The sequence below is a fragment of the Megalops cyprinoides genome, chromosome 11 (genome assembly GCF_013368585.1).
Source record: "Megalops cyprinoides isolate fMegCyp1 chromosome 11, fMegCyp1.pri, whole genome shotgun sequence".
In the NCBI taxonomy this organism is placed as follows: domain Eukaryota; kingdom Metazoa; phylum Chordata; class Actinopteri; order Elopiformes; family Megalopidae; genus Megalops; species Megalops cyprinoides.
The window spans coordinates 19,870,958-19,942,409 of NC_050593.1; the positions used below are offsets into that span (position 1 = coordinate 19,870,958).

Below are 71,452 nucleotides of genomic sequence, written 5' to 3' on the forward strand. Positions count from 1 at the left end.
TTTTTTTGTTTTGTTTTGTTTTTAACAGATCAGCCTACGACCGTTTGCATGTAAAACGCAAATAAGTCTGCGTTTCACCAGCGGTTTGGCAAGTCATTTCAAATGCAGCGCACAGGCATGCTGTTCTACACTGTTCTAATGTGTTCTAATAGAACTGTGCTGTTCTAATGTGTCACGTTTGAAGATGGCGGAATCATTTACCATCTTTTTGCTGTGGTCCAAGCAACTAAATACAGCACAAGTAGCAAAAGAGCACTGAAAACAATTGCACGAAAAAACTACCATCATCAGAACCTCAGCACAGGCAGTGATCAACAGGAAATTTTGCAAACCTAACCAAATGAGTAAAATTGATTTAGGCAGCAAAATTACAGACATAACGCATGAACACAGTTAGTTTCTGCGTTGATTATAATATTTCAACAAGGCGCAAAAGAGAACCAACAGGTTTGTAAATTGTAAAAAAAAAAAAAAAAAAATCAGTGTTAATCAGTTTTCAGAGCTAACGAAAATCATGGTAACATAAGACTCCATCTACTAGCCGTGGCTACTGACTGCGCTCCTAGCAATTGAACCAGGTTCAAATAATGGAAAGGAAACAAATTGTAGCGCAGGATATATCGTTTTTCCCGACTAGTTCACAGTAATTGATGCCACAAGTGTTTAGGCTCTATGACTACTATTTGCGCCAGGAAGCGCCCTGCGACGAGGCTGACTGACGAACAATCGCTTTTTACGGTCACACTTCTCTCTGGTCTGATGACCTCTTGTAAAGAAACCCGTGATTCCGAATTGACGAACCATCAAGAAAACCGTTGTTTCTGTCATGTGTTAAACAGACTGAATAAGTATTCATGGCTCGGCCCACAAGTGATTTTAACCCGTCTGTACTGGAACTGATGGTTCATGACGAAGAGGGTGGGATTTTCAATCTAGCTTGTATTTTATCGTAAAATGTTGCATACGGATTTGCCCCTTAAAATTAGATTACAGACCATGCTACCGTCAGGACTGATGTGGTGATTGATAAGAAGTAATGCCCAACGGAGTTATTCGATCCCAGCACTGTGTGAGTATGGGCGGGGATAACGGATTTCTTAAACCAATGAAAACTCTAGACACTAGACTCTGAACCAATAAGGAATTACCGGCTCCCTCGCAGTTCTACGTGATTCATCTAGAAACAAAAACCTACGGGGACGCTGGCGGACTAGAAAGCGACACTTTGTACACTAAACTCTGGAATTATTGCGTGCATGTAGCTGTGTTTATATGATATCTCCTTAGAGGGCCGAAATACCGGTAAAGGTAAGTCTCGTGGATCTCAGATTTATTGCAAAGTTCTCTTACTTCGAATATTGCGAAAATAGTGGTTATTACCATTTCTTTCTAAAATTCTAGACGTAGCCAACCAACTAGGTAGTTAATGTTAATAGTTACATAGCTAGCTATACTTCACCGAGTTGCCAAATATCTGTAGTTAGACAACCTTACTTTATTCTGGGCTGTTTATATATTTGTATTCCAGGCTACACATTGGAGCTACATGGGTGAATATACATCGATTGAAGATTACACTTTCAAAGCAATAGTATGCAGCTCTGTCACTAGTAATCGTGTCTAAACTTTAATGTTAGCTTACAGTATTTAAGTATAAACTGTAGCTTTAAACTATAAACTAGCTGTTTATTTCATGGATGTGACGCTGGCTAACTCGGCATGGCTGTAGACGGAGGCACGCGAGACGAGAGCCATGGAGCACACTGTGACATTGCACGGACCCAGCAGCACGACGCTTATTGCTGTGATTGTTTTCAGCTCCGCTGCATCCTTTTCTAGTTTTCAAAACACATTACTTCGTCTTTCCTCGACTTACATCATTTAATAATTGTAATGGCAGACTGCATCAATGAGGATTAAAAAAAAAATACACGAATGCAACGTTGCCATTCGGTTGTTAAACATAAATAAATAACGGGTCATGTGAAGATAGCCTACGTGAGTTGTAGGCTGTAATCAACGTTTACGGTACTTTAACTGTATTATTTAAAGGTACTTAACTGTGTAGGTTAGTCGTATCGCAGCAGAGATGGCAGCTTCAGGACCATAACCAAAATGTGTAGCTGGCTGTATATAGATATATGTACTTATGTTTCGCTCTTCTTTTGTACAATTACAACTATTTCTGTGCATTTTGCTCTTTGCCATTTTTTGTTTGATACACTAGTTTATTTTGTGTGTTCTGACTAAGGTATCAGTTGCTGTCAATTATAACTATGCAATTATTACAATTTATCCTAGGTCCAAATTCTTAAACCTTTTTATTTTGTTGATTTATACCGTTACAGGAAACCTGGGTCATAATACGAAGACAATCGTAAAAAAAATGTGTATAATGAAAACAAACGGGTATCGTGTTTGAAGTCAAGGGCAAAGTGAGCCGGGGGGGAGGGGTGTGTGTGTGTGTGTGTGTATATGTGTAGGGGGGGGGGGGGCGGCTTGGGGTGGGTGCAACGAAACAATGTCGCTAGCGAAATAAAAACGCAGTTAACTCTTCAGATGTAGGGTATGTCACTTCTGTCTTTGTTTTAACAATCCAATTCCCGAAGTGCGCTCACACACATTGTTGCGTTGCTTAATTGTCCAATGTGTTTACAGAGGTGACTTTTCCACTGGGATCAAAGCAATCAATGGATAGTAAGGTAGCTACACTCTGAGGTCACTTACGTACTTGCCCCCCACCAATTGCTATAACCCATGTGAGTGGCGGCCGTGACTATGTCCTCTTGTACCTCCCTGTTCCCCCATGCTTCTCTTCTCCAGATGCAGTTCATGCTGCTGTTCAGCCGTCAGGGGAAGCTCCGGCTGCAGAAGTGGTACGTGCCCCTGTCAGACAAGGAGAAGAAGAAGATCACCCGCGAGCTGGTGCAGACCGTGCTGGCCCGCAAGCCCAAGATGTGCAGCTTCCTGGAGTGGAGAGACCTCAAGATTGTCTACAAAAGGTCAGTGGCAGTCCTTGGGTTACCGTCTGCTCCAGGGGCCCATGGACTGCTGCTGCTGAAAAACCTGAGCTACTTTCGATTTCGAGTGTAATGAACTGTAATGAGCACTCAGACACCCCTTTTATTTACAAAGTCAGTGATTTGCATGAGAAAGATCTGGTGCCATAATTTAGAGCACTTGTTGGATTACACAGATTAGGGTTGTTTACAAAGATAAGTGGGAATGTGATACTGAGATACCAGCAAGTGTCATTTTAAATGCTAAAAGAAGGCTTTTCCTCACCCATCACAAACAGCTTTCAATGCCCATTGGGAGATGGGAGTGTTAGGGAGTGTAATTTAAAATGATATTACAATATGTATGCCAGTGTACATCTGCCATCATAGTCTATAGCGATAGTGGGCATATCACAATTTAAGCACTAATGTAGTTCAGACAACCAATTATAATTTCTATTTACACGACTTGGAATATTCTGAATCTAATTTAGGGATGTGCCAGGTTTTCATGTACATCTGAGGTCATTTAACATGTACAGTATGGCCATAAAACCATATGAGCATGCATATTTTAAGATGCATATGAAAGTGGTGTTATTAGTGGCCATTGTAACGGGAAACCCAGGCAATTATGAGTCCAAGACTAATAGTAACACGATTGTGTTGGTGATGGTTAGGTTTGGAGAAAAGGCTTACAGTAATGTGCAACAACATGGATTTCCCAAACGCCGTGGTTCTAAGGTGCATAGTCATGGAAACAAATGACAAAGCTGCTGTTCCTTTAGAATTTAGTGAGGCAGTCAAGCCTCTCTGCTGTTTGGATTAGATTGGAGCAACGTACAAAATGCATTCAAAATCATAAAAGCAAAGAGGGCATTGCCTCCCAATGAAAAAAAAACAACTACTCCCTTGCAATGTAGTTACATTGCAAGGCACAAATTTAGCCCGTTTTTTGCTGTCACACTGCACTTTCTCCACTGAACAGAAAAGACTCCAGAGCGTACAACTGTGCAGCAGTACCTAACAGTGTTGTCCATGTGAATAAGATAACTATTTTCTTTCAGTAGAGTTGGAAGTATCATCAAAGGCAGTTGATTGATGTATTAACTAACTGCAGAGTGAGAAAAATGATAGCTACTCCAGTCTGTAAGTAAGTAGTAATGGAAATTTTAGTTTGTCGAAGTATGGAACATGGATCTTACATCCTTTTATTGATGCTCTAGTTTAGTGCAGTTTGTCGTCAGGCTCTTGCTGTCTTTTTCGGACGAAAGTCAGCTGATGGTCCAGCAATGGCAGACACATACTGTGGAAGCCTCAGGGGGAAAGAAAGGCCAGAAAAGGAGTTTCATTTCCAAGTGCCAATGGATGACAAGACAAAGACACACTGAAGACAGAAGTATATTGTTGTGTGAGAGTCTTCCTCAGTATTTGTGAAGTGAGGAGCTGGAGGAGAACTGTCATTTGAATTCACTGCACAGGGGGAACTTGATTTGTATACTTCATTTAGTGTTAAGGTCAAAACATTATAGCAGTTAGACTGAGTGCCCCAGTCAGCCTCACTTTCCTGTCTGTGTGTTCATATTGATGATGTGTGTTCATATTGAAAGAGGCATGTTGTCATACTCCAGGTACGCCAGCCTGTATTTCTGCTGTGCCATCGAGGACCAGGACAATGAGCTCATTACACTGGAGATCATCCACCGATATGTGGAGCTGCTGGATAAGTACTTCGGCAGCGTGAGTCGCCTGTCTTTCACTGGTCTCATCTCTATGTTGAATGAATGGCTGCTAACATTGAAAGAAAGGCACTTAAGGATGTTCTCTGAAAAAGTTAGTTATAGTTCATAATTTAAGTCACTTTTTTTGTATGTGTAACTAATTATAGCCTATAATTGATTTGTCTAACCAACTTAATAAGCCTAACAATGACAATTTACAAATGACTGGAATGTCCAACCAAGCTCTTTCCCTGCATTTTACCATCTCTTAGGGGAGTGCTTTTAAGAGAGGCCGTATTTTTTATTACCTTAGAATGAGCACCATTGGATGTGCAATGCTTTGAAACAAGTCAACTACTGAGGCACCCGTATGACTAATGCTAACATTATGAATTTAAATGCCCTTGTGGGTCTACAAAAAGCTTGCCACAATTCATGCTATAATTTGGTGCATGCCTTGGCTTAGCATCTTAGACTGCACAATGTATCAGGTTCTGTGAGCAACAGTAATTGCTTCTTCAGACTCCTTACAAGCTGCACATTGATATAGTATTCTTTCTATTTTTGCTGAAAAAAAGTTGTAAAGAACCAGAGGACATGGAATTTATTGAGCTGTGGCAAGAGCATGAAGGTTTCTTTAATCAGTCTGCAAACAGTTCCTACTACAAACAGTAGAAGCACAATAAATGTGAAGACATAGTCAGGCAATTTGACAAAAATGGTTGGTGACTTTGTGTGCCCTGGAGTACTAGCATATGTTTTTAACCTCATAGCATCAGCAGCATCAGTGACCAGTGGCCGTACCATATGCCTCCAAATTTGCTGCTGAATCCTCACTGAAAATTTGTCAGGTGAACGTGTTAAAAAATGGATAACTGGACCTTTAATTCAGTTAATAGTGACACTCCCTTTGCAGGTGTGTGAACTGGATATCATCTTCAACTTTGAGAAGGCGTACTTCATCCTGGATGAGTTCCTGCTAGGCGGGGAGGCACAGGAGACCTCCAAGAAGAACGTACTGAAGGCCATTGAGCAGGCCGATCTGCTGCAGGAGGTAAGGACCAGGACGTCTAAAGGGCATCCCCCAATCTCAGTGTAACCCAGCCACACTGTATGATTCTGAGTATCTGCTCAGCCTGCCTGTTGTTCTTTCTCTCTCTCTCTCTCTCTCTCTCTTTATTGTCTTCTCTCTTCTATTATTCCCCTCTCTGTCTGTGCTCCTTCCCATCCCTCTCTGTGGCTCCTGTCTCTTGTGAGCCTCCATTCTTAGTAGTCATATTAAGTGCTAAAAGGAAACTCATTGTGATGTTTTCAATTTACACCTTTTTTAGTGGAAAGCCTAGAACCGCCCGCCCACCACCACTACCTTTCTACAACACAATACCATTCAATCCACTGATGTATTCCCAAATAGGCTGTGTGAATACACATCACTCTAAACTAATGTTAATGTTATCTTGCTACAAGTTCAGAATAATTAAAAATATTGGTTACCCTCTTAAGTAACTCAAGAACACTACTGAGAAATGCAAGGATTGGGACAACTGACAAGTGGATTATTATTCTGTCAGACAAGAAGAGACTTGTCCTCTCCGTGGAGTTTAATTACACTGAGAACGTCCTCTGAATGCTTCTCAGCGTTATTTTCAACAGTCCTACCAGAGAGATGGGCGTTAAGGTTACGCAAATAGCTATAATTGTTTCTTCTGAGATGTTACTCCCACAGTATCCCTGAGTCAATCTGCTGCAGTTCATTGTTCCACAGATTCAGTCAGTTTTCACGCACAACCTTTCATTGGTACAGTAGATTGTAATAACTACTTTTGTTTGAATCATTGCTTTTCTGCCACTTGACAGGGGCCATTGTTCCCCAAGTGAAATGCTCCCCCTTTCTCCCCTTCTTTAGACTTCTTCTGACTTGTTATGTATATATGTGCCATTTTACTCTCATTTTAAAATTCCATGATATTCAATATTCAAGATTTGATTCTTTTCAGGCACAATATAGTTCAGGTGACAGTAGAGTGTGTATAATATTGTGTAGATTTAGCTAATCACCACATAACAACACCAAATCACCACTTAATTGTTTACACATATTAGTAGACAACAGAACTACCATTTTAGGATTGACTAATAGATGTTACTATTTGTTAATGTTTTAACAACAACAGTTATTAAGGGCTATGTGTATTGAGTGTGAAACCAAAAAGTGAACAGTCATTTTAGAACTTGTAAAGTATAGCTCATTTGGAGTTTATGAACATACACAGTGGTGTCTGGCAGTAGTGTCTATACTTAAATGATGTGATTGGTGTATCATTTTGGGTTATTTACATAAAAAATAATATACAAATATTGCACTGACTTAGATTTAATGACTTAGAACTGTGAGTACTTTTTGAAATATTAATACATGTATTATTCATGTTTTTAAAAAAGGAACACCAAGACACTCTGCATGGAATTCCCAATGTGTGCATATCTGACACTTACATACGGATAAATTACTCATAGATTCTGAAGACACGTAGATTTTGCTGATGCAAACACAGGTCCAGCCATCTGTGACTGTCTACAACTAGCTGTATATCCCAGGTGGAAATTTTACATTTAAACTTGGTTCCTGGAGGCAAACTTTAGTGAGTTCCCTCACTATTTAGAGCCCCAAAGCCTGTTAAGTTGATCTCTCAAACAAAACTCATAATCCTACCAGTTATGAGAACAACGTTAATGCTGTTAGGAATGTGTGCACAGAGGTGAAGTGGGGAAAGCCATTACCAAAGACAGTGCTGATGCTGTATCTGTACTGCAGATGTAGATGTGTGTTACGCTGATTATATGCAATGTTGTGTTAGCCTACTCAGTATCTGCAAACACTAAAGAGCACAGAAAAATTTAACACACATGCTCTGTTCAGCCACAAGCTCCACTCTTGAAAAATGCCATACGTTTCCCAGAAGTGAGCTACTATATATATATGTGACACTGTATCCTACATGAACCTATGAGTTTATGTGACCAATAAATAATTGGAAGAACCCTTCATCTAAACATTAGGGTGAGCCATCAAACACAACTGATAAACACATCAGCTACGTATTACAATAAGCTGTATGACCAAAACCAGGCAATAGTCATTTTGTTATTTTGAACGGAAGGAGCTATAAGAACTGAGTGCAGTTAAGTTCACTGTTCAAAACTGGGAGAATCACAGCCAAATTGTAAAAAATACAGGATGATTCATGCTGCAGCAGCATTTAAATCTACCCCCTTCCCCCCAGCTGAACGAGTTAGAGTTCCAGTGCCTAAGACTGTAGAGGCAGCATTGCTTTGGGTGTTTAATTTTGACATTTTTGGCCATAAAGTTATCATTGTTATGGTTATTCAGTAGATATGAATTTCCGTACAGTCAAAGCATGAAGGTTGCATGTAATGTGGCTGTAGCGATACTTATATTTGGGTTGGAGTCTGATGATGGGATCACACCTGCCCATGGGCTGAGGTTTTTGATCCCCTCCGTAGACATCATAAACAGAGAAAATAAAAGGGGAGAGATTGGATGGAGGAGGGATGCTGTGCAGCTGACTTGGAAAGGGAAGTGGGATGTGGGATTTATATAGTTGTGGGCAGAACCGGTTTGTCTAGCTTTGGTTAACTGTGTAGGGATTGTTTGAAAATTCTCCCCTGGAATCTTTGTTTGGAAGTTCAATTAGCACTAGCACAATCTTCATTTGCCACAGTGAATGAAGTGCAAAGGTGATACAGTTATGAAAGTGTGTATTTCAAGACTTTAAAGCAAAGTAATGTCCCTACTGCCATCATCAGTAACAGCATGTTTCAATAAAAAACAGTAAGTGCACTAGTCATATTTAGTATCTGCTATATTGCTCAACAAATGTACCTGTTGAAAAATAACCAATGTCACAATATTAATGGATATAAGTCATTAATAACTGGATATTCACACTCATTCAAATTTTCAAGTCACAAAGCCATATAAATGTTCACTCTGCTCAAAAGAGATGTCCTCAAGTTGAGTATTTTCCTGTAGTTATTAGCATTTCAATTACAAGCAAGCTGGTACCTCCTTTGGGACAGGTCTTTGAAAATGAGCCCCTGTTAGAATGAGGAGACGTTAATGTGGTGATTGAACAAGTTCCAGAGGCACAGCTCTGTGAGCCACATCACTGTGCTGCCACAATAAATCACCTTTGTTCTGAGCTTTGTTTAATGAAAGGTGCTACAGATGGTTAACTCCAGAAACATGGAAGAAAACACATTATGAAAATCAATTTCGTATTTTAAAGTTTAAGGTAGTATTTTCAGAATACCTTTCTCCTTTTGGATACTGTCCCACCTATATTTACAGCTGTCATAAGAAGGTCTAACAGAGAGCATAAGCATAAATATAAGTCGGAAAACATAAAAAAGACAACATGCGTCCAAAACACGAAGCACAAATACAGACAAGGGACACAAACTCAAAATGTAGACACACAGACAGCAGGAACACAACCTCAAGAAGGAGAACATGTTTACCAAAATACTTTTCTTTATGTAAGCACATAATCCGGCTCCCACGGTTGAAATCTTGGCATGTCATCAAATGTTTGGCTCCAGGGAATAACAGCTACACAGGGTGAGTCATGCATTGCTGACGCGTTAAGATTATTGTTCCAGGTTAATAGTAAAACAAGTCAAATCAATGACTGATGCTGTTTTTTTCCTCATATTGTATGGATAGCTTTGTAATAATGAATAAAATTATGTTAATGATAAAAATCTAGAAGTAGAACCAGTAGAACTGGTTTGGGTAGGCACCTAACAGTAGCCTACAGCTCACACAAGTGAGATGGTAATGTCTGTGGGACCTCATTATCTACTGATAAACACTCATATCGATTAAATTAATTAGTAATTAAATTTTCATTAAAATAAATCTTACTTGATGTCTGCCCTATGGTTTTTTTTGGAAAAAAAAAGTTTAGAGTATAACAATTCATACAGCTGTTAGGGGTTGCCAGTTGACTTTAGCCATTGATGTGAGGATAAGGAAAGATGTCAGTGTTACTGGAAGCAGGGTAACGTGCCTCCATCATGAAAATTCCTTTTGAAAATGTGTTCTTCCTGCATCGGTTTCTCACTTTTGTACAAACCACACTTTTTTTTCCACTTGGGTTTTACATTTTTGATGTACCTCACCATTTTGCCTTTGCATTTTCTTCTTCAAACCCATTTAGGGTTTATAGTACATTTTTGTGTGTTTTGATTTAGGCTTGTGTTCTCTTCTTGTCTTTGTGTTTCCTGAATTGAATTTGCGTTTTTTCTGCATTTTTGTTCAGTAGATAGCTTTATTTTATCATTAGCCCAATTTCCTAATAACTACCACAACTATATGTTCCTTAGCCTCTTTTTCAATTACAGTTGTGACTGAGTGACCAGTCTCAAACTTAACTAATATTGAAAAAGAAAAGCTAACACTTTCCTAAATACTTTCAGTGACATAAAGATCAAAGCCTTTCTTTCATGCACAAAGGATGTTGGTTGTATAGCAGATTTTTCCCAGTAGATCTGGAAGATATTGTTCCTGAGAATATGATTTTGGTGGCTTTTGCACAAGTGTATGTCTCACGCGGTAAATCAGGTTTTCAAAATTTTACTTGTCCTGACTTTTAACAACTGCAGTATATGACTCTTTAGAGGAGTACTTGGACATTTTATAGAATAAATTCACTGGCTCTTGAATTGTCGAAGAAGATGTATCTTCTCAGGGGAAAATTCAAACTTAATTGGAATTCTAGGCAGCATTTCTGAAAGCCTATTAAAATTTTAATAAAAAAGTTTTAATTTATGAACTGCAGATGAGATATATGCCTCTGTTATGATTGGGCTTTAGGCGCTTTTAATTCAGCTTCATATTCCTCCCCTCAACTTCTAATAATAAGTGTTTGCCTGCCCACATAATATAATTGAATATCAAACAGACTGTTAATAGAAGCCAGGGGCATTCCAGTGAAATTGGAAACCAGGCTTAGGGGTTTGAGGTATTAGTGGTGCAGTCTGATAGAAAAGAATTTAATTGGAACTGTTTGGAAGAAATCATACTTAAGGGCATTTAGACAAAACTATTTTAATTAGCCTTGAATGAAAGATATTTTGGGAATGTAGTGTTTATAGACTGCAGAAGAATGAAGTACTTCTTTGACTTGAGTGGGTATGAAACTTGCCTTTTTGGTCTGTCTTATCGTATGACATGGTCTGGCGGTGGCTGATACACGGGATGTACATAAAGTCAGTGTAGATGAACGATATTTTTGGAGTTGTAATTCTGGTGCGTCCTCAAACTAGTTTGACCAATTCTTAATCACAGGAAAAATCCTCATTCACAGAAGTCATGTCAGCTAATTGCACTTCTGGGGGAAAATGACGCTAAAGTGAGCACATCTTGAAATCAGTTCAGTGTTATGGTTGACATAGTGGCTTGGTCACATTTTAACTGCAACTTGTCACTGCTAATATTTATGTGTGATCTTAAACATTCCACACGTTTAACATCTAATGTTGGGATGGTTAATTGAAACAATCTACAAAAATGTTATTTTAATTGTTTACTTAATGCAGCAAATAACGTCTAATATCAAATAACATCAAAAAGGAGACTGTTAGCTGTGTCAAACCAAATGCTATCCCTAACATGTGAAGAGAGTGAAAACCCTCTGTTAACGAATGTAAATGTTCGTACATATGTTTTTTTGACCACCAACATGTATAATCCACAAACTAGGTAATCTGTGGAGAATGTGCATGTTAAGTGACCTGTGTAAGGTCATGTTTTGATGAAAATTCAGAGAACAATTCTTTGTTCTATTACTATTCCAAAAAATCCATAGCTGTGCCAGGATATGATCTCTGGACTGATTCTTAGTAGCCCTGTATGTTTATCAGTACATTTGCTGTATGCTGGTGTGCTTGTCCTAAAGATAGTTTCTGAGTCTTCCAGTCTATTCCAGTATTGCATTTTCTGAGGGGTTGGGGCTCCTGAGTGGCTCAGTTGACAAGGCACTCACCTTGAGTGCAGGATGAGCGTTATGGTCCAATTTCAGTACCAGAAGTGTCATCTGCCGACAATGCCTGGGAGAACACAGCAGTAGAAAAAATTGGCTTTGTTCTGTTGGAGGAAGGGGTGGGTAAGTTGGCCAGGGTTTCCGTACCTCATCACATTCAGGCAGCCTGTGATTCATCAGGAGCCTGTGAGCTGCGATGACATTAGGAGAGTAATGCCTACTCTCTAATGAGTGTCTACTGCACTGTGGTGCACGGCATGAGCGCAGCATGTGAGTGTATCAGACAGGGTTAACTAGAGGGAGAAAAGTCCAAAAAAGAAGTGCTGAGGTTTATTTATGTCTGTATTACCTGCACTGCTAGTATTAGATAATGCCGTTATTCTCTCAAACCCTTATTAGAAACATAGGATTCCGATACCTCCTCTCCCACTGATAGGGTATGAAGCTGGTCCTTTGTAAAATTTAGCACAACAAAATGCAGCAAGAATCTAAGACTGGGCATGTGTGTTTGTATTCTTCTGTTGGTTTCTTTGTGTATGCATGAATTGCATGCACCATTTTTCTGTTGCTACAGGTTTTAGTCTAACTTTGTCAGACAAGACTTGGCAATAGCATTACACACAGGTAAGTTTGAAATAGCAAATACTAAACACCAGAAAGTCAACAGACACAATAACAGCGCACTGGAAATATAATTATTGCCAGTGGCAATATTGCAGCTTCTTGCAGTGTTTTGTAAAAGACTCTGCCATATCTCTCACAACCTGGGTAATCTCACACTCTGTATATAAAAGGCACACAGCTATTGTTAAACTTGTTCAGCAGTTTATCTTCAATGCGTCAGTATATTGATGAACACAGGTGAATATTCACGTGGAAAGGGATACAAATAATGAGGGGTCTTTTTCCATGTACAAAGTTATTTTGTAGTTCACCTAAGCATAGTGGTGCAAACTACCAAGCACAAGGGAAAAACTGAATACAAAGTGAATTCAGATTTCTGCTTTGTCTTAATGAAGTCCTTGTCCCCTTTTCCTGTAGTCCAGCTGTGTGACAGGTGTAGACATCCTGTGCCGACTGTCGCCGTGTCGTCTGCGCTGCCTTCTCTTCCTGCATGAATCTGACTGTGTGATGGAGGTGAAGCATGTTGGCTTGCACTGTGAGCTAAGCTGTGTTGCGCGTTTCTCTTCCATAGCCCCGTCATGAGTACTTTAATGTGCCTGTGTACTAAACGGCTGCCGCTGCTGCTGCTGCTGTTGCCTGCCGCCGTCCGTCCGTCCGTCCTGCATGCCGAGCCCCTCCCCCCCTCGGTGCCTGGCTCCGCCTCTGCCTCCAACTACTCCTCATCCTCCTATCACCAACAGCCATCTCTCGGTCTGGGGTCCTGCAGCTACGTCACTCCACCCTTACTGCAAAACGCCACTGTCACGCATGCGCCCCCTCCCCGCCGCCAGCCCACTGCATGGTCTACTGTGATACATATCTGTGTGTGGGAGGAGTCCACCCCCATGGAAGCAATGCATGTGAATGTCATAAGAGAATTGAATTACAAGAGAAAATGATATGCGAAATATATAAAATATATATCTTTATATATGTCACTTTCTGTGGCATATATTGAAAAATGGATCTGCTCTTGACACTTTCAAATATGCAATTTTGTGCAGATGTTGTATATTTTACGGTCAGTTCTGTTTTACTCTGTGCTATACAATGTATGCATAACATTACATATAAAATGGCTTTACATTTTTGGATGTTTAGAGTGTATGTTGGCATGTATTGAAAAGTAGTATTTTAATAATCGATTTTATATCTAAAACACCTATATCACTTTTTATAAGTGAAGGGGCACCAGGATTCTTGTGTGAATCAGCCACTCCTCTATGTATTCAATTGTGATTGTTGAACACTGAAAAGCATAGCCTTTTGAAAGATACTGATTCTACATTGCCTCACCATAGACTTTATGCAGATCATACTTGTTTTGTGTTTTTTTCCCATCTGCTTTTTTGTCTTCTTTATGTTGTGTCTTGGGATCATATAGAATATACGTAGAACGTTATACCAAAAAGTAGTCATTCTCAATGGTTGTTCTGTGGTATCTGTCTGTTATTTCCCATATTGTTACCTGTAATCAGATCTGAAGCCTTGTAAAGGTTGAGTAATATAAAAATAACAGGAGAGCAGGCTTACATTACCTTGTGAAAGAAAGATCAAATGTGACCTATGCTGACTTCATGTCTCTGAGTGTGTCCTTGACAGCATTGAAGGATGCATGGAGCATGCTTCACTTGCACACTGTAAGACCCCCACATCCTTGTTCTTTCTGCCCATTATTCTGTATGTGTCCTGCCAAACTGAATTATTAGTAAGAGAGCCTGCTAAATAAATAATAAATAATAAATTAATAAATAGTAAAAAATAATTGAGAAAATCCCTTTAGAAACCATTGGTGTCCACTTTCATACAGCAGAATGGCCTTGTCCAGTAACAGCTGCACTGTTGTGGAATGACTTGTGTACCAACAGTTCAACTCCAGATGGAATTTCCTGAATAACAGAATAAGAGGAACTATAGGACATATCACCGGTGGAACTCGCAGTCTGCCCAGTTGCATGTTCTTTCCACAGTGGGGAACATATTTTTAAAAACTTTCACCTTGAATTTTGTGTTGTGTTTTTAAGACCAAAAGGGGATTATGTATGCATTGTATTGCTGTTTATCTAATTGATCATACATTTCACTGAGGAAGGTTATATAGATATATAGTAGTTGCATTATTTTATTTGTTGGTGATGCTTGGCCAGATAAAATGTTAGGAGAGTTAAAAGGTTTCATTTTTGGATCCATTCCTGTGCAGGTGAAGCAATGTGAACTGCAAAGGCAGTTCTAACGAAGAAATATAGCAATGGGATTTGGGGTTAAACACACAAAATTCAACTTTTGTAGACTAGCTAGCTAATTAGCATACACTTGTTTATGGGTGTCAGGTTAAAGGTTGTGCTCCATAGATCAACCAGTCATTCAAATATACAGATTCTATAGTTTAACGTCATTCTCTGTTATTAGCCCATCCCAACAATATAAGCACCAATGGATGCATGTAGTGCCTACTCTAATACCTTTTAATAACAGAGAGCTATTAAAGCTTCATAGGTGTTCATTTCTCATTTGATTTCATGTGTTTTTCAAGTATTTGTTGTATAATTTAAGGAAAGATTGTTGGATTGAGTAATTCTATAACAGTTACCGTGTATAATTTGTCTTCTTCCTTCAGAGCACCACACTAGAATGTTATGTGAAAAAAGAGCATTATCTCAATCTCCCCTTGTGGCACTGTTTTATTTACATGTATCATTTATTCAGTCTACTTAATACTATTGTATTAATTAGTGAAAGTAACTATTGTACTTTGTTAAATTGGTTAAATTGTATTTGTTTCACCTTTTTTGTTTCCCACTGATATAAAAAGACAGTCTTTACCACTCTGATAGCAATAATTTAGAAGTGACAGTAGTGGTAATGCAAGCCTGGATGTACCATAATTTAGTCTTTATTAAAACAGTCTGATATGGACTAGCCAAGGTCTGAGCAGTTAAGATGATTCACTTATGAAATAACAAAGGTCTGTACCCCTGCCTTTTTCTGTCATTTTTACTTTTGGGATGCTTCATTCTGGTGCATTTGACAGAGCTTTACAAATGGGACACATGGGAAGTGTTATGGACCCAAACTGCTGTATGTCCTCTTCCACTGGATTCAGCCTTTTTGCATTTAAATTCTTAACACAGCATATGATACATTTCTTTTGAGTAGTCAACAGTATGAAGTTACAGCTACATTGCATATAATTACAGCACAAAGATCCACTTGAGTTCTCTGGACAAAGGTGAGTCCTCCAACAGATTGAAGCCGGGTCAATGCTCGTGTTTTCCTCAGAGATCTGTTTCCTTTTGGGATATTTGAGCACAACTTTAAAATGAAAATTCCTTTTTTTCCTAATCTCATCCATGAGGATAAGGATTATTTGATCGGGAGAAGGAAAGCCCTTTGTCTTTGCCCAACCCTGAAATAGCAGTCTCCTCATCTGTGAACTTCACATTCTTGTGTATACTGAGAAAAAAGGAGGCTTAGAAGTAAAATGTAACCTTTTGTGTTCACACTGCACATCTCAGATGTCAAAGGAAACCTGCCTTCAGTTATAAAATAAAATAACTTTGAGCTGGCATTCATGACCTTTCAGTATCAAGTAAAAATGAGTTCAATTTATTTGACATTTCTGTTTTTTTCCTCTGAATTTAATTTTATTACAGATGCAGTGTCTTGGTTTATATTTATGATTTCCAAGGGATGAGTCAGCTCTATAATCCATGAAACAAGACCACAGTACATTTAGACACATCTGGGATACAAAAATTAGTTTTTTGGGAAGAATTTGACAATTCAAAACATTTTGCAATATCATTGCCGTTCAGACATTCATATTAGTGTTTTGTGAGGAAAGATGTCTGGTATTCTTAAAATATTAAAATCTATCAGTCTTCATTTTATACAAGAATGCTTGGTTTACCCTGACAGGTGCTTCTGTAGTTTTATGCATGTCAATATTTTACAGTTAACCATATTTGCAGTAATTTTACAAAATCGGTCATCTTTATAACCTCAAATGTGTGACTGTGATTATTTTGCACAGCATAAGCAGTGTGAGATGTGTCTGAAAATAAAAAAGGAAAAGCACGCTGAAGCACGCAGATTTAATGAGGCATAACACAGAATTTAATCAAGAGATTAAACTGGCTGAGTTTAAGATTAACCTAGCCTTTTTTGTTAGTAGGAAGGTCAGGGTTAATTCAGTCAACAAAGCTGGAACCAACCGCTTTAAGATTCCAGCCCCGCACGTTGCCGCTGGTAACTGCCAGCACAAGCCCAGGGAAGCAGGCCATGGCCTGGCAGCTTGGAATGGAAATGGGAGTTTCCATTGAGCAGGGAAGGGTCTACATTTCATTAATGATTAACAATTACCACATCAAGATCCGCGTTGCAAATCGCAAAGGTTTACGTTTTCTTTGAAGTGAAAATGAGGCTGCGAGCCTCTCCGGAGCTGAGTTCTGTTCTACTTTCCGCTCTCCCTCCTTAGTGAATGAATGCTGACTCTTTTGTGCTTACGCAATTCTTCTCTTTATTTTGTGCCTATCCTCATGCTAGGACGCCAAAGTAAGTGTCACTAGTTATGTGTCTCATTTGCACTTAAAGAGACAGTAACTGAAACCTAATGAACCTCTAATGAAACCTACCGTTTATCGATGTGTTTAATGATATATCGACCTCTAAGGGAGTTTTCCTCTCTGTGCATTTATTGAATTTGATTGAAAGACAAAGGGTTGATGTTCTGTCTCTTTAATCCCAGTCATTTGCATTCTACACACCCACCTCATCCAGAACCAGAACCCCTGTAGTCACCATACTGAAAGTTCTTTTGTAACAAGTAGAACACATCTCAGTTTCCCCCTGCTTTCAGCCATCTTGCCTCATTCTCTCTGGTTTCCTGGAGCTTTTGATCCCTCTCTCCTCTGTGTGACTAGTTTGTTTCTGCTGCAGTCTCAGATATTGTTATGTCACAGCAGTGAGGGCGCCAAGATCCCAGGTCCATCTCACAGACTGCCATGCTTCTCTCCCTCAAACAGGAAGCAGAGACTCCCCGCAGCGTTCTGGAGGAGATCGGACTGACATAGTCACGGCCATCACTGCATCGGCCCGACCGGCTTTCTCTCCCTCCGCCAGCCGTTTCCTCTGTGTCTGCTTGATAATGTAGCGCAAAACCATGTTCATGTTCAGTATAGGTATGTGTCCTGTTCCATGTCAGATGCCTTTGTCGTGTTATCCTGTGCGTAGGATACAGTGTAGCACTGTACAGAATCTAGAACAAAGGGATCAATAGATCACTGTTGTCATTACCAGAAAATCTCCAACTGCCTTAAGATATTTCTTGTGTTCATCATCTCATTAGCCTTGTATTCACTCTCCATGACTACATCTCTATGTAGTTAAGGGCATAAAAAGAAATACATGCAACTTGGCAGTGAAAAAGGAAAGGAGGTTGCCGAGTCCTGTTATATCCATTCTAAGATGTAGGAATACATCCGCAAGATGCTTCAAAATGTGACTATAAGATTTCAGAAAGATTTAAAGATTTAAAAAAGTCCATATTTTGGGGTACAGCACACAGTAATTTTCAGGGTGTCCTTTAGTTATGACCAAAGAAACACTGTGTTATTATACATATGCTTTACAAAAGCAAATTTGTATTTGGAGGAAAAAACATTATTTGTGCCATGTTAAGTATGAACTGAAAAGGAACGCTTGGAAAACCAAAGAGTCGTTTTTGTCTAAGTTAAGCCCTAAGCATATTGTTCAGTTCTGCATATCATTTAAATTGACTGTTGAAGATGAAAGCACAAAAAATCATTTTTGATTCCATTGTGAATTTTAAAAATTGCTATGTATTTTTTGTTTAATACTGCACTCCTAATATTCAACATACAGCAGCTTTTAAAATGTTCTAACACGGCCCTGAAGATAACTTCCGCCTAACCCAGTGTTGCCAACTTTTTTTTACATTATAGATGTAGCAACGTTTTTGGCCTCGTCAGCACCTTTTTTCTTCCCAGAAAGGACTGGGTGACAAATCGATTGCCTTCAAAGATCAGTTCAGAAATGGTGCGGTGAATGAAATAAATCTGCCTATTTTTCCGTCAGACCACAATCTTACCATTCATTCCAGTCTCGTTTGCTGTCACTGAATGCTGCACACGGTTTATTCACTATGTCACCATTACTGTGAGAGGATGTTTATGTCATGATGGCACTTTCTAGCACTGAACCACGGTCCCTCCAGCAAAATCCAATCGGAAAAAGTTGGCAACAGTGGACTAACTTTGCTTGTATTTCCCTTATACTGCATAGAGTATGGTGTTATAGTTTCGTAACTCACATTAAATGCATTGCTTAAAAATGTTCTATATCACCGCTATCATGCAGCTGTCGCACTGTGGAAAAATGTTGTGTAACGTTGTCTCAGTGGACCAGTGTAGCAGTGTTTGGTGTACAAATGGAAATAAATTTGTTTACAGTTGTTCAGAAAAAAAATATACCTCATTTTATACTTCAGCGTTGCTAGAGCTGATCAATATTTTATCCCTCATTTCTCTCTGAACTGTTGTGATGTGATCTCAGCTCTTAATGAAAGCATGGGGTAGGGACACTGCATTGTTTCCAAACACACAGCAGTGTAGAGACCTGAAAAAATGATGAGGTGTAACAGTCTGAAGCAGAGTACACAAATTACCATTTTAGGTCAGATGTAGCGATTGTAATATCCATAACGAGTTTGCAGCAATTGTGTGTGTACGTGCCGAAATCTTAAACTGGTTGAAATCCTTAGTGTAGCTGGTCAGGGACATACAAGCAATATATTCTTTTGCAAGTGCCTACAGTTAAAGCTGCAGGTCAAGTTCTACCACGCCAAAGATTTTCACTGATTGTGTTGTACTGGGTTTCGTGAACTGTGACGGGCTGCGAACAGCTAATAATAAAAAAAAAAATTGTAACTTTATGTCCAACAAGCAGCAGCTATTTTTGTAAGTTGTTACAACTACAAGAGGCAGGAAATAGTACACACTAGACAGCAGCAGATGAACATCTCAAACCCTGGTGAGAGCACAAATGTTTATTTACTGTCTGCAGACACATACTCCAGCAAACGCCAGCAGCACGGTAAGTGGAAACAAACAGCTGGCCATTTTTCTATCCTGGGTTTATCTTCAGTAGGCCACTAAACCGCACCAATGACCACCTGGATGACCCACATGGCTAATAAATCAGTTTCAAACTGTTCATACAGTGACTACGCTTACTACAGCACCCCGATTTCAAAAGTCATGTGGTGCGTACAGTCAAAATCTGATAGGTTCACTTGTGATACACCCACTTGCACATTAAAAAACCTCCAACCTTGTTCCTGGAGAGGGGCGATTTCTGTACTCTGTTCACTCTTCAAAATTGTCATAACCTACTCTGCATTTTTTCCCAGGGACAATATGACAAGTCACAGTGACCACATGAGCCTGACTCAGCACATCACCTCCTTGGTCACATCCCCTGTTCCCTCGGATGAGTGATTTTAAGAGACGAAACGGTTTGTGGGAATAAATGTCCTTGGGATATGAGGAAAAGGCCTCTATAACTGCTCATCTTACTAAGCTTAAAGACAACAGTTCAGTGTCCAACTCCAAACATAAAGCAAGGAGTTACAAATAATGTCCAAGCTTTTTCAATACACCATTCAGTAGCCTTTCCCAATCCCAGCCAAAAAGCCACTCTCTATGCTGCTGTCCTGACATCGAACCAATCTTATTTTTTAACAAGTTTACTGCGTGCCTCACTCACAGTGCCTTAGAGAAGTACAAGCAACTGCACGGGCAGAGTGGACTAAAGCCTGTAAGAAAGTGATGACTCTGCCAAAGTTAAATTACTTGATAAACTTGCAAGCGGCTCAATGCAGTTAGCGGGCAGACAACGGCCTTAATGAGTCTCCTGTGCAGTGCATTAAAAAAACATAGTATTCACTGCCTTCATAATCAAGGCAATTTTTTGGAACATAGTTCTCATGAATAATAAGAAATTCATCAACACAAAAATGCTCTAAAGCATTCATAACTTTAAAAAAAACAAAAAACAACGTTTATTTACACATATTTAGAAGCATTTAACCCAAGTTGGACTTGGTTTACAACAGGATTGTGATGCAGAGCATTGACAGCAAAGATGAATTAATGTTCAGGGTCAGCAGTGTTGTTCTGCTCCACGCTTGCCTCTGCCCACTGTGTCCCTGCCTCTGCTGATGTATCCGTCGTCTCCTGGGGCTGTGGCTGCACTGTCTCCTGAGGGGGGTCCTGACGGAGGTGCGGTGCCGGTGGTGTGAGGTTCCCCTGGCAGGTCTGTGTGTTGTCTGCACTCTCAGGGCTAGGAGACCGGTTTCCCTCTGCCTCTTCTGCAGATTCTTTACTTGAATCTCCTGACAAACAACTGCTGGGCGATTTACTCCTCTTGCTCTTGCTCTTCTTTTTCTTGGCTTTCTTCTTCTTCTTTTTGGAGTGCTTGTGATGGTGGTGAGCAGGGCTGCTGTCGGAGGCGTTTGCTGTTTTGTCCTGCTTCTTTGGGCTGTTTGTCTCACTCCTCCTGCGCCTTTTGTTAGAAGGTTCTTTGTTTCTTGATCCCCCTTTTCTTCTGGGGGTCTGTGACCTCCTTGAAGATCTCTCTTTCACCTCCCTGGGTGATCTACTCCTTCCTTTGCTCTCTCCATCTCGACCTCCATCCCTGTTCCTGGATGGGGAATGACTCCTGCCTCTTGACCTCTGCCTCTCCCTGTACCCAGATCTCTTTCCTTGGACACTGACCTGCCTCCTGCCCTCTCTGCTCTGGCTCCGACTCCTCCTTTCTCGGCTCCGGCTCCGCCTCTCCCGACTCCGGCTCCTCCTCTCACGGCTCCGGCTCCTCCTCTCCCGGCTCCGGCTCCTCTTCTCACGGCTCCGCCTCTCCTGGCTCCGGCTCCTCCTTTCCCGGCTCCGGCTCCGCCTATCCTGGCTCCGGCTCCTCCTCTCACGGCTCCGCCTCTCCTGGCTCCGGCTCTTCCTTTCCCAGCTCCGGCTCCGCCTCTCCCGGCTCCGGCGCCTCCTTTCCCGGCTCCGGCTCCTCCTTTCCCTGCTCCTCCTTTCCCGGCTCCGGCTCCTCCTCACCCTTCGCCTCCCCTGGACAGCCTGTGGACTGTAGCTGCGGTGCCTCTGGGACCAGTCTCTGCGCTCCGAGTAGCACTCTGAATACTGGCCTCTGAAAGTACCGCCCCGATCAGGGGACAAATGCAGGTCCCGGTCAGCCTCCCAGAACTCCCCGCCGGGGTTTCTGTACACATGCAGGAAGTTACAGTGCTTCCCTTTGGGACACTTCTTCCTGTCATATAGCCCTGATAGAGAGAGAGATGAGGTTTGCCAACAGAAAGTGGAAAATAAGATGGCTAAAAACGTGCATTATTCATTTATAATGTCATAATGTACACATTCAGAATAGCAATGTAAAAGCAGCAGAGAGTATCGACATAAGCAAGCTGCTGAGCTGGCCAAAATCTGAACACTACATCACTCACTTTCAGAAGTGCAAAGTCAGTACTGGAGTAAATGAATCTTCCAACTTTATGTACAGTTTTTTCTACCACTTTTTGACCTACTTACCACATATTGCAGTCTTCCACCTGGTGACAGGGGAGAACTCGCACTGAAGCTGTCTCCCTGCGTACCATCGACCATTAAATGTTATGAAGGCCTCTCTGCACTGCTGCTCCCTGTAGAAATACAGAGTTCACCTTCAGAGAAACTAGCCCTGTCAGTCAGTCACAGCAGTGTGGGATGTATGGAAACGGCACAGAACCAGCCCCATCAGGTTAATAAATCTCAGATGTTTCTAAGGTTATTGGTTGTCATATGTTTTCTTCTTGCCAATGCAGACACTAGTAACATATAGACTGATGAGAAACAGACAGGCTGATATCTAGTTAATGGGCACTGAAAATTAAAACACTGGGGCAAGTTTCACATGCCTGACAAGCAGGTTTGCTCCCCCCTTGATGCATTCTTGTGTTTCTGAGGCATGTAGGCACGTCTGCACATGCGAACACCAGCATGGGGAGTGGTGCTTTCGAGGAACCAGCGAGCTTATTTACTGGAGCTGGAAATTTGCTGGAGTTGCTCAATCCACAATGCAGGGACACTAACACATTACCAAAAGGTCAGACCTCATATCATTATGGTCAAAACAGTGACACCTTAGCTGTATACCAATATATCTATCTGTGTTCCACGGTCACTCTCTCACCAGAAATTCCCATTGTAAATAACATGTATTTGTAGGGAAACATTCCAGGACTTCAGAAACAAGGGATAACTAGCCTAATAAAATTAACTACTAAAAAACAATGTGTGTAAAGCATGAAAAATACATAGCATACCTTAAATTAAGCAGTAATTAAGCATCAGCACTCACATTTCATTGAAAACTAGCACTGTAAAAGCCACCATCATAGCGCAAACTGTTAATGTCACTTCTATACTGCATCAAAGTCTTCGCCTTTTGATCTTGCTTGAATACTTCACACTTTTCAATGTCAAGTGTGAATTTCTCCAGGGCTCCAAGGAAAAGCAAGTTTGGTCAATTAATTCTAACCTGTGGTACAACCACTCAGTTTCAGATGAGTAAAAAACAAAGTATGGCTAAGTGGTCAACAATAACAGGTAACAGGAGAAGTCAACTTACGTTTCATACTGGACGTATACATTTCCCCTCAAGTGAGGCTCAAAGTTGCAGCTAACCTGGGGGACAAAGCACCACTGTAAATGAGAATATTCTCTTTATCTAAGCCTGTGAAGAGAATGCATCTTTATCAGTGAGACAGCTTGTCACACCTTCATTCCAAACACTAATAAAATTACAAGTACGGTTCCCAATTGTTAAGGTAATTATAGACACAAATTGCCTCAATATTTAGAAACAATTTCTAAATTCTTTATGAAATTGCTTCCCTAAGGAAATCAGAGCGTATCAAATATTGTTCACAGCCATGCATTTTATGAGCCTACATAGCTCTCAGTTTCATATTATCTCCTCCAACAACGCCTGGTGAAGTTACCTTGAACTGCACCACCTTCCCTACACTCCTGAACTCTGGTAGCACATCTTGGTAGAAGTCCAGGAACTGCTGGTGCACCTCCTCCTCGCTGTACTCCAGGCTGGCGTCTGTGTCGTAGTCGTCGCGCCGGCTCTGCTCCATGCTGAAGGTCACAAACATCCCGCGGACCATCAGCGTGCTACTGGAGGTGGGGTGGACGTGCTTACGGGAGCACCTGAACAGAGAGAGAAAGCACCAAAAACAGAGGTGGACCAGCTCAGTGTAACATGATCCACAAAAAAAAACTGGAACATGACACTACATTTTATCTATCAAAAATCAAGTCATAACAATGCAATGAATTGTAATGTGATTATAATGAAAAATCAATCAATGACTGTGAAAACTTATGAATCATTATTTGCTGAGATCCCCTTATTCAGCATACATATTTAGTATTATCCACTTACACCATCATCCATTTATTCACTAGAGCGACAGAAATTAAGCATCTTAAAGGCAGAGCAGCAGTGCCCCAGTCTCTGACATTGTATACATATTTAGCCCCTTAACCATACATACATAACACTGTCACCCTGCCAAACTGTGGACTATATTCTTTGATATACAGTGTGCTAACACAGAGTACAAGATCTTTGCTGAATTCCAGCCTCCTACCTGTCCCCAAATCTGCAGGATCCAGTTTTGAGGAAGAAAGGGCAGTTTGCCCTGTCTTTCTCTGTCCCATAATCCTCTGGGGCCTCAGGGTTTTTCCATGGACCACTATTCTCAAGCTAGCAGAAGGAAAATGCAAAGGTCAGGCATTTATTTCCATCATTTAGATTTATCTCACATGACACACTATAGATTATCTACTACTCTGGGTGATTTAATAATCCCAGTGGTTTCAAATCTGCTGGGATCAAGACTGCTCATGGTACTTAAGTCAGTAAGCTTTTATACTGCAATTTAATCTAAGGTCACCTAACCAAGAACACGGTCCCCGACCGGTCACACAAATCAAAGAACTGGCACAAAACGATGGACGGCCTTAGATTCATAAATCCTTAAAAATTCTCTAATATACAATTTTACTGATGATAATGACAGGATTACAAAATGGCAGTGTTTATAAGGCAACATATGTAAAATGGTGCTGTATGAGCTGCCAAAGGTTGGGAATTTGTCTCTCATACCACTGTTTCAACTGAAATTCATTCTGGCATTTGAAATTCTGGCCCAGATATTCATTCTAGTATTTCCTGTGAAGAGAAGGGGGCATTTCAGTTTTTTCCTCCTTTCATGTTTAGTGGAGTTTTACCCAGTGAATATCTGCTCTGGCTTATACATACCTGGCTTTCAGCTTGGTCCAACATTTTCTGTACTGCTTCCTACAAATGGTGCAAACACAGGGCTGGTGAAAAGCCTGCAGTGGGCTAGCAGATATCTGTTACCGTTTGTTAAGAACAGAGAGTTGACAGGCACAAAATATAACACTTTTTCAAATGCTGAGTTTGGGCTGACTGTACAGTGAACTGTCCAGTCATAACTGCTCAAATGAACAGGATATTTTTAGTGGGAGACATGTTTTAAAAGAAACAGGCATTTTAAACACAGAGGGTAGAAACATTTCTATTCAGTGTTATTTCTGTCTGGATTTTGTGTTCAGTTTTGTTCCAACAACCCACACAAAAAAGATACATTCTCCACATGTGGCAGCAGGTACCTGCAGGATTGTCACTCTTTGTGTACATCTTAGTTAAGGAAGAGCATGGATGGATAAAACGCCAGATAAAAGACAAAACACAATCTTTGACAGTATGGTTCAAAAGTTACTTTTGGACAATGAGGTTAAATGACACCATGGTTCAACTGTTACCAACCACATAAAACACACTCAACCTAAACTCTAAGAACTGTTCTTATGACAGTCCAGAAAGTGCTCTTAGGTCTGTTAATACACTCCTAGGTGTCATGTACAGGTATGTATTTTTTGGGGGTTTAAACACACATTGAGAATCCTTTAGTATGGACGTGGGATTCCAGATACACCTTTTGGATTTTTTCAGATTTAGGTTTACAGGGGAAAGTGCAGAGGAAAAGCGCTACTGTGTTGGGTTGGGCATCTCAACTGAAAGAGGATATGTCGCTCATTATCTCTATCCTCCAAATGCACAGATCACCTCTCTGTCAATCTTCTCCTGCTGCTTCTGCTCCCTCTCTTCCTGCTCTTTTCTCTGCTGCTCCTCCCATTCCTCCTTTATTCTTTTCTGTAGAAGAACAAAGAAACATGTCAAAGGTTAAATCATTCGGTCAGATACTGCAAGGTGGCTGAAAAATAAATCCGCAGCCCTACAAAAACAGATGACAAGAACAAATGGTCGTGAAAATGTAGTTCCAACTAATTAAAAAAAAGAAAACAACTATATACAGAGCTAAGCATATTGTTTTGGCTGTGACAAATCGTCCCTCATTATTGTAGTGTCCTCCCCTCACTCATGGACAGACCCCCCTTCAAATACCTACTATGCCTTTATTTACCACTAGATGGCAAAAGGGTACTAAAAATTGAATCCACCATAGTAGTTCCAGTGTTTGAGAAATGGCTGTTTTTGCTTGTTTACACACACAGACAATATACAGTATGTTATATATAAAAAATAGACCAAGACTTGTACAACACAGGTAACTCTTGTCACCAAACCTTGGACTCTTGAGTATTTCTATCTTCTTCTGCAGACTTTAGATAAGACCACTCCATAAAGCAAAGCACTTAACCTCCTCCTCCTCTTTCTTCTTTCGTGCTGCCTCCTCTCTCTCCATTTTCAGCTTGAATTCCTCCTGAGCGATTTGCTCCCGCTCCAGCCACTCCAGGTGAAGGCGCTGTCTGAATGAGATAAAACATTGTTAAAATGCAGACTCTTACGTACTGGCTTTCACAAGATGCATGAACCAGAGTGGATGACCACAGTCTGTGAAAAAGTTTTCAGGTTACATACCTTTCCTCCTCAGTCTTCCTCTCCTCCTCTTCCTCATCACTATCACCACCATCACCATCTTCTGATACATGGTTCTCTCTGTCCTCTTCTGGTAATTGTACAAACATTTATATTTCATAATACACATTTAAAAATCAAGACCACAAAGCATGCAGTGGTCATTTTCCTTATTTTATGGTACCCTAGTGTCAGCGATGATATGGAATATTGTATGGCTGGTCTACTGCTGAGAGAATTTTCCTTGCAAGTTTCACTAACAATTTCTGTTTATGGTCACATTCTACTCTTTGCGACACTTCCCCACGCTTATTTCATTTTAAACATGCTTGGGAAGCGGATTCATCGAGCGTTCTCAGGTTGGACCTCAAATGTGGTTTAAGTGTACGTGTGACACCTCTGTAGCAAGAGAACACAGTTCGCTAATCAGCTAGCTGCTATGGAAGAGCAAAGTTACCCGAATCTCTGAGTTTTGCAAGGGCTTGACGTTTTCTTTTTCTCCGTTCTTTCTTAAATGCAGCGCGCCGCTGTTTGTGGCTGAAAAGAAAACAAGTACTGAGTTTTAAGAACTTGAACAAAATACAACGCAATGGCCAATGTGAGCTAGCTAACAGCAGTTAGTCTAGGTACGACTTTGAAGGGCGCCAAACCCTGCTTGCTGGCTACTGACTTAATTTAGTTCCGTATCATACTAGAGCAGTCAACAGTGGCCGTTTATGTTTCATCTATGTGGAAAAAAATGTGATCTGACAACGTTAATTTTCAACCTAATTTGTGCATACCTCAATGTTGAATTTCCCCCCATTGCAACAGCGTTCGCCATTTTGATTTGCGGTCTTCTTCGGGTGTTGTATGGGTGGTTTAACCCCGTTGAAAGTTGCACATCGCCATCTACTGTACTGGAGTGGTGAAGCCTTGGTCGTTTTGGAAAAACAGTATCGAAACCAATCCCCGCTGAAAATATGAATTTACAGCAATTTCGTGTTGCAAGCTTTCAACTAGACGACTCACGCACAAAAGAGCACAGCAGGCATTGACAGTGCCATTTTTTTCAAATGGCTTTGCTTGTGATCTTTGTCTTGTTCGTCCTTAGAAACTCATTTCAACTCCAGGTTTCGTTTCATTAAACACTATTTTGTTTTCAATTTCTGTGTCATTTAGAAGAAAAATATGTCACCGTACATTAAGTTCTCTTTATTTCAATCGTCAATTCTGTTTCAACGTTTTAATAAGCGAAATCTCATAACCTGTTTTAAATAACATTATTTAATTATTTCCAATTATTTAACTTTATCATTAATGAGTGCCATCATTTTTACATCCTACAGATCAAACACATCAACAACTGGATGTAAAATACGTCAGCATATTAGCTGTATAGATTCATGTTGGAAAATTATTGTATCAGGATATCAAGGTTTTAGTGTAAAATTAGTTAACAGTTCAATGTTTGAGACCCTGTAATTAAAACAAGTAAAATGTAATATGCAAGCAGACCCTTTGGTAACTCTCCTGATGTCACCAATCACTGCACTGCTGTTTGCTGCCTTATCAGTGGGCCTGTATAAAGTCGTATCTCCACACCTTTCAGACAGAAGAGACAGTGAGAGACTGCTGTTTGGTTTGTAAGATTATTAATTTTTAGTGTTCTGTTTGATTCTGTGAAGAGGAATAAAACTGGCCAGTGGTCCATTCATCATTCTTTTAGTGCATATTTTATCCAATTATCTCTCAATATTGTGGCCATGCCTGGTACCAGATCATACTTTATAATAACTAATAAAAACTGGGTATCCTGTTTTCATTACATTGTTTCAGTTTAAACTGAGTCATGTTTCTGTGTGCCTGCCTGTTGGTTTGGGAGGGTGAGTGGTTGGGCGCAACCAGCCAATCTGGGCCTCAGGGCTGCTTCCCTCATACACTAGGATCAAAAAGAGTTGCTGTGGCCTCGTAATCTGTAATGCAAAGCGAGGGTCTTATTCCACAGTGTGCATTCTTTCTCACCCTGATCTCTGAGGAAAGTCATCATCAGCACTGAAACAGTGAAGCTACTTACAGCACAAGCGCAGGGGAATTTTTCCATTTCTAAGATTTCATTGTACCACAGAAAACACAATACTCCCCTCTCTGCCTAGGCTGTGATGGGCTCATGAATCAAGACTGTTGCAGTGAGACACCTGGTATGACCTGGTCCATTTCTGGTTTGGTTTTCTAGCTCAGTCTGTCCTTGATAATTTTTTCAAACAATGAACTTGCTAGTATACTATACAACGTGGTAGACAGGGCTAACAATAATGGCACTGTACACCATGGTTTAGAGGTCAAATGTGGCTTTAAGCGGGAAAATGAAATACAATTGATTTAGTTGTCAGATACAATAATGATAAGTCTGAGATGCCTGTTTTTTTGAAGGGTGCATATTTAATAGCCTGCAGAGAGTGGTACCGTCTTCATATGACTTTGTTTATCCTTCACTGACTCCTTTGGTCAGGACTCAGTCGGCCTGTCCCTCTGTCATAGCTGATAACAGCTGGTTGTCCCACTGAACTGTGGGAGGGAGTTAGGATATGACTCTGTCCTGGCTGGAGGGCTGGTATGTATTGACCCCATTAGACTCAAACTGTGAAATGATCGATGATGTTTTCTGCTATATCTACCACAGTTTTAATATTCTTTGCTTCTGTTGGCTCTGTGCTCAGTTATATTATGTGGTTAATTTGTTTCATCTGAAATTTTTACATCACTGAATCAAAGGTGTACAGTATACATGTATATGTGTATAATTATATGTGCATGTGTATGTATGATGAAATGAAATAATTCACAAGGTTATATGGTCCATACTTTTTCTTTGTACAATAGGCACCATATATATCATACTCGATGCACTGCACTTCTAAGGAAAGAAAACCACCAGGTCTGTGACCTTATTTTCTCAGTTGTAAAAAGGTGTATCTGAATTCTGTATGTTTAAATGAGCTTGTAAGAAACCCTGAGAAATGCTTAATTCCCAGTGTTGCATTTGCATGGTAGTGTGCTACAAATGTGTCACATAGCATCCTGGAACACCTGCCATTCCAGTAATTACCATCCACTGAAGGAAATCTCCATTAACATAGTTTACACTGTGCCCCACACTACTATCTGTTGGGCTGTTTAAAAGTCTGAATAGATAGTCCAGGCGTTCAATCCCACCTCGCCATTCATAACATTGTGGAATCATGGGAAGGCTACCTAGAAGTTAGGAGTTTTACACTGTTGTCTTGCATCTGCACTGGTTATTGTGTTGGAAGGAACACACTGAGATCCCTATACCACCCATTAATCCCAGCTGTCCATATGATTTCTCAATGAGACATAAACAGCCACGCCAAGCCCCTCCTTTTTCCTGAGCGTGATGCTTTACTTTGCCCTCTCGTGACATCAGCTGTATCAACTGTATTAAGCTGGAAACAGCTTTGTGTTGACCAGAGTCTGCAGAGGACCCTTCTGGCCATTGATGGTCTGATTTGTTCTTTCCGATCTGCCTTGGCTCTAGAAACAGACAGCATGTGAGCATTCAGACTGGAACGCAATAGTTTATTCTCTCCTCTCGCTGCTGCTCTATTTGTGTAGCCTCAGACATCCAGCTGGCGGACACAGGTCATAGTCAATAAAACTGTATTTCATTTACATGACTAATGTCATACTGTACTAGGCCATTGTCCTGTTTTGTTATCAACTAGAGCAGGACAGGAGACAAGGCCAGAGGGCCATGTCTGTGCTCTAGAACTGTCCAGTTGAAGATGGCTCATCATCCTGGGCAATTTTAGGGCATATGTCATTGGCAAAGAGGTCAACAAGGAATTGCTAGAATTATATTCAGTCGTGAGAGAAGAGTTAAAGTCCAACAGGTTAAAATGCCTTATTCTTCATTTACAGTTCTTACTACTGAAAGATAACCAGCATGTGTCAAACCCTCCATCATAATGATTGTAGCTCAAGGTGTCAACTATTACACTCAGTATCACTTTTCATCATAAACACTTGTTTATGTTATTGGACTACTATGATGATTTTAACACAGAATTGTGGGTCGGTATTTGACACAGGTCTCAAAGTGCAAAAGTTGCCAAGGTTGCTAAAAATACATTGCAGAGGGCTATCACTGTCAAAAGCTCACCATTGCTAAAATATCTAGACAATTGATTTTATTAGGGTTAGTAGATACATAGTTATAGAATTTTTTGAAAATTTTTAGTGTGATGAAACATTTTAATTCACACTACTAACACTATGAATTCCTTTGTGAGTGTGTGAGCCTTGAATAGCCTCATACACTGTTCTGTTTTATAAAATAGGAAATTCTTGCATATTTCTCTATCCTGCTAATATATCTCAAATACCTGTGCTTGAAGTTGTTACTTTTTTCACTTGCACAGTAAACTTTCAAGGCTTAAGTCCATTCTTAAGAGTTACACTGATCATTTTTATCAGTATGGGCGCTGCTGGTTGAGTTGTGCCACATCAATTGAGGCCTACATCAATGCCCCTCCCCTGCTCCAACTTTGAGCCCAACATACCGTACTCACTCACTCTGACTCTCACTGCACAGACTCCTGCCCTCAAGCAAAAGACAGCAAGAGAGTAAGAGAGCGAGAGCGACAGAGAGAGAGAGAGAGATAGAGAGAGAGAGAGTCACATCACTGCATGATTATTGACAAGTTTGATGTGCTCAGCTAGTGGAAAGTATAGGAAAATTGGAGCTTCAGCATAGTGACTGCCCTCTAGGCCTGGACTGGCTCCACTAGTATCTGTAATGGAAAGATTAAAAGCAAACCCCCCGCCCCCCTACATGCACACAAACTCCTCCCCCTGCCCCAACTCCAGCTCCAATACGTCCCTCTCTCCCTCCCTCCCTAATCATAAATAGCACGCAGGGGGATTCACTTATTTAAAAACTTTGCTGAAAAGCTTCATGGTGTATTTTTGGGTTAGCTCAAGCAGCAAATCCATCGCATATCCCTAACAAGTCAGAGGGGTCTAATTATTCTTCTCTACTGAGACTGACACAGCTTCAGTGCAGAACAGGATTTCCTGTTGGGACCTCAGATTCCAGAGCGCCGCCCATCCCAGCTCAGCTCGGGCCTGTCCTTTCTGTGATTGAAGCCGGAGCTTGAGAGAGCTCCTCTACACCGACTTCACGCTGTCTCTCAGGTTGTATCCTGCCCTCATCGTGGACAATGATGAGGATGACGATGGAAACTTCACCAAGTGGATGAGTAGCTACTGGGGCCACGACGCAGAGCAGGAACGGGCGAAAGAGAGGCGGCGAAGTTTCCGGAGACCGACCCACCCACCTGCAGACCGGCGAGCCTCACTTCCCTGCCCGGTAAGACACCTTTCTAAGCTGCCCACTCTCAGGATAGGGAAAATGCCACTAAGATCTCTATCGCATAGACCATTCTTTCTACATCAAGTCAGTGGTACAGTATAGCTTGTATTTATTCTTTTTTTGTTCCTTAGCAATCACTTGCAACAATTCTATTATTAGCTAAAAAAGAGAACATGTGTCAAGCGTTTCTCAAAATCATATGACAAACATCTCAGGAGCTGCTCTTTCATTGCGTATTAATTTCATTTTAAGGTCTCATTCAATTGGATTTCAATAGGATTTTCTAACCTTTCTTACTAAATAAGAAAGAACACAAAAGTGGAAAACAACCACCACAAAAACATCCAAAATGATTTATTGATTATGTTGACACATTATGATCTCAAACAGTATGATGTGCACTACTTACCATATGCCTGGAACATTTTGCCAATAATCTAACAAAAATCTAAAAAAAAACATGGTGCTTGAAGGAAATTTATAACATATGCGATTACTACTGATCCATGCATTATTCTGCAGTGAACAATCTACCAGTTGTGGTAATTATCACAAAACTTTAAAGAGCACACAGTGGATTGTAGTTGCCATGTTTTCCACCCAGCTAATAGCTGTTAGCACAATAGCATGCAGTGTCCATACTAAATGCCATGCTGGGTAGAAAAACATGTTTTGCCTCCAAAGCCTAAAAATACACATACCACTTGAAATGCTATTTCCTTTTACTGTACCTCAAAAATTTTGTGAAGAACTAATATCAGGACTAAATAAACTAATTATTTTCATGTGTGCTCCACCCCTTGGGCTGGATCAAATGTCTACATTTGGGGCACAGTGTTAGCCTCATTAGAACACCAGAACATAAGTATCCCAAAACTGACAGTCAGATTGTTTATGAATACAGAGTGACCAAAGAGAACTACATCTGAGAAAAATTAATGTAATGGGCCATAAACTGTTGTGCAATTTGTCATCTGGAGTCATCTTTACAGGTAACACTTTCTTGTACCACAAGAAAAGAGAAAGGAACAATTTGGTTTTGGTTCTTGAAGTTTTCTGCAGTTTTTGCAAATTTTATTTTAAATAATAAATAATTTAATAGTATTACTTTCACACATGACAAATGGTAATTATTACAATCACAGTGCTTTCTTTTATAAATGTACATGTGGCACCTGCTATTGCAAATATATTGTATACTTTCACTATAGTATGATAAAAGCCACTGACTAATATATGAAAGCAATCATTTACACATCTGTTTTCAAATAAATGGTTTATCAGCAATAATTGCTATTTTTCTGGTGTGACTACCATACCTCCAGTGCTTATAGACAGACTCCTGCACTTATGTACAGTCATGTGGGCATGTTTATTATGATGTTACCACCACACAGATTCCTCCAATACCTGTGCAAATGTCAAATACTGAAATCAAAATGAACTCTGCAAGCAATAGTAGGCTAATTATTACCATAAAACAGGACTTATTATAAAATAAGCATTTTAAAATGATCACTCATAGTTAAATGAAATAGGCTGTAAGACAAGCTAATCAAATACTAATCAGCAACTAATCACATTTTGTGATTAAATGTATATTCGATGGAAGTCTTTATGTAAAACAACAACAGTTGGACAACAGTTTCTTATAATATTGCAAAACATTAATGTAATCTGACCCTAAAATATCGACATGTTTAATGCATTAAGCAATTCCTGATGCATGTGAAAGAATCAGGAACAAGATGACTAGAGACAAATTTCAATGAATGTGTACATGGAGTTAAACAATATCAGTGCACAGACTTAATATGGATCATCTGATGACTGGGATTACATGGGGCATAAATTATATTATTCCATATAACTGTAATACCATCAACTCCCTCTCCACATTTAAATTCAGTTTGAGAAGAACCTACATTATATAACTAGCCAACAGGGGGAGGAAGATTGAGCAAAATTTGATCTGAAATGGGTACTGTCATCTTATTAACAGAAATACAACATTGCATTGAAATGGATAATAAGGTAAGAGACAGTAAACTTCTTTGTCCATTGGGTGAAATTTGTGATGGACAATCAAGTGAAGTGCTGCTGTACACATAACATTACACATTAGACATGCATAACAAACAATAATAAATGTACAATATTTACAGACAGCAATGTATCGATATAAAAAAATTACAGTTAAAAGTCCACAGTGAAGTGCTGAATCGCTGAGCACAATAAACGATAATAAAAAAATAAATCAATGTAAAAATTATGAGTATATTTCATTATGATTTGGCCCTCACCATTTTGCAATTTGAATGATGTAGGCACAAATCTTTGTTTTTATTTTTGGAATCTTTGCTTTTGGAATACTAAGAGTCAATTTTTCCTGTATTGAATGGTATCCCAGCAGAATTTGGTCAATTTATGGAATAATGGTGGGCGTTGACGACAAAGAGCAGGACATAATTCACACACACACGCACACACACACACACACACACACACACACACACACACACACACACAAACATATATACACATTTATGAAATCATCAATAAACTAGTAAAAAATAAAAGATGAGAAAGGCAATGGCATATGTGCACCCCATGACCAGTACATGTGTTCCCATTGGCTGCAAGGTTAGAACACAGATTAAGACAAATCCAACCTTGCTGTTAATTATAAGAGACACAAAACTGCAGTGTGAGTGGGGCTGAACTGTCTTTTTATAATCACTAATGTTTAGTACAAAAAGTACAAATACCATACAAAGGACAATGAAAATCTGGCACCTGATGTTTATCATTTCAGTATGCTTTAAAAAGAGATCTGGGACAATTTTGATGTCACATTATCAATGATGAAGCATGAATTATTGAATAACTGATATTGTTTTGTATTTATATAACATCATGTGTTGTCCTCCTGTTAAGGAGAGCTACACAGTTATACAGTATGTGAGCATGTGCTGTATGAAGAAATAGAAAAATAACTGCCTAAAAACTGCATAAAATGAGATGGGTATTTTCTGTGTCCCAGTATATGTACAATTTAGATGATTACCATATGCTTTTCATCTGTGAAATGAAGTGAGCTTAGCAAAATGTGACTGAAATATTCAGTGAATATAGGGGAGAAAATATATTCATATAAAATACATATGTATTTTGTAGGTACTGAGGCTGTATTTTTCAATCAAAAAAGAACAGTAACTGAAAAAGGTGCTTTGTCATCTAACCAGCTGCTGTGTGTCATCCTGTTCCCAGCTTTGGCAGACATCTTTCAGATGCTTTTGTTAGTCCATATTGATTCCTTTGCCAGAAGCGTGCTGTTGTTAATTAATATTGGCCAGCTGGTCGAAGCGCTGACATGGGCTCCCGGAATTCTGCCCTTATAAGTTATCTGATTATGCCTCAAGAACAGTGGCAGCAACATCATGGAGTATTTCCAGAACAGTTCACAATTATAATGATTTTTAACCAGCTGAATGTATGTGTGCAGTAAGACAATGAATATGTTCAGTGACATTCTCTTTGACAGTTCTGTTACTCTCACTTGTAGCAGGACTTGAAAGACTTACTCCTTGATTGAGTGATTCATTGTATAGTATATCACTGACTGATATACTATTTATAAAATATAGTTAGTACTATACTTTATACTATGTACTCTTTCACTATATAAGTGTATTTTCGTATGTACATGAACTGATTCTCTAGAAATAAAAGAGATACATGTAAAGTATACAGTCCTCTTAAAAATTTCATTTCAAATCTGCATAGGACCATCAGGTAAAATTAAGAGGAAACAAAATAATAAGATACAGGGGAAAATGCATAAAATATTTTTATTTTAAGTTAAAATAAAAATATTAAGTTAAAAAGAGTGAATCATAAATCCCAGCACAAGCCAAAAACAGTAGGCACGGCATCTCAGTAGTAACAAACAAGCAAGAAAGTATATATACATATCAAAATCAAGTACCAGTGATGTAACAGCTCACAAGGCTGCAGTAACTGTTGGAGTGCAGATGTGATTCTGTGTGCTCCCCTTTCAGCGATCAGGCTGTTATTTGTCCCCAGAGTGTTTACTTCATTTGTCATCGTTATCATGTGGTCTTCAATTTTCTTAAAATTATCATTGTCAATTATCATTATTTCCATGCATACTTCAATTATTTTTAAAATCCGTCATCAGTAACACGCACGTGAAAGACCAGACACGGCCTGGAAATGAATGTCCCTGTTCGTATGCCAAATCCATAAATTCATTGATTTTATGATAACGTGACCTACAGGCTGATTTTTTTTGGCCCTCTGTGAGGGGAGGGGTGGGTGTGAGGTCACAGTGGGGTTGTGGGAAGGTTAGTCCTCATGAAAGGGGAGAGCACGAGACATAATGTCAATAAGGCACTATGCCAAACTGTGCCAGTCGAAAAAAGGCTGGTGGCCAATTGTTCAGAGTATTATGTTATGATTTGTGCTCAGCAGCACAGTTGAGCTGAGTGTGCTAGCCTGGACAATAGTGGGGCAATTTCAAAGCGCAATGCATCAAGGGTAGGAATATTTACGATACAGTATAATGTATTACGTACATAACAGATTTAATATTTCTCTTTAAGTGTAGTAGTTTTGGATGATTTTACATGAGTGATAGAAGTATCATAATCACTTTTTTTCTCAGATAATATTACCAAAACTTCACAGAGCAGCAGAATGTTTTTGATAATAGTTGCATGTTTAATAAAAAAATGATGAATAAAAAAATGATCACACATAATATTGCTTCAAATCAAATCCCTTTTGATGTCACTTTTTTCCCAGAACCACTTGCCACCCGTTTATTGCAGTGTTAAATTAACCCTTTTAGTGTCACATGGCAAGATAACTGGCACACTGCACAATTTGTGTTATAACATAGCTTTGCCCTTGTTCGCAATGGATGAATATTTTATTTTGACAACATAATACAATGAATATGAAAGTGATTTGTGACAATGTTGCATCACCTTACTGGAGCAGTCATAATAAATCATTGTAAGAATATTATCATAATTACTGAGAAAAACAGAGAAACATTTTAATGCATGACTTGGTTTGGTATTTTTGGAAATATAGGGTGCTACGGCAAAAGCCCCTTGCCTATGGAAGCACATTTATATCACCGGAAAAGCAAATAAAGAAATTAATAATGTGTTGATATTTTCTTTGCATTATAACCTCAAAATTACAGCTAAGTTATTATTTCATTCTATGAAAGTATCCTAATATCATAATAATGGCTCAATTATGAGAAAATAGCTCATCATTATAAGATTTTCATTTTTTTGTGGTAGCAATGGGTCTCCATAGGACCATCTGCATTAGTTACATATTTATGCTTAACGAGAAAATGATAACCATTCTCCTTGTAATAAATTGGCTTTGTAAAAAACTTTTATTGTATTAAAATTGTATTGTTCTTTTAAACCTAATCTCAATGTGAAAAATATTTTCATGGTGGAAAATAATTTATTTAATAGATATACTATCATTGTGAACTGTTGGAAGGATCAAGGTGTATTCTAACAAAAATCTACATGGCCAAGTTTCTGGCCGTCACCATACCAACAGCTGCAAATATGTGGTTGCACATTTATGGTTGTGGGCCTCCTGTGGGTGGTCAAGTGACTTTCCCTTCTTCCCCCTAGTCCCAGCTTAATGCCATGAAGATGAAACCTCTCCACCCTGCCACCATGGTGCCCATGCGTGCCCCTATCAAATCCCGGGACAAGACGGAGGTCAGGCCACACCCCCAGGCCCGTCGTGTCTCGTCTGACGACAATAGCCACACGAGGAGCCCCACCCTCAACAGCCGCATCACCACCATCCACGAACTATCCGAAACCTTTGAGAGGAGGCTGCGGTTTCGTTGCCGTAACGTCATGTCACTGGTGGGTACTGCACCCCCTGTGAATCTGTGAAGCAAATGCAAATGCCTTGTTAGGCATTCATTTTAAGGCTTCCAAAGGGGTCCAGAGTTGACATCTCATGCTACAGGTTCCCTTCCCTCGCGGTTTGCACCTCTAACCCGCAATGCCTTACAGCATCAATAAACTGTCAAAGGATTTAGGATTATTTGTTACATTTAAATACTTTATTTACCTGTTCTTTATTTACCTGAATAAACATTAGCATATCATTCTTTTCTCTCCTGTGAGGTGGTGCCATTCCATAATTTTGAATCCCTGTTAATATTGTACTGCGTGCTAAACGAAAACCCTTTTGAAAATCAGTCTTGATGCAGTGGAGGGGAAGATCCTGATGGGTGTGCTGTGTTGTGTGCACAGAGTGATGCAGATGACCTATGTCTGATCTGTCATGATGACATGAGGAACCCGGGAACCCGAGAGAACTGCACACACCGGCTCCATAAAGAGGTAAGGCTGAGAACACCAAGCCATAGAACCCAGCTCACCTGTGTCACAGTGTCACTGTGTTGTGGAACTGCTGTATCTGCATCCCTTTCTCACTCTGCCCTTCCCCTATTTGTTTTACAAAGGAAGAGAGTATCACTTTCTTCTGCTGATGCATGTCATCATCTTCAGAATGCATGGCACTGCATGACATTACAGTATTGGCATTCAGCAGATGCTCTTATCCAGAGCGACTTAAATAGGTTACAGATTTTTTACATTTTACCCATTTATATAGCTGAATATTTACTGAGGTTAAAAGTACATTGCCAAAGGGTATAACAGTAGTGCCCCAGTGGGGAAATCAAACTAGCAACCTTTCAGTTATGAGTCCCGCTCCTTACCACTATGCCACACTGCCACTGACATGAACCTGTTATGACAGATCTACAGCCCAGGTCAGACATGTGTATGTTTGCATGGCTGCTTGTCTCAGACCTAATTTAACTTAATTTAATTTACCTCTCATCTGGTCAATGTGCATAGGGAAGGAGGTCAGAGACAGGGCGTCCCCACAGCGGAATCACAGTGGCTGAATGTGAAGGTCATAAGTCTGGAGACGTCCCATCCTGTATGGACCAAGAGTACCGCCACCCCCGACGGAAGCTCTCCCTACGAAGACAGCGCTGATGTCAGCCCGAAGCAGGACCAAACATGACAGCAACAGGGTGTCACATTTAATACTGCAGTTAATACTACACACTTACGTGTGTGTAACTCTCTTCATCTCATTGGCTGTCCGGAATCTGGATGCTTTCGTATCTGTCATTCAAATCAACAGATGTCCAAATATTCAACATCTTCACGTGTGGACATCACAGGATCTGTTCTCTAAACCAAAGCACAACAGCCATACCAACAGCACTGCCTTCACCTCCTTTGATGTTTTCAACCTTTACAATTTAGGCAACACTTGTCATTGACCGTCAGTAATCTATTTATGAAACAAAATTTGCTTGCTAATATTTGGCTGTGCTTTATATATTTAGCAATCAGTTCCTGTACTCTGCTTGCATGAATTGTACCTTAGCCATTTTGTAGCAACTATGTAGCTACTGCTTTAGCTCTCAAACAGAACACCTGCTTCCGGTCATAGATTGTGGTCATGTTTTTCTATTTATGGTAGGTCGTAGACATTTTCTGTGACACTGTGCTGTGAAGCTTTGCTGTTAGTATTGTTGTTGCAGTACAGGCCAAGGACACATTTAAAAAACTTTTGTACTAAAACCATTACCAAAGGGAAATTCTAAACATTTGTAAATCTGTTTCTGTTACTTTTAAAAGGTTGCTGTCAGTTGGGGTATGCATTCTGTAACCTGTGGACAGGTTTCAGTTGGTTTTAGGGCCTTGATCTTAGCCTAGTGGAATATGAAACTGTTTTTGAAACTGGCATTATTTTAAGTAGTATGTACTGTAAAATGACTTGGAAAATTAAAGAAAATAAATATGTATATGCTGATATATCCTGCCTTCCTCTGGTTAGTACAGGGATCTTATCACTGTAAAATGCATTGTCTTCTGAGACATGGTGCAGTAGTTTAGTGCTGAATTAGTTACAAAGAATTAAATTATTAATTTGAACATGAAACATGCCAAGACTATTAAAATCTGATTGGACCTGATTCTTTATTTCTTTGTATTCATGCAAAGCATGCCAATACTACTGAGATATGACCTCTTTTTCTTTATAACACAAAAACTGTGACTGAATCATAACAGTCTGTCAGTGTGTGTACAGTTGTACCTACTATAGTGTTAGTAGTAGTACTATATTTCTTAGTTCAGTACATTGGGGGGGGGGGGGGGGGACTGGAACTAGAAAGAATATACCAGGAACAAACAGTAGTTATGATCCTAAGTGGTAGTCTGTGCTATATAAAACAGCAACTTCACCCAAATGCTTATAATTAGCAGCTAGGTCAGACAGGACCCAGACGACTAGTTTCTCTCCATACTCTATGTGTAGTATGTTCCTAGTCGTTGAGTCTTTTGCTCTAGCATCAGCATAACAACAGCCCCTTCATTTAGAATAACCAATTCCATACTAACATTTCCAAGGGAGTCCCATTTCTGAAGGGCAAAGGGAAAAAACAAACTGTGTGTCAATGCCACAAAAACAACTTTTTAAGCCTTAGATTTATGACATGATTTGCCATTTTCTTCTTGTGAGGTTACTTTGGTCACATAAGGTGATATCTGTTGTTTTTGGTTGAGTTGCATTTGTACAACTCTATTACTAAATGTAGACGTACTAATATAAATATAAATAATGTAATGTAAATAATATATAATGTAACAATATATATATATATCAAAAATAAAGAATAAAAAGTAAATAATTATTTTAAATTATATATATAATTTTAAATAATTATTTACTTTTTTATTCTTTATTTTGAGGTCATGCAGTTTTGCCAACTACTCCTTCCATCCGTCCAAAACCGCAAAGTAGGGCGTCGTGACTTCTTGCACGTACAATACTTCAGACGCAGTCCCTCCCTCTTTTACGATTACCAAAACTAACACAAGGAGGCCGCTGTTTTTTAAGAAAATCTTTTCACGGTAAACTGTTTTTACCGTCACACCGTTATTTCAAAAACACTATCTTTCTACATTCTGTTAAAGTTTTCTAACAAATATGAACACTTTAAAATAGTTTGTGATAAGTGTATATAGATATAAATATCTATAAGAAACTGCAATTGTGCTCGGTAGAATGTGTCTTTGTAAAAAAAAGCACCTTTTGCTGAATCTGATTTGTTCAGAATGTTAATCCGCATTGTTAACAAAGAAAGATTTAAGCATCCAAGGAATACAACATTCAAAGAACTATTACATTCAAGCAACTACAACATTCAAGAAAAATCAGACGCATAGGTTACAAAACGCCTGGTTACGTTATTGCACATCTCGGTCCTCCATCTAAACACATCTGGAATTCCAGACAGAAGAGCGGCTTCTCTAGCTGGCTCTATTCTAATTTCTTCCATTGACTTGCAGGAGTGAAAGTGCACACGTGGAATCCAGCCCAGAAGCTGACTGAAAAGATTTCTAACCAATCACTATATGAGGGACCGACGTAATTCTGCCAATCTCACCCAATCGTACATCTCTTTAGGGCGGTCTGCCTAAAATGAAAAATATATACCATCCTCTTGGAAAATTTGTTGTGAAACAGTTCAAGCAGTTGCACCGCTTTTCCCCTTTATGCCTCGCTCAGAGGGGAGACTTTCAGTGGTTTTAATTAAATTTTAACAACAGATTGGATAAGTAAGGATTCCCACTGCGGATTCAGTTGTGTCTGGAATGTGGATTTGAATATCTAACATTTGCACCGCCAAGACTGTTGTCAAGGTAAGAAAATTAGTTTAGTAATTAGACCGAGCTACTCGGAACATTAACGAAATAGCAAGTAAATTTATGTCGAAAAATTTTTTTTTTACATTCTTAATAACGTATTACGAGCATAATACATACGTTTTTCACTCACACGTCAGTATATGTATGCACGAAACGACTGCTTTTACATTTAACTTTCTCAAAGACATGTTTATGCGCACAACGTTTCTTGTATAAAAAATGACATAATGTAAGCAATTGGGTATAAACACGATTTAGCTCCCATTTGACTAATTTCATCCCTCTCAACGTCGTTTTCCGTAATTATAAGGAAAGAAATTGTCGGTGGGGCGAGATAAGACCTCTTTAAACATTTTAAAAACGATTCGCGATCTGAAAAATCCTTCCTGCTTCAGAAGAATCGGAGAGTTAAGCTTGGAACTCCGGGCAGCGTGATAAAACTCTGTGATGCTCGCTACTCAGTTTCCAAGGGAGTCCCTGTGCTGATTTCGTTCCTTGTTAATTTCTCCAATTCTAACCGATCTCTAGAATGAATTGGCTGTATACGATTGAATTTGAATGAATATTTTAGTACTGAGGTGGTAAACAACGCATTTGGTCCTCTTTTTGGGAAAGAAATTGCAAGAATGCATACTGGCGATTCGCTGAAGGAGACTTGAGTAATTAGTTCAATGTAAACTTTAAAGTCTTATATATATTGGCACTATTAAGAGCAATATTTTTAATGAACACTGGACGTTTAGTCAAAACCCATACATAACTGGCTTTGTTGGAGATTAATATACTTTGATGATTTTGTCAGATAGGCGTATGAATGGACAGATTTTCCCTATTGTAACTAAGTTTTGATAGTAAGTTATTTAATAATATGTGGAAGAGAGTGTATAGGCATACTATTTAGAGACTTACCCCCCACCCAAAAAAAAACACAAACAAACTCAAATTATCATAGTAATGATAGTCACACAGTTCAAGGTAATACTTGTGGACAGTCTGAGGCAACACTTCGGTATAAGGTACTGTATGTTCAGTTCACAGCATGCGTGGGCCCATCCCTTGTTTGGCTTATGTTAACAGCTGCCTGTCACTGTGAGGTTTGGTCCATTCGATTGCAGACATACATATAAGCATGCATACCGGACCCACCATTCAGATTCACACTGCAACAAAAAGGCCCTGTACAGTGATAACAGTGAAACTTTGAACAATGACCAAATTTGGACAGGGGGTAATAAAAAACAGAAGAAAAAGATCTAGGTGGGCCGCCTGGGTTGGATGTAGGCAGGGAAAAAAAATCTGTGTTACATTTTGGTAGTCTGTGACAGCTGGTGGTAGTGAAATGTGGCAGTTAAAATAAAACAGGTATTTTTTTCATAAGGCTGAGCTAGTTTGAAATCCTCATATTTGTGCCTCACGGTGTTGGCGTTAACCCCTGTACTGAGTGAAGACGTGCCCCCTGATGTGTTGTTTAATTAACAGAGGCACTTAACCGTTATGTCATTACATCCAAGGGACACTCAGCATTACCTCAACAGGCACAGCTCCCTCCTTAAAGTGACACTCAAGAGTCAGTTGTTCGTCGCCATGGAGATGGAAGCGTGTCTCAGAGGATGATGGGAAGTGGACTTTTGAGTGCTTGCTGCTCATTCTGAATGTGTGGTTGGACTGCTTACTGTACCACAGTACTCCTTTTTGGGAATGTGGTTTTCAGTATACAACGAATAAAAAGCCAAAAAACATATGATGTTGGTTTGGTGAACTACATCATAATGCTACTGAGAGTGTATTCACAAGTCTGTGCACAGTCCCATCTGCTGTTGGTGCACTAATCTGTCAATCACTGCAGAGTTGCTCCAGGGAATTTCAGCAGGAATAATTTGTGACAGGGACTTGATCCTCTGTTGATACTTTTGCTGATGCATTGGTGAATTGGTGAAAGAAGTTTTAAATAGAAAAGTGAGTATGTAAATTGTAGTGTATTAATCTCTTATTAATCTGTCATTTTCAAAAAAATGCAGTTTTATTGAAAAAAATTCTGCACATTTGAAGCATCAGTGTTACACTTTGCTGTGTAGACCTGCAGATCTGCTAATGTTGTACTGTAAGAATGGATATGTGTGTGCAGGTGTCCCTGTAATGATTTTAAGCCAGAACAGTTGGGGATGACTAGGAGTAGTGCAACACTTTTATTTTTACTTCTGTAGATTTTTTTATTGTAGTTTTTGAAGTGCTGTTCAGTACGTAACATGATTCTTGACTCAAGGACCGCACACAACTTTGCAGTGTAGATGGTGTTACACTGAAGAGACATGTGTCTGTTCAGATCTCGCCTCTAGAGATTCTTATTGCTTTCATAACCCCAAACATGAAGGTAGCAGTTATTATTTGTGGGGGTAGCTGTTATGTTTTGAGAAGTAGTGTATTTCAGTTTAATGAGGTAACATAACAGTCAGAACATGGTTGATGCTCTGATCTATGAACATATATTTTCCCCATTATCATTATCTTTTGTAGATTGGTTGTGGTATTTAGCATATCACAGAAGAATGACACTTTCCAGAGAGACTAAAGGGACGGTGTGTGCCACTGGAGGACACGTTCATGTCATGCAGGAGTCCTCTCAGCTCTTTCATTATGTAATATACATGGGTGAATGTGTGTGTGTGTGTGTTTATCCACTTTGGCACCATTGGTGGGCCATCAGCTCATCAGTCAGCTCTGTGTTAATTAATGAGATGCATGCAAGACAACCAAGGATCAAAGAGAGCTTTTGGATTTCATAATAGATGCAGAGCTGTTGAGAGGTGAGTGGAAAGAGACAAGGTGGTTGTTTGCTGCAGAAAAGACGCCAGTAGCAACAGAGGTTTGTACCTCAGTCTCCGTGCTATTTAAAGTGTTTTTTGTAATTAGTTTGGAGTCACATTCACATGTAAACATGATGATGCAATAGTTGGGAAGAACATGTGAAATTAGTATGAAAAGAAAAAAACATTCTTATCGTTTTTGTGTGAACAAAAATTGCCAAAATTATTCAATAATATAGCTGTGAGCATGGATTATGAGGCATAAACACCCTGAGGATTGGCTTTCACAGCATTTGATCCTACATAACCAACATAAAATCTATACAGTATAACTGAATTTCATATCTTTAACTCAGCCTATTTAGATTTTAAAGTTAAAACCTTAGAAGATAATCGTTTTTGTGAATTTCCCGTTTGAATTTTATGGCCAATTTTTTGTAGACAGAAAAAAATTCAGGAAATGAGTTTTAATCACATTATCAAGATTGGAATGGAAAAACAGTATAAGTTTGGTTCTTTTCATGAACAGAGACACACACACACACTTTGATCATGGCCTTTTATCTGTTTGGTTCACATCATAAGCTAATGCAGTAAGAAGGTTTCAGGTGCTGGAGATGCCTCGCCTGGAGAGTGGTGTGGGGAGGTGATCAGTGTAGCATTTCCACTCCAGACTCAATCACTGAGGACCGTACCTGCCTGTGCAGGCTGATTGAGACAAGGTCAGCCAGAAGGCTGCTGTTCAAAGGCTCCATTAGCTCTGATTGCCCTGTTAAATTTAATCGCAGGCATACTTCTGCTCTCCTCCCAGTTGCTGGAGCCTCGTTTGTTCTCTGGGGTGTAGCTGCCAAGAGTCTCTGGATCCGTTAGAATGTGCAGGAAGGAAGAAAAACAGCAGAGAAAATAATCCTTGTACTCGGTTACAGCCCTCCAACCCTGGCATGCGAATAAACGCCTCACAGTGTGTCTGCATGGGAGTGTTCTATTTTGGCACCTGTGTAGATGGGAGTCTGGACTGGAAAGTATGACTTTGCTTGTGTGAAAGTGCAGTATTTGCTTGCTGTTTAAATGCACATGAGCACACAAGTGTTCACACAGCGCCATAAAGACCACTGTGCAGGTGGATTATCCGTGATGAGTGTGCTTATTTAAATGGGCTGTAATCTGTGTGGAGGGAGCAGTTTATACATGTTCACATTTACTTTTAGATGTCAAATTGCAGTCAAACATTTTAAGGGAGTTCCATCTGCCAAGCTACGTTCTTTCGTGTACTAGAGCACTGATTCTCAATCCTCCTCCTGGGGCCCCCTGCTCCGCATGTTTTCTATATCTCCCTGCTCTACCTACCTGACTGAACTCATCAGTGGCACTTTTGATTAGCTGAGAACAGCTGATTTAATCAAGAGCATGTTAATCATTTCAATCAGGTGTGCTTGGAGCAAGGATAGATAGAAGACATGCAGGACAGGGGGGCTCCAGGAGTAGGATTGAGAAACATGTAGAGGGAATGTAATGATGCTATTGTGTAGTTTTATAACTGTCATTGTCATATGATACAAAGTGAATTTTGTTCATCTCTGCTGTTTCAGGGGCAGGGAGGATCATGGGTAATTTTAAGGGCCATGCCCTTCCTGGCACCTTGTTCCTGATCGTGGGGCTTTGGTGGGCAGGGAAGTTCTCTCTCTGGTATGCCACCCGTAGAAACAAAGGTGCAGGGCGCTTGACCAGCAGGGCTGCACAGCGCCGCCTGGAGGTTATCGAGGGCTCTGTCATTTTGTCCTTCTCTATGATTGGTAAGCAAGCCCTTACATTAAGATTATGTTCTTAAAGTTGTGCCACATTTTGTTAATCAGAACTGCAGAGCTTTGTATAGCCACAGCACAGCTTATTTGTAGAAGCACTGTTCAAGCTTCCAGTTCTGGTGTACCATAGGTTGACAAGCAGTGTGACATCACCTTGTTCAGTTCATTGGTTAAATTGTGCTGAGATGTAAAATTTTACTTTACTTTACTACCATACTTTTACTTTACTACCATATTACACTTCTAGAATCTAATCTAATCTTGGAAAGAGGTGTTACCATATGTAATTACCCTTTTCTTGCAAATGTATACACACTTCTTTGTCATGTATACATTGGTAGAAATTGAATCTAAATAACTGCTGCTAAAATAAATGAAGTTGTATTTAGAGTATTGACACACCCCTTGTCACCTGATGCCTGGTCATGTGAACCACTCTCTCTGAACCCAGGCATGCTGGCAGAGCAGTTTGCGGTTGGTGGACCCCGGCTGCATCTCTACGACTACGCCAGCCAGCACTGGGATCAGCTGATGAACTGGCAGCATGCCACCATGTACCTGTTCTTCGGGCTGGCGGGGGCCGTGTCGCTGACCGTCCACGCCACGGAGGCTGCCCCCCTTGCCCTGGACCGCATGATGCTGGGCATTGCCTTTTTTACTGAGGGTAAGGGGAGGGATGCAACATGTGACACTCCCCTAATTTTGGCAAACTTCAGCAGTACTCAGAGAGGGCCTCAAATGTCTGCTTTGTTACATTTACATTGTGCACTTTGTTTACACTTTTTTACATTGCCTTTCAGGTTGCCTTGCTCATTTCCACCCTAAGCTCTCTCCTAAATCAGTGTTCCACTGTTGACTGACCTCTGCAGTCACTCTCCAGATATAGGAGAAATAGACAGAGAAAGCAAGGGGCAGAGGATTAACTGTATTTCCTACCCAGACTGCATTTGCTACAGCATGCATTTGGTACACAATGCATTTTGCATGTCCACCTCTTTGAAAGAGGAGAGCAATAGCTTACCTCCAATGTGATGGGGCTTCAGTAGTTTCACTGGATACACATTCAAATGCTGTTGGGATATATGAAGAGTTGCTTGAATATGCAGCATTAGCAGTCTCCATCCCTCTCTCCATTTGTTCTTCTCTCCTGTTCCTCAGGGTTCCTGTTCTTATACCACCTGCACGGTCGGACCATGCTGGATGTGCACGTTCACCAGCTGCTTCTGTATGCCATCTTCGGAGGGGCGCTGACTGCCTTCCTGGAGGTCTTTCACCGGGGGAACGTGCTGCTGGAGTTACTGAGAGCCACACTGTGTTTGCTGCAAGGGAGCTGGTTCTGGCAGGTGTGTGTGTGTGTGTGTGTGTGTGTGTAGGTGTTCAGTCATGTGACACCCCATCTGTATCTTGTGACACTCTCGAGCCTCTCTCCCTCCTGCAGATTGGCTTCGTGCTCTACCCCCCGAGTGGACCGGCAGAGTGGGACCAGAAGGACCACAACAATATGATGTTCATCACCATGTGCTACTGCTGGCACTTTGCCTTTGCTCTGCTCACTGTCACTGTTGTGTACTGCACTGTCAGCTGGTGAGAACCACCCTCCTACTGTACAGCTTATACCCACATACACATGGATAGCGTTTATACATCTGCCTTGTAAATGATTGTTGACTTAATGGGCTTGATAGAGTACCTCACAATTTCCTGTGTGTTTACTGATATTTACCAGAACATTTTCTAGACAATTGAAGCCTCAGATACTGATTCAGGCATCCAGACACAATGAATGCTCTGACCTTACCCAACAGAAATCACCTCCATTTACATGATCTCAGACATAATCAAAACTGAGTCGTTGAACATTCACAAAGCAGTTGCGTTGTGTATATTTATACATTGTTCTTCCTTGCAGGGTTGTACGGTCCAAGCTGAGAAGAACTCCCCCAATGGAAATGGGCCTTTTAAAAACCACAGACAAGGAGCAGGAGTCAGAGGATGAGATCTAGTGCCCATACACCCCCCTCCCCCCTTCCCACAGACAGGCATCATTCTGCACTGAGATCTCAGGCTGAGAGAAGCCAGCCATCCCATCCAGGCTTTCAGTCTGCTGAGGAGAACGCAGCCCCTGCCTTCCTCCCCCACAGCTTGGCACAGTGTGCATAATTAGAGACAGAGTGCAATTGACCAATCTCCTGGCAAGGCGTTACATCCTTTCATTAGAGCACAGAGCTAGAATTCCGTCCCGCTCAGCATTTCACTTCCGACCCAAAACAATTCCACACCCTTTTGCCCGGGTTAGCATTCACACTTCAGTGTGAACAGGCTGGCACCAGGGCCTGTCTCTGCAGTGTTAACCTCACCTCATGGTCATTTCACAGCCTGGGGATACTCATTCTCTTGGTATTGCCCTGATCAAGTGAAAATGCTGAGTAAATGAAACCAGATTGAATCATTGGTTTTAGATGTACTTCAGCAGGTTTCTGCACTATTGCTGTCCTCGCATGAAGGGAATGCTTCACTTCCCCAGAGGGTTAATGTCAGTGAGAGTTTAAAATGTTTGTGAATGAGCTGTAAATTGTTTATTTACCTTTGTTCATACACCCTTGTGGTTCCAACGTTTGAATTAGATAGTGTTATACTGCCATCAGGTGGACAACACTGCAGGTGCAACTAAATGATGTTCCTGGATACCTCTTGAACCTTTACATGTTTTATTCCAGTGTAAATAGGAAGGTTTAAAATAAGTTGTTACTCAAAAATGTTCAAAAAGTCATTAAATGGACACTGTAATTCATTAACTGATAATTACATTAGTGTTATCAGTCATCAGTCACTACATACATCTGTGTCATTCAGCAGAATATTATGGCATTCTTCTGAGACTTCCACTGTTCCACATTAGTGGTTCTGTTCTTAAAGCCTTTTCTTCTGTTTTTATATAACTATTCATTTTTTCAAGCAAAAACCATCTCTCGGTACTAGCTTTATGTTTTCTTGGGACAGCATTTCAACTGTTGGTACTCCAAATGAAAAACCTAAAAAGTATTGAATAAAATAAGTGCCAGTATCTTATTGTGATTTTTTAAAATAAATTGTGAGATCATGGATTGGTTTATGCAAAATGGGCTGTATCCTTAAAATTTAGATTTTGCCATATTATGTATTTAATTATTTACTATATTTAATGTTGCAAGCAAACAATCTCATTGTATTTTGTTAATTGTCATAAGAAATTTATGTAAATGGTGCTCATGATACAGTTTGTTTTTTTTACTTTCACCAAAGTGTGAAATGTATGTAAGAAACAATTTTCATATCCTGTGTATTTATACAAGCACATTTCAAAATTTACTATTCAGGCTGGGAATATTTTAAGCTCAGTGCATCAGCTTTATAATATAGCTTTATAATTCACAACAGCATGGCTTCATTCTCTTTTTTTGCATGTGATTCAGCGCAGGTATTTACTCAACAGGAAACAGGAAAGCAGTTGTAATGGAGTTACTGAGAGCCACACTGTGGTCAGGTATTTTTGACTCCTGACTGAGTCTCATCAGCACAGTCCTCTTGAATTCTTGTGGTCATATTCTCATATGGTTGTATTTTTAGGACATGTCCATTTTCAATAACAATTTTTTCAATGGCTGAGTAATAATTTCTCATTAATTTTACAATTGTATTTAAATCAGTAAACATACTGAATGTTAAGCTTTGGATATAGGCCATGCTAAATTTATAAAATTTCCAAATAAATGGACATGTATGTCTTTCCCGTATCTCACATGAAATTATGGAAGTATTCATGAAGAAGAAGAAGGAGGAGGAAGAATTGCGATTATTATTCTTCATTCATGATTGTTATTTTTGTGTATAATGCAAGACGATTTAAGAGACCTGGTTATTTCTTACGGTCCGGTCAGTGATTGTGTGGCTTTTAGGGATTTAAGTAACAGGCAAAAAAAAAATAATAATAAAATAAACAATACAAATCAAATACAAATCAAAATTACAAACTGATCAGCTATCGCGTAATGGCGCTGGGGTATACTGTATTAGTTGTGGGTGACGTATGTGTTTCCGTAGCTACAGAACGACGGAAGTAGCTGAATTCACCTGTTGCTTCAGAACAGGGAGACGGAGAAAAAAGCAGGAGAACTTCAAAATCTAATAACAAAGACTCCCAGCTGCTGAGCTCTTTGGGACTATAGAGCAAACGCAAAACGTGCGCTTAATTTCATGGACAAACTAAAGAAAGTTTTGAGTGGCCAAGATGGAAACAATGACGACCTCAACATATTGCAGGTAACGTTAAATGCGTACAACATTCTTGATGCCGACGATGCTAGTAGCTTGCTAGCAAGTGTGTGCCTTAGAAGTCGCCAATTCCATGCCTTGCATTGTAACGTTAACCAACTTGCTACGTTGATTGTACTTTTTAGCGAAATAAAAGTGTAGCAAACAATAAAGAGGACCAGTGTTTTGATTCATCTCTCAGTAAGACGTAGTAAGAAGAGAAGAAGAAGAAAGTGAAACTGTCGATTATGGCTAATCGAGGGAGTATCGAATGTAATGTGGAGTAAGTCATTTGCAGCCTTAGCACACAGACAATCACTATGATTGTTTTAATAAAAGACATCCAGACGGATGTCATTTTCCTTTACCGTATTCATTCACCGTTTTCCGGTTTCTTATTTTGCCATAAATGGCTGGCATCCTACGGGTGGTTATGACAAAACATAATTACTGGCGCACAATGTAGGCTAAAAGGTTTTACAGATCAGAGAGATTAGCATAGTTGCCAGTTCTGTACCGTCGCTATTAATGCCGTGGTGTCTGTGTGAGATACCTGGGTTCAGGTCTTCATTCAGGTCTTGGCTGATTAATTGAAGTCATTAATCTGGATGGGGCCTTGAGTCATTGATGCTAGACAGATGTCAAGCCTTCTGGTTGAGAGGCACCTCTGAAACCCACGGGATCATGAGTGGGCACCAAGTATATTAATACTCATCCAAAGATTTACACCTGTTTGCATCACCCAATAGCGTCCTAATATTCCCTTGTCAGGCAGCGAACGAAGCCTCAACCCTAGGCTGGGGTACACGAGTGAAGGGGTTCATCGCTTGTTTCGTAATCGGCGTGATCTGCTCAGTTATGGTGAGTAGACGAGAAAGTGACGTTTACCTTCCTGATTCTTTCAATGTCATGACCATGTACATTACAGAAATGTTTTTACCATACTGTACCATTCCTTAAATTGAAGTTCTTATTCCTGTTTGGAAAGATGCATTGATTAAGTTCCTTATGTTTGCTTCCTGAATGAAACAAATAGTTTGAATGACTGTGGATAGTCTGATAAAGGGAGGTGCGACTGGTTTGGCCCGCTTTGAGGAATGCTCCCAGGAAGGATTGCTTACATTGTTAGAACAGCTGACTTTCCAGCAGGTGCCCTTTCACATGCAGTTAATAGCAGTTGTCATTTTTGCCCATGGGTTTTGAGTGATATTTTTATACTGATTCAGCTGACACTCATTCTGGCCATTATTATTAATATTACCTGCTTAGGTTCAGTGGGCTTTAGTCATTCATTGTTTAAGTAATGTAAATGTGTGGACGATTTATCTAAGAGAGGATGAACAGATGAAAGAGGACTGAGATCCCAGTTAAGGGAAAAAAGAATGACCTGTTAAAGTAAGTCAACAAAACAGGTCTTGCAAGTTTGTAATTTAAGACTGTAATCATATAATATATGTAGGCTACTTCTCTCTCAATACTTGAGTTGTCTGTTTAAAATTTGTTTGCATTCTGTGTGTGAATTAATATTCCTTCCAGTTCTGAACTTCACAGCTAAGAGAACAGGAGCTCTCATTTTTTCTCCTGTCAGAACATAGCTAAAGAAGTGAATGTGTTCATGCTTTGACTCAGCATGAAATATTAAATGATCATGTTCCATTTTACATGCCATCTCACATGTCACATCTCAGGGGGTATGTTTACTCTGGATTCCACATCTCGGGTTGATTCTGTTCATCGTCTTTTACACCTTCGGCAATATTGCCTCTCTGGCCAGGTAAGCCTTTTCATTGTTGCCATCCGTTTACATTACATTACAGTATTGGCATTTAGCAGATGCTGTTCTCCAGGTGACAATTTTTTTTGATATGTCACCCATTGATACAGCTGGGTATTTACTGAGGCGGTTCTGGGTTAAGTACCTTGCCCAAGGATAAAACAGCAGTGCCCCAGCAGGGATTTGAGTCAGCAACCTTTTGGTTACAAGTCCTTCTCCTTACCACTATACTACACTCCCACCCCTCTGAACTTCATTGATTAATACAATCACTCATCTGAGAGCTGTTGTCATCCATCTAACCCCCTCACATTGGTTTAAAACAACTGTTTTATTATGTGTTCCCCCGGTTACTGTGTGGAACCCTTTTATACCGGTGGAAGTTCTCAGGAGTTGTAACCCACCCCTTATAGGGATGCAATGATTTATCTTTGGGTAGACCTTTCTTGGGGCATATGGCTGACTTACTGTATTACTGTGCCTTCAGCACCATGTTTCTGCTGGGACCCCTGAAACAACTGAAGAGGATGTGTGATAAGACCCGGGCCCTGGCCACTATCATCATGCTGGTGAGACATGTGACACAGCTCAGACCCCAACTAGTAATGTCTGGGTTATGGGGCTCATCATGGGCTTGGAGTGAGTGCCTTTGCTAACTAGGTCATTTGAGAGCCCCAGAAGCTCTGAGAGGTTTCCTCTACCTCTGTGATCTGCCAAAGGGAGCACAGGCAACATGCTTATCACAGGGGAAGGCATCTGCCATTTGAGGTGTCTTTACTGTGTGCTAGACCAAACAACAGACAGAAGCAATGGCATATGAATGAAGAGTAGACTAAAGTAGCCACTGTAGATGACAGATCTTATACACATGTGAAATGTGTGTTTTGCAGCCGTTTCAATCTTTTACTGTAAAATATGTGATATTAATTATGTTGGATGCAGGTTGATACTCTCTGATCAAAATCATTTCTTATTGTTGGAGCCCCTCAGTGTTATGTGTGTTGTATGTTACAGCTCCACAGTATGTATGCTTACTTAGCAAGTGACGTTTCTGTGTTTGTGTCATAGTTGTGCCTTGCCCTGACTCTCTGTGCTGCCTTTTGGGTGAGTGAATCTTTGATTTTAATAAGCATGGTGCATTGGTGCAATTCACATTTTGTCATCAGGAGTATTATACTTGTCAATTTGATGATGTACATACATCCTCCCTACACCAAATAGTAATTAACACAGCAGTAGTTGATCTATTGTTCCCTTTGTCTTGTTTTTGTAACAAATGTGTTTGCTTTGTCAGTGGAAGAACTTTGGTCTTGCTTTGCTGTTTTGCATCTTACAATTCTTGGCATTTGCTTGGTGAGTAATGCTTTCTTCTCACATATTTACTGTTAAATTAAGCATTGGGGCTACTATATTGCACAATTTTGATTATTTATGTGTGTGTGTGTATGTATACATTTTATAAATATTTAGTAAGATATTAACACTGTATAACACTGTGTAAATATTAGTGTATTTGTCTAAACTTGCACTGGGCTTGTCCTTACAATTTCAAAGCAGAGGGAAGAACACAGTAGGTGTGTATTTTTGGGGGTAATTCTGCTTTTCTTTGCTTATTAGGTATGGCCTGTCCTACATTCCATTTGCAAGGTTAGTTTTTGTTCTTTTTTTCTGTATGTGCTGTCATCTGGATTGTTGTTTTATTCATTGTTGCAAATTATATGAATATAAAAAACAGTTGGTGTAAATGAAATGCAGGTTGCTTACACATGATGACTGCCTGTGATATGCTGGGATATACTGCATGTAGATAACTACAGACTGCTCTAAAATGAATCACAGAACTAGGTTTGTCTCTTAATTTGACGTAACATGAACAGTTAACCAGAACAGTGAAAATATTGTGTTGGAATTGTACCTCCAGGGTGTGTGGTTTATTCTGCGTGACATGCAAGTGTGTTGAACACAGTACAGTTTAAGCGTCAGTGTTGCTTTTAATGTGGTGGATGATATGAAGATTGAGGCCTTTATCTGATGTGCTGCTTCTTTCAGAGATGCGATTCTGAAGTTGTTTACCCTCTGCATAAAGTGAAGACCTGTGCTTCCATGACAAGCGGAGTCCTCTGCCCCCTTGTCCAGTCTGGGTCTCTCCACATCCCTGTCATTTCTTTTAGGCCCTTGAGGAGAACCAAAATGGATGCCACACCAACTTGTCTCCGCCTCCTAGCAAAACGGCATCAATATCATGTTTTTCTGTCATGAATACTGTATGAAAACATGCACAAATGAAAAAAAAGAGATGCCTTACACAGGATAAATTGTTTAGTAGGTATTTTGTACCATTTCTTGTAGTAGTTTGACCACACTAGCTGAAAGGAGAGATGGGGCTTTGGTTTGAGTTTGGATTTAATTTTCTGTCAGACTTCAGCTGTAACCAGCTGGTGAGTGCATACATAGTGTCCTTAACTCTTACTGGACTGTGCTTTTTATCTACATACTGTACTTTTTAGTACCTGCAGACTGAAGCTATCTGTGTCTTACATGGAGATTACGCAAAGAACTATTGAAGGACCATCGTTTCATGTATATATGATTGTATAATGCATTTTGGGTGAGTTAGTATGTGTGTGTTTTATTTTCTTTGCCTACTCCTAAAGTAATGATCAAACAAATTTAATGCAAGGAAAATGGCAGATTGTTGTAGATAACGGTGTAGGGTTTTAAAAGCTTTGGTCATAGTTTTGGTGATTTTATATACTTCAGCCATCTGATTAGGCATAGCAAAATACTGCTTTCAAGTTTATGCAACTTTCTATTTGAAATAAATAGTATATTGATCGTGAAGTCACAATGGTGATTGTGACACATGTTTTAGTGTTACAGCTGAAAGGAAAACATGTGCAGTTATTGTCTACAGAGGGGAAACATGCCTAAAACATACTTGCTGAAGACCTAACACTATGCTGTACATACCTCAGTCTGAAAGGGGACCTAACATTGTTTTTCTATAGAAATGTCCAGCCTCAAATGCATTGTAACTTAAGATATAGGGCTATATGAGTGTATACAGGGGATCTCTCTTGTAACTATTTCAATTTTATTTTATGTTGTGAAAGGTCATTGTAAAATGCATTGGAAAGTGAACCCTAGAGAAAGTGTCCAGCTTGCTGTATCAAGTATTTACCAAGGGAATACTATTCTGGTGGATGTCTGCTTGTTTTGGCCTGTCAAATGCTTTCTCTGTGTTTCAGCATCTCCTAGATTAAAGCGCAAGTGCTTTCTGAATGAGATGCACAGAGGTGTACTTTCTGCTCTTAAATTTAACATGCTAGACAGCTGTAATTCTGTGAACTTGAAACCATAATGTCTTTGTTACATGCTTGATTCTTGTGACTGTGTGCATTCCAATGTGACTGCATTGTTCTGTTTCCTGAAGCTGACTATGTGTCCTTATTCTGCTGTGGGGAGCAGCACTGATGCTGTTCTGTCTCTGATCATGTCCCCCTTGCTGTGCTGTAGCAGGAATTCTGCTCCAGTCTCTCTAGTTTAGAGTGACCTTGTAAGAATACTGATTTTTGCACAATGTATTTAATGTGTCTGTGACCTCCAGATTTGCAGTTCCCCCCCGACATGAGTGAGATGAGGGAGTAATATTTTTTCATGAAATTTTTTCATTCTGAGTTTGAGCTACGTTTTTAAATTTTTTGAATTATTGATTAGTAATTTATCTCACCGCTATTGTTTATCCACTTGGACACAACAAGCTGCCGTGTAGGTTCTGTTTTTCCCCTCAACAGACAGCAGCATATCAAATCCATTTTTCCTCATTAAAGCCCAGATGGATGCTTACCACTATGCAGGTCTTAATTCTCTGTAACACATTTTAAGCTAGTGTTACTTTTCTCAGTTTTGACACATTTTAATTCATTTCCGTAACCACCATGTCAGAAACAAACAAAAAACTTAGACAAATTGCATCACAGTTAGATTGAATCTATTTTACTGTGCAGTTACAAAGCTTTTTCTGTTCAAGTTTTATTGAATATGTAAGCAATTTAGCTGTATATCCCCTCATACCTGTTTGTTGCTAAAGATACTTACAATTACTGTTTGCTCTTACTAAGTACTAAGTACTATTTACTTTCTCTTGTCAGTGTTGTTGGTTGTACCAGCAGAGAATGTGACACCTGTACTTAAACTGCTTTAAGCGAGCTGAATGTATCAAGTACAAAATCTGCCATTTCTTCAGTGTCAATATATGCTTGCTGTGCAGTAATTGCTACTTTTGTCACTTCCTTTATTTTGCTTCTGGAGCTTGTAGCAGAATGTTTATTTTATAGAATGATTTGATGAATGCAACACTACTGTTACTATGAGAAATGGTGGTTGGTGTTTTCAAAAATGTGCTAGTATTCATTTAATTTGTTTTATTTGTAAAACAACTTTATAACTTTCTAACTGTCAGCTTTTGTACAGGGGAGGGGCTTGTATGTCATTTTATATAAAAATCTTAAATGGAAAATCTTGGAATGGATCTTAAATGAGATGACCAAGAGGCAAATAAGTGCAAATAACATGGGACCGACTTTTATACTGCATTGAGCACAATACTGTTCTGAGTTACATCATAATGTTCCTGACATTCTCTCTGTTCTGATGTATGTTGGAATTTATGTGCTATTTTTCAGGCTGTGTGTAAAGTGTGAAGTCCAGTAGAGAGGCTGATGTTTTGTTTCATTTTTATGTGTACATCAATACAAATCAAATGCTTACTGTAAGGCTGTTAACATTTAATTTTATGGAAGCACACCTTGTTACCTTGCAATTAAACATAATGGCAACAGACATGTAAAGAACGTCCCTAAGGGGGACATCATGTGACATGAAAATGCTATTTTCATCTGTTCCAATGTCTACTACTTGAATAAATGTACTGTGTTTTTTGATCACTGATCATTGAATTTCTGCCTTTTCCTTGTGAGTGTGCTGTTGCCATACACTAGTCCTTTTCTGGAGGTTTCTTTTCTAGTTAGCCCCTTTTTATCCTGTCTTTGCCCTGTGTTGGGGCACACCACATTTCCCTGTCCCTCTATTGTTTCCTGAAAAATGGCATTTCACCCTGACTGTATCATGTTCATAGGGTCATGAAAGTTATGTTCTTTGATGTGCAGTGTTGGACGTGCACTACTAAGTAATATGCTTGTAAATTACCACATTTTTCAGTAAATTTAATGCAGTGCAACATGTGTATTTGATTGTGCTATTTTCTTGGTTATTTAATAAAGACATTACCCTTATGTTGGACATTCCATTGTGTAGTGATTCTGTAAGTGTGGTATTTCTCCTTGGGAAAAAAAAAGAAAATAGCATGCAGTAATTTGTTTCTGTATAGTTCAGCAGCATGACAGTGATTTGCTGTTCTGTTGAATTGTGATCGTCTTGACACTTGAGACAGGTTAAGATGACAGACTGTTTAAGCACTAACTGAACTAATGCTAGATAAATGGCTTAGTGGTATGAATGGACACTTGTGGGTAATTACATTAAGGTGTAGGTTGGAGTCAAAATATTTTACAGAATTACTAATAATTTGTTGATTTGCCTTTCTTCATTGCTGTTTCCAGTGATCGTATAGGAGGGATTAACAGTTCCTTTCAGAAAATCAAACTTGAGAGAAGGGATCAGGAAGGATGCAGCCCTGTCTTTGTGCGCTTACGCACCATGAATTGGGACATCCTAAGCTGCTGGAAGTTTATGTGAGTACGCTCAGATCATATGGTAAATGGCTCAAGTGTGCGGATTGAGACAGGGCCACAATCTGTGCTAAGAGTGAGCTTTCAGCACCGCAGGGAATGCTGTGACACAACATTCCCAGCAAGCTGCCAACATTCTGAAAAGCAGCCATTGTAAGACCAGACTCCCTGCTGCGGATGTATGGGAAAACAGAACCTCTGATCTTAGGCTGCACGCATACTGTGCATCTGCAGATGTTGTGGGCTCAGTGATATGGATAGACGGTCCATATAATTTTTGTTCCCCCATGTTTTTTTTTTTATGTGGCAGTTTTATTACTTGGTGTGTGGTAGGTCTCTTTTTGGAATGTCGTAGCCATTGCATAAAACATGAAATTAGACTAGGGTTATGGTTAAAGTTACAAGCAGGAAAAAACAATGAAATCCCATCCTATGGAGGGCCCATGCACTGGCACACATCATTTGTCCCCCTTACTGTTCTTACATCTAAGGAAGAGAGCAGGAAGTAACATGCAGAGATGAAGAGTTCAACCCAGGCATCAGCCCTCAGTTTTGAGATGATGTGAGCATGAATTCACTTTTTTTATTTTTAAATAAAGGTTATGGTTTGGGTTGATATGGGTTTAGGGTTAGGATAGGTTAAAGGGCTGGGTTTACGTTAGTGTTGGGGTTGGGCAGAGGTTAGTGGGTTTGGTTAGGTTTTTTGTGGATTTAGGGTTACGGTTTTGGTTAAGGCTGAAATTAGGGTTAGACCAAGGCTAGAGTTAGGGATGCCGTAAGAGCTACAGATATGGCAACAACTGTGTTTTGATCACACGCTAGATTTAGGATTAGGCTTAGGGTCAAATTTAGGGTTACATTTAGAGGGGAACTAGGGTCAGGGTTAGGTTTATAAAATGGAGGTCTATGAGAGAAATCTCTATAGTGTAACCCAATGACAAGGCTAAGGTCCTGCATGTTTATAATCAGTTTCTGGGTGAAAAATGGCGCAGGGGCCTTAATCATTCCCAGTATAATTTGCATTTGTTTCCTATGTTATATGTTGCACAATCCTTTTAAACAGAATAAATTTAGGACTGTAATACGCTAATTGCTGACAGTCATCTGCCAAAATGCTTGAGTAGAATATAATGAGAAATTTAATGATGCACTTAAGGGCGTGTGTTTGCGAGAATAAGCAACGCCATAAAGATATGAGTGAGTTCTGTGGCTTGGAGGCTGACGACGGGAATCTCACAAGATTGTTGAATACCCGGAACAAAGCATTGTCAGTGGACCTTGTGCTGCATTTAAACAAGAAAGCAGAAGTAGGATCTGAATTAACAGACCGCCATCAAATTGTCGCAGTAAAGGGAGAGCATGTGACATTCTGACACCCTTTTTATTCTTGTTTCCCTTTGTGTAACCAGATTTTGGTATCAACAATTGCTCATTACGCTCATCTCACTGCAACAACCTCTGTATTTGTGCAGGAGTGCTGAAGTGAGACAAATGCAATCAACTGATACACTCATACGCAGCCAAAGGCTATTCTTCACACTACAAGCCCTGCAGTGTGCCACAGTAGCTATATTGTTCCACTGCTATGGGATTCCAGTCATTGTCGGCTAATGACATGGCGGCGATTGTACCCAGTCCACAGGGCTCAGCTTTCACCTAACAGAAGCTCCTGGCCAGCTGAGCCTCGGGGGTGTGATGGGATAATCTTTCTAAAGTAAATCATCACCATACTCAGACAACAGGTTGGTCTTCCTTACAGGTGCGGTTTATGTACATAGTAATAATAACAATTTTACTGCTTCTGTGAGAAATTCAAACCTTTTGCAGCAGAAACACTCTCTTTGCTTCCTCAGTAAAGAGAGTGGAGAACTGCAGTCAGCAGGACAGATGCTGGCAGGAGGCTCTACCATAGAGCTGACCATCTGAGCACTGATAGTCACCACCTGCTCACTGCTCCTCCATTTCCAGATCCAGGGGCTGTTCTGGCCTCTGTTCCTCAGCTGCCCTCTCCTCTTCATTTTCCTTGACCCGATATGAGTCATTGGATTGTGCTGCTCACCTTTCCAGTTTGGTATGAGATGGATTTTAACACATTACCTTGAAGGCACAAGTATGTGTTACTGGGCCACAGCCCTGTAACGATACAGCCATCGGCCCATATATTTTGAAGGTTGCTTTGAATAGGAGTGTCTACTGACTAAATTACTGAATGTAGTTTTGTTACTTTCCCTGTTAAACTGGCAATTTTTTACATATGGATATGTGGATATTTTAAAATACTTTATCACTGACAAATAACACTAGAACTAACTACAACAAAAGAGTGCACTGTAAAGGAGGGAACTTCATCTGTCTCCCCTGTTTTAATTGTTTAATTGTTGGTTATTTGTTAAATATATAACTAAAGATTCTTGTTTCAATGACCATTTCAAGTCTATCAATAGCTGATCTACTTCAATCAATTACATTTCAAAACAGGTTAATTGTCATTGTGATTGTGATTGGCTGTCTTAACCAGCAATTGGTGAATGAGCCTCACTTGTGTAATCAACAGCCTATTAAATACAGGTGTGTGGCTTGAGAGCTTTTAGGTGTATAAGTGTGAGTAGCTTGGCTGTGGCTACATTCTGACTGGCTAGTTTCTGTTTTGTGTTGTATTAATGAAATGATTTTGTATTTTTGAAAAATTTACACCTGTGTTTTCATGTGAGTCAGCTTTTAAAACAAGTTAAAAGAATTAATAGATTTATAATCAAAAATAATAGCAATGATGATTAATAGGATAAATACATTCTCATGGAATGCCAGTTTTCATGCTAAAAATACACATACATGTACACAACACAGGGAAGGCAATTAGAAATGCATTAAAATGTGTGCGTGAGGAATGTTGCTTATTAGAATACCTTGTAACAGCCTTGTAATCAATTGCATTGATCAAAACCTGAGGAAAGAAACAAACACCCCATGTGAAATGAGATTCTTAGAGGGGAAATGTAGAAAATTCTAATTGCATTTGGGGAGATGTACACTTAATACTAAACCTGTTTATTTGTACTCAACCTTTCAATACTGTCTTCCCTTTAGGTCTTTGTTTATTAGTCATGTTCCCCCATGCGTCCCCTCGGCTCCCTCTTTGCCAGGTGCTTTTGAGTCATGGTCTTCCTTCAGGGCCATGTTTAATTAGAAAGGAGAAACACAGTCTCATCAGGTCTGCCAACAGTGGATGATGAATGAGTTCATCACAAAACCCAACTGCTGTTAGTCACACCCTCCAGAGGTTGGGAGCAGAATGTGTGCACACATACACACAGAGTGGTAATGCCAGGCTCGGCGCCAGGAGAAAATACAGAGGGGTGCACTTGCAATCCATGGTGGGGGGGCACAAAATGTCATATATTAAAAAAAAAAAGTAATATAAATACTATCTAGACATCGGGATGTAAGGAGACAACTGGGGGTGCACTGAGGTCCATCTAAGGGTGCAATGCACCCCTTAGCACCCCCATAGCACCAGCCCTGGCCCCTGGGGAATGCAGTGAGAATGTGAGCTAGTGGTCATATGGAGAATATCTGTGTGTGTGTGTGTGCATGCTTACATGTCTGTGAGTGCATGTCTAATTCCTGTTGTCTAAGATTAATGAGTGCAGTTAGAGCTAAATAGCAGAGACTGCAGATATGGCAATAGAGTTAATATGCACTTGTGGAGGTGAATGAGTTCTACACAACCGACCCAGTGCATTGTTTCATTCACATGAAAGTTGCAACATGTCTGCCTGCAGTGTGAACGCACTTAGCTTGGCATAATGATTGGCAAATTAGTGACATCTGAGCTTTGTAAAATTTGAAGATAGAAATTGTGGTAGACTGTTTTATGAGAGAATAGCATTTAAGGAGTAGGGGAAAAACCCTGATAAATTTTTTTAATAGTTTTATGTTTAAAAGGTGATGAGAAACAGGTGGCTGATGTCTCTCAGACATTCTTAATCCTTAAAGGAAATGAGCAAGCCTTTATTTCATTTGTAACATTATCACAGTATATGTTTAATATAGGATTAAAAATTTGTGGCTTTTACCTGGGAAAGGTTCTCTGTGCTCTGTGTCTGCAATTTATTTTCTACTCATGTTTTATGAGATAAATTTGCAAAATGGGTCTTCATGTGATGGTAATCACTAGTCTTATCAAGATGAATCTTCCATGAGTGTCTCTCATTTCATCAGCTAATGGTTCTAAAATGAATTCAACAGCAACACAAACCACACCAAAGTGCTCCATATGCCCAACACAGGCATCTGAATATTTTTGGATACTAAGCACATAACTAGACTGAAATTTGAATTGCATATCAGATTCTAAATTGACATATCTAATATGGCTGCAACACCATTTTGGAAAAGAGAGTCAATTTGCTCTTATACCCATGAATAAAATACTGTGTTTATAAAGCTGGAATGTTCCAGGGGGAAGAACACTTTTTAATTGTACCCTCAAAAAATTTGCGTGTCTTTGGTTCTCAGCAGAGCAGAATGTAGAGGGAGTTAGTTTTTAGGTCAATGCTGTTCAGTTTCTGTGCCTCTCTCTTGGGATGCCTGTCACTCACTGAGGGCACATGGCTGTCATCAGGTAAAGCTTCTTTCAGGACAGTATATGTTGATTTGCCTCTCAGAGTCCATTGTACAGGCATTTCCCAGGTTCGCCATAAACACTATTTAACACATATTTAACTTTATAAATACTAATGCACTGTTTCAGGTACATTTTGAATACCTGGAGGTGTAATTGTTCATGATCAAATTGTTATACATACTGTGATGAGGTTTACGTGGCACAAATGTGGTCATAAACCAGTCTCAGCATTCATTACTGGTATAATTCAGTTTTACAGATTCAGTTCAGAGTCTCTAAATGAAAGCTTTTCCAAGCAAATGGCTGTAGGTCTTACTTGATTTTCACTGTAATGGAGCAAATATGTTAATTGTGTCACACTGAAAACAAACACAGACTGATGGATAGATGGATGAACTGATTGAAGGAGCAGCAGCCCATAGATATCCCACAAGGCCTGTTTTCTACTTTTATTTTGTAGAAAATGGGGATCCAGCTGTTGTGCTGTGACAACCCATTGAGGCATCTTACAGATTTGTCGGGCTGGTAAATGGCAGTGCAATGTGAATGATAAGCCACCCCCTCCTTACCCCCAGTGGCATGACACACTCTTTAACACATTTTGCCTGTCAACTAAGGCCTCTCTTAGTCTAAGTACAATGTATGTAGTTGTAGTTAGTGGAGTGAAGTAGAACCAATTTGATAGGTAGAATCCTGGCTGTCTTATTTTTTATCATATAGAAGGATCATATTCTCAAAGGCATAGGATTTAACTTTACTTTCAGAAACTTTCATTGCAGCTTCCATGTCAGACAGGCTCTATGTAGAGATTAATGGCAGAAATATTGTTTGGATCCTTAGATCTCATCTGAGTCCTAAATCATTCCCCAAGATTTAAGAGCCTTCCAGTATTATGTAGAGATCTAACGCCTGAAATATCTTGCAGAAAGAGCTTGTAACAACTAAATCCAACCACCAGGTGGCCACCTAAGTTGTAACTGACTGAACAAAGGAAGTCAAATTAGACAGTGCAAACTACATGCAAAACAACATTTAAGGGGGGAAAAAAAACACTGGGACCTCAGTCTCCGAGCTTAAAAAAAAAAAAAAGTCATAAAAATCTGTTGTGCTGCACACTTTTCAAGAGTGTCTCAGGCTGTGCTGTCTCACCATGCTCTACATTAAATTACATTTCATTATGCTTAGCAGGCACTCTCATCCAGAGCAAGTTACATACCTTAGTACTTGTTAGGTATTTATACAGCTGGATATTTAATGTGGCAATTTAGGTTAAGTACCTGGCTCAAGGGTTCAACAGCAGTGTCTCCTTAGCTATCGAGCTGGAAAGTTTTGGGTTACAGGCTCAATACCATGTCACCATACTGCACCGCACTGCTGCCCTGTTCACCCTGGTTTCCCATGAAAATCCCCTGTATCCCCCTACACAAAGAAAAGGGCCAGAAGAGAAGAAACAGATAAGAAGGCAGATATGTTGAAATTATATCACATTTAAGCACAATATACATCAACTAAGCTGACCCTTAGCTCCCTTAGCTCCATAGGGAGAGCAGGATGATGGGCTTCTTCCAGTACAGATACTCGCTGTCCTCACTGCACCCTTGGGGGCCCCGTTAGTACATGTTTCTTGTGGAGTTTCCTATACCCCGAACAGCTAGTGTACAGTTGCCTGACTCCACTTCAAAAGACAAAACCAGTCTGCATATGTCCTGGGGGTTTTAGCACTGCAGATTGAATCCTGCTGGCTAACGGCTTATGAGGGTCAATGCACATTCTACATGTAGTCAGCAGACGACACAAATACCAACAAATTAGAACTACTTGCCCCTCCCATCCACAATTGCTGCAACTGTCCACTTCCTGGCGTATGCTTATATTTTTGCTCTGCTTATGACCTTGATGCTAATTCACTGCATTCCTGGCTATTCTATGCCTATGATCTAGTCCTTGTTGTGCCTATGATATTTAATGGCTCTTAGCATAATGGCTTTGTAAGTCACTCTTGTTAGGAGCATTTTCTATTTAATTAAGTCCTCTCATAATATACTGCTGTGATTTTTTATTCGTGTGTGCATTTCATGACTTCATTTTCTTGTTTCTCTAAATTTCACATCAGGGTTATTATAGTTTGAAGTTATCATTAGATGCACTCAATTTAGCTAATATCACACAAGCCAATTGCTTTATTTTTCTTTTGGGCTATTACCCACAAGACCAATCGATTTACAAATGTAAAACAACAGGAAAAAGACTGATTGCATTTGCATATCTTTCGTTGTGCTTTATTATGTAACATTTCGAACATCAACATGGAATAATTCCCATACAACATATTCCTCAAATATATGCCACAATTTGAAAGCGCCATAAACTTTTTTTTCTTGATGTTAATTATTCAATTATTTATAATGTTTATACTTATAATAATTACTTCTTCCAGAACACTTTAAAATAAACAATAAAGGTGATGGATTTATACCTTTGATGTGTATTTTACAGAAAAAAATAACAGCAACAAAACATTGCTTATATTTGTGGCTTCTGTTCAGCATGTTATGAATATGTTTCATAATCACCATGACTTTGTTACATTCAGAACAATATTTTGACCCTTTCAAGATCATAAAAAAATAACAAACAACAGCAGTTACAAATTATAATTCTCACAATTTTATATCCTTGGTATAACACTTTTACTTTCTTTTAATATATTTGAAACAATCAGATTAAATCAAGTCACTACCTCCCATTGCAAAGAAAACTAAAGGCAGCAGTCAACCACAAGGCATCCAAGCCCATTAACTAGTGACTTTGAACTATTGTTAAGAGCACATTACTACTGACCTAGAAGCATGAACAAGGCATTGAAAAAATATATATATTGGGAATGTTTGGGTGTGGCCATGGATTAATTTTACAACATAAATATGCAGTTCTGGAGACCATGTCTGATGCACCTGCCAACTGTGAGATGAATATGTGAATGCTGTGAAAATTTTTAACATGTTCTAGAGTGACTATAAGGGGCGTGGACTATGACTCAGGGTGACAAAATAATTCACACTAATCTAGACGCTATTATCAATAAACGAGTCAAACTTGAGCATGAACACTCATTTTGCAACAATGCTGGGGCTGATGGGACATTTTCAGGAACCAAGTACCATGAAAAGCAGTTTGCATTCATGTGAATGTACCAGATCTGCGATGAATGAGTGAATGCTAAGAATAATTTGAAAATATACCTACAGTAGAGGAAGAAAGCTTTTGACAAATATCTGTTCACTGTGATCAATAAGTGTGCAAAGTCAATGTGAAATCAAACCATGCTGTCAAAAAAAAAAAAAAAAAAACAGAATAAAGAAGCTTGCTAGTACTGTCATTAACTTTCAATATCCATGTTAATTTTAGGTTAAGTAATAATGCTATAAATGCATGTGTAATATAAAATTGTGTGCCACATCATGACCCTATGGAAAAGATTTTAAGGTAATATGTAATATCAAAAACATACCACATTATAATCTGCATATTTCCACAAAATTGTACTTAGATCAGGGGAAATATCTTTCACCCAGAATAGCATATGGCACATACTTATTGATTTCCTTTAGTCTCCACCACCGTTACATTGACACTGTTTAATTACGCTCACCAGCTGAAACACACACAGCTTTGAGGATTCATCTGCGTCAGAGATGCACCGGGCACCAATTCCCTTATCAATGTGTGTCTCGGTGATGTTACCATGGAAACTGTGTTCACTGCTTGGCAGTGGTCTAAAACGGTTTATAAATGATAAAGAAGGCAGAGTTGTTTCCCTTGGTGTTATGAGGCTGCTTCAGGCCAGGTGACAGATGAATTCAATGCATTGACAAAGCAGCTGTGTACTCTGCTCAAAGCATTATATTGTTCTTTGTTTCATGTAATTTTTTTTTTTGTGTTATTGCTGTGACTGGCAGCAAACCGGCATCAACTATTATCCCACTGCTCACTAAACACTTGGGGTAGCTAAGAGAGATCCCAAAAATATTCAAGCATAAAGTGGGTGGCTAGTCAGACAGTTAGCTTGTCCATCTAAAATCTGAAGTATGAAATATAGCTTGGCCATTGTGCATTATTAGCATACAAGCTAGCCACCATGTAAATTAAATGTAGTGAGCTAACATTAAATAAAGACTGTAATTTAGCTAACCAGAAACATCTGGCTAACTAGATATTATGATTTCTATCACACTGTAAACACAGACAAACGGCTTCACAAGTCAAGATATCACCTGGTATCCAGCAGGTAATATCTAGCTAGGCACACCACATCATTTGCAAGCTAGAATATAACATTGTCAATTCACAAATTGGAGACAATATAAACCTAATGATGGATCACTGTGATCACTAATCAATGAAATAATTAATAATGTGGCATCTAAATACTATTCATTGTCTTCATACAACATTATACCACCTAATACCATTTTGTTTTATAGAACAGCACAGCTCTTGATGGTTTGTTTCCCATATACTCATTGCTGGGAAAATTTGAAATAGGGTCAGATATATTCATGTCTGTCTCTTCCAGGGTACCTCAGGGAAGCTTAATATCCTGATTATTGAACATATTTTGTATTCATCTGAGAAATGTGACTTGATGTAATGATTAAGGTATTAACTATTACATACTATGCTTCTAGTCTCATCATATTTGTAACTCTTAGTCACATAATGGAAGCATATTTGCTCTGTAACAAGACCTGCTTAAAACCCTTCCCATTAACAAAAAGTGCATTTCAGTGGAAGCAAACAAAAGCTGAAATAGATGATGCATTTAAACATTTTTACCTCAGGTTTTTAGTCAACATATGCCTGACTATGCTTCCTAGCATAAACTGCCTTGCTAACTGCTGTAATACACTTGCATACGTCGATTCACTTCAGAAACCATGTTTTCACCACAGGGCAGGTCAGTTGGGCTCCAAAAGAGGATTCAAATGTTCAGTCTGTACGGAGGGTTTCCCCAACTGAAGAGTTACCATTTATATCCAGTGCACAGCAGCAATCTATTTATATACCATCTCAGTCTTCAGAGAATGACATATGACAAAGCTACAGTGTTTGTATTTGCATACAACACAGAGAGCCTGCTGTCATCAAACAAGCTTTGCTAGCGTCAGCTTTAGAGAGCTCAGAAAACAATGTTACCATGGCAACTACTCTGGAGAGAAATTGAGCAAATATATGGGATCCCCCATGTACACAAGTGCATCTGAGTGCTGTATGACTCAAAATGATATTTATGATGGCTGTTACTCTCACTCTGCTACAAAGTGCGCATGACAAAGTAACAGGGCTGTCAGCATGTACAGTAACATTCTGTAAGCTGTTTATGTCACTTACTTCTAATTTAATATCTTGCTGTGCAATGGTAAGCTGTTGCAAGATAGGAATGAATTTAAGGCATTATAATGATGTGAATTTGTTCTTCTGTGGAATGTTTCTTGTTCTTAAACTACCCTAACAATGTGGTATGCTTGCATTGTATAATTTAAGTCTATCAATTCAGTTCCAGCAGATAAAATAATGACTCCCTTAGTAGTCATTATTAAGCCCTTAGGAATCATGGATAGCAGAATGCTTATGCTGTTCTAGGGCAAAACTAACAAAGTCACACTATAAATTACCTTTGACACAAAGGTCAGACAATACCAGTCTGAGTCCAAAACATGGCTGTCAACAGTCTTAAAAATGAACTTGAATAGAAATCTGTTATCTTTGTAGAGCAGAGTACTTTGGGCCAGGTTTCTCACCAAAGACGTGGATGTGGATTGAATTAGAGATGTGTGAAACAAAAAGTTGGAAAAGTTGTAGACTAATTTTGTGGGATATAATATGAAGGTTGTGTTTAAAAACATGCATTTTATGTATTATTCTGTATACAGGAGAATACATATACATGTTTAGTGTACAGCATTCTGTTGAATACGCCTCCAAAAGCATTCTCTCTGACACTTTCTTTCTAGCATTGTAGTGCCAACAAACTCGATGTGCAATGTGTCAGTCCATGCTGTCTGCCTTTAGGGAAGGGCTCGGGGAAAACAACCTTGCTCACTGTGGTCCCGTATAGCCAACACCCTTGACAGAGTCGGTTATGTTAATGCTGCCCTTGTGTGCCGGCCCCTTCAAGTAGGCGGTTTTAGAATTGGCAGGGTTGTTTTCTCCTTGCCCTTTCCCACAGACAGGCCCCTGCCAGAGTAATTTTTTTTCATGTGTGCAAAGTGTACCTCTGTTTAGTTACATGATACAGAATTTGATATATAGTTTGAAGGCAGGATTGTTCAACACCAAGACAAGACTAGGCAGTGCATGATCTGGTTCCTGGCTCTGTTCTGAAGTGTTGACATTTACTACCAGGGGAGGACTTTCCTGGTTCATTCCCCTGACAAAGCAGGGCAGATACAGTAGCAATCAGACACGATCAGCTGACAACACCACTGCATCCCTGCACCAGTTCTTACTCCCCCCTGCAGAAATAGTGTCTCCTCCCAACATACTAGCAAATGAGTGAAAGTATTTGTTGTTAGTTAAGTCAGGCACAAACATCAGCAGATGTTACACTAATTGGATGGAAACATTTTTGTCAAGTCTGCTTTATTGACATAGGAAATATGTTTGGAAGAGGGAGGCCCAGGGGTGGTGAGGTCTGATGTGTGAGATTTTGGTCATGCTGAAAATATTTTTTGACGTCCCGATTATCAGTTTTAATTTGACTGTAGGATGTTAATTGCATAAAAGAAAAAAGGCACAAGTCATAAAGAGAGAAATGCCATTATGCTTTAAAAAATGTAATGAAAGGGGGTAAAGTAATGCTTGATCAATTGATAACAGTATGGTTTTCCTTAACAGTTTTGAATTTGACTAAAATAGTAAGTTGTTAAGGAAAGAATTATTCCTTTATTCCTATATTCCAACTTGTATGTTGGATCATGCTTGATTTCCCTCATGGATATGTAACCTTAAAATGTGGCACATACAGTTCTGTATTTATAGAGAATGATAGTGAAAATACTTCTAAATAAATTATAGTAAATAATATCGTGGGAAGTTGGTATGGCCAACACAGACACAGAACACTAGATGATTAGATTAATAGATCTGTGAAATAAATCCAGAATTAATGCTTTCCTTCTGTTGTTGCCAATCTCCGCCAAGTCAAAATCAACTGGGCTTCATTGCATTGCAACAGAGCATGGCTGTAAGGGGTTTACACCCATCAGTTAGGAGAGCTGCTGTCTCACAGCAGCTGAAAAAGACACCAAGGGGCATAATTCTGCCAGTCAGAGCTGACAATATCAAAAATTGGATGTCAGAAATAGTTTGCAATGGAGGACTTTGATGCGTAACTGCAAATACATTAAGGACACGGCTTTCCTGTATCCTGTATCCTGTGAGACTGGCATGGTAAAGCTGCCATATAAAGATACCAGCTGGTATTTAATGTATTTACTTTTCGCTCCAATAGGGGTACTATTTGCATTACAATGTACTGCTTGTTGGTGGTGTAGGAGTAAAATGGGCTGAAGACATGCACAATGAACCAATGAGGTCAGGAGAATAACTTCATATTTAAGATTAACAAAGACAATCATAAGTATCTGGTTCAACATAAATTACCACGTGGTGATTTTTACATTCACTCAGCACAAATCTTTATTAAATCTTCCGTTATGTAAGTCAATTATGACCTACTCAATATAACACATAAAAGGTGTATGTCTGCTGCAGCCCTGCTACACTTTGGAAAGATTGTTTTTATCACTTTTCAAAAAGAGATGAAGTCATTAAAGGTGAATGTGATGGATTTTCACCTGCCGTGGTAATGAAAGTGAGGACATGAAAGAGCAAAGGCCAGAGAATGTGAAGTTTCAAGGTCTCCCGGTGAACCGCAAAATGTGTTTCCATGACAACCTTCATTACTTCTTTCATACTTTCAAAATTATGTATTCAAAACTTCTTTTTTCAGTCATTTAAACTTACAGCCGTCCAATGCTCCATAATGACTTGCCAAATGAAAAGCCAAGAACAGTTTTTATTCATTGTCAAAGCAATCATAATTTCAGGGTTCTATTATGAAAGGTTTTATTCATAAGTTTATTTTTCTCATTTTCTTTAATGAACTGTAATATGTTCCTGGCCCTGCTGAGTGTTGAATCTCAATATCTGGCTCTATCTAGCTCTGGCTCTCCTAGGATTTGGGTTATGAGAAAATTACAGGAGAATTAAAATAGCTTGTAATTATACTGCATGTTTTTTAGACTGTCGGGTGTGAGCGCAGACACATTGGAGTTATGGGAGGCCAGGTTACTAACTAGAATCAGTGACATTGAGTTTGTAGGAACAGAACAAACCACGAATATGACAAGTCAAATCATCTACCTGAGCTTCTTTGTGATGTTAAAGAAAAAATGCACTCAATCATCAGTACTTTCATAGCAAAAATGCAACATGAAACATTACAAAATTAAAATGTTGCGTTTTTATAAAATACCATAGAAGACACCATTAAATTAGTTAAACCTACAAATTGCATTGGAACATTAGACTTGATGCAGACTGAAATTCATAAATGTAACAATCACAGGCATGTCAGGAGACTGGTATAAAGGCTGAAAATGTTGATTGATTTTGGTTTATATGCTTCATATGGGTGTACTTAAGGATAA

The 71,452-nt window shown here is 39.5% G+C and overlaps 5 protein-coding genes across 7 annotated transcripts; 4 read left to right on the plus strand and 1 right to left on the minus strand.

The window, feature by feature from the left end:
* The first annotated feature begins 1,193 nt into the window (after nt 1-1,193).
* LOC118786148 (AP-1 complex subunit sigma-2) lies at nt 1,194-18,936 on the plus strand. 3 transcript variants are annotated; one of them, XM_036541214.1, is made up of 6 exons: nt 1,194-1,308; nt 2,824-3,002; nt 4,631-4,739; nt 5,637-5,774; nt 16,996-17,004; nt 17,475-18,936. In XM_036541214.1, the coding sequence occupies exons 2-6, from the start codon at nt 2,824-2,826 to the stop codon at nt 17,520-17,522; spliced, it is 483 nt and encodes a 160-aa protein (XP_036397107.1). In that variant the 5' UTR covers nt 1,194-1,308; the 3' UTR covers nt 17,523-18,936. The 3 variants fall into 3 exon arrangements, with proteins under 3 accessions (XP_036397107.1, XP_036397108.1, XP_036397109.1); XM_036541215.1 differs by lacking the exon at nt 16,996-17,004; XM_036541216.1 differs by lacking the exons at nt 16,996-17,004; nt 17,475-18,936 and adding an exon at nt 12,983-13,326.
* Nucleotides 18,937-20,618: 1,682 nt separating this feature from the next.
* On the minus strand, nt 20,619-27,344 carry zrsr2 (zinc finger (CCCH type), RNA-binding motif and serine/arginine rich 2). Its single transcript, XM_036540857.1, has 11 exons — nt 27,282-27,344; nt 26,957-27,036; nt 26,503-26,590; nt 26,282-26,390; nt 25,687-25,773; nt 24,856-24,894; nt 24,182-24,297; nt 23,525-23,738; nt 23,152-23,207; nt 22,074-22,183; nt 20,619-21,808 (listed from the first exon to the last, which is right to left on the minus strand). Exons 1-11 carry the CDS (start codon nt 27,320-27,322, stop codon nt 20,619-20,621), a joined length of 2,130 nt encoding a protein of 709 aa, XP_036396750.1. The 5' UTR covers nt 27,323-27,344.
* A 4,301-nt stretch (nt 27,345-31,645) lies between these two features.
* lnp1 (leukemia NUP98 fusion partner 1) lies at nt 31,646-38,972 on the plus strand (the record flags this gene model as incomplete). Its single annotated transcript, XM_036539943.1, has 4 exons — nt 31,646-31,870; nt 37,567-37,809; nt 38,206-38,295; nt 38,818-38,972. Coding segments are annotated over 4 exons (702 nt in total), but the record flags the coding sequence as incomplete, so codon positions are not given.
* Nucleotides 38,973-41,519: 2,547 nt separating this feature from the next.
* Nucleotides 41,520-48,314, plus strand: LOC118786190 (transmembrane protein 45A-like). The gene is made up of 6 exons (XM_036541279.1): nt 41,520-41,685; nt 46,085-46,288; nt 46,749-46,961; nt 47,456-47,640; nt 47,736-47,881; nt 48,207-48,314. The coding sequence occupies exons 2-6, from the start codon at nt 46,099-46,101 to the stop codon at nt 48,298-48,300; spliced, it is 828 nt and encodes a 275-aa protein (XP_036397172.1). The 5' UTR covers nt 41,520-41,685; nt 46,085-46,098; the 3' UTR covers nt 48,301-48,314.
* A 2,080-nt stretch (nt 48,315-50,394) lies between these two features.
* On the plus strand, nt 50,395-57,314 carry LOC118785343 (vesicle transport protein SFT2B-like). Its single transcript, XM_036539937.1, has 8 exons — nt 50,395-50,596; nt 51,359-51,448; nt 52,276-52,361; nt 52,849-52,930; nt 53,430-53,465; nt 53,656-53,714; nt 53,979-54,008; nt 54,411-57,314. Exons 1-8 carry the CDS (start codon nt 50,531-50,533, stop codon nt 54,448-54,450), a joined length of 489 nt encoding a protein of 162 aa, XP_036395830.1. The 5' UTR covers nt 50,395-50,530; the 3' UTR covers nt 54,451-57,314.
* The last annotated feature ends 14,138 nt before the right edge of the window (nt 57,315-71,452 follow it).

Excerpts from the sequence above, each read along its gene's own strand:
- LOC118786148 (XM_036541214.1), top strand. The coding sequence starts at position 2,824 with ATGCAGTTCATGCTGCTGTTCAGCCGTCAGGGGAAGCTCCGGCTGCAG. Across the intron at positions 3,003-4,630 it reads CTCAAGATTGTCTACAAAAG|GTACGCCAGCCTGTATTTCT; the intron begins GTCAGTGGCAGT and ends GTCATACTCCAG. Across the intron at positions 4,740-5,636 it reads TGGATAAGTACTTCGGCAGC|GTGTGTGAACTGGATATCAT; the intron begins GTGAGTCGCCTG and ends CTCCCTTTGCAG.
- zrsr2 (XM_036540857.1), bottom strand. The coding sequence starts at position 27,322 with ATGGCGAACGCTGTTGCAATGGGGGGAAATTCAACATTGAG. Across the intron at positions 26,391-26,502 it reads AGGAAGACTGAGGAGGAAAG|ACAGCGCCTTCACCTGGAGT; the intron begins GTATGTAACCTG and ends TATCTCATTCAG. Across the intron at positions 21,809-22,073 it reads GTGGAAGACTGCAATATGTG|GGCTATATGACAGGAAGAAG; the intron begins GTAAGTAGGTCA and ends TCTCTCTATCAG.
- LOC118786190 (XM_036541279.1), top strand. The coding sequence starts at position 46,099 with ATGGGTAATTTTAAGGGCCATGCCCTTCCTGGCACCTTGTTCCTGATC. Across the intron at positions 46,962-47,455 it reads CATTGCCTTTTTTACTGAGG|GGTTCCTGTTCTTATACCAC; the intron begins GTAAGGGGAGGG and ends CCTGTTCCTCAG. Across the intron at positions 47,882-48,206 it reads GTGTACTGCACTGTCAGCTG|GGTTGTACGGTCCAAGCTGA; the intron begins GTGAGAACCACC and ends TCTTCCTTGCAG.
- LOC118785343 (XM_036539937.1), top strand. The coding sequence starts at position 50,531 with ATGGACAAACTAAAGAAAGTTTTGAGTGGCCAAGATGGAAACAATGAC. Across the intron at positions 51,449-52,275 it reads GCGTGATCTGCTCAGTTATG|GGGGTATGTTTACTCTGGAT; the intron begins GTGAGTAGACGA and ends GTCACATCTCAG. Across the intron at positions 53,466-53,655 it reads CTCTCTGTGCTGCCTTTTGG|TGGAAGAACTTTGGTCTTGC; the intron begins GTGAGTGAATCT and ends TTGCTTTGTCAG.